Source organism: Mustela lutreola, chromosome 15 (genome assembly GCF_030435805.1).
Source record: "Mustela lutreola isolate mMusLut2 chromosome 15, mMusLut2.pri, whole genome shotgun sequence".
In the NCBI taxonomy this organism is placed as follows: domain Eukaryota; kingdom Metazoa; phylum Chordata; class Mammalia; order Carnivora; family Mustelidae; genus Mustela; species Mustela lutreola.
Window position 1 is genome coordinate 31,203,161 of NC_081304.1, and position 70,869 is coordinate 31,274,029.

The 70,869-nt window shown below is 45.8% G+C and overlaps 2 protein-coding genes and 1 long non-coding RNA gene across 4 annotated transcripts in view; 1 reads left to right on the forward strand and 2 right to left on the reverse strand.

The window, feature by feature from the left end:
• The window catches only part of DGKE (diacylglycerol kinase epsilon), a 22,973-nt gene extending 8,557 nt beyond the window's left edge, over positions 1 to 14,416 (forward strand). The window contains exons 3-12 of the mRNA XM_059148168.1: positions 746 to 905; positions 4,480 to 4,599; positions 6,388 to 6,531; positions 6,798 to 6,955; positions 7,300 to 7,351; positions 8,478 to 8,591; positions 10,050 to 10,121; positions 12,297 to 12,424; positions 12,655 to 12,766; positions 13,332 to 14,416. Of these exons, the coding sequence (XP_059004151.1) occupies positions 746 to 905; positions 4,480 to 4,599; positions 6,388 to 6,531; positions 6,798 to 6,955; positions 7,300 to 7,351; positions 8,478 to 8,591; positions 10,050 to 10,121; positions 12,297 to 12,424; positions 12,655 to 12,766; positions 13,332 to 13,535 (1,264 nt within the window). The 3' untranslated portion in view covers positions 13,536 to 14,416. The remainder of the gene's footprint in view (positions 1 to 745; positions 906 to 4,479; positions 4,600 to 6,387; positions 6,532 to 6,797; positions 6,956 to 7,299; positions 7,352 to 8,477; positions 8,592 to 10,049; positions 10,122 to 12,296; positions 12,425 to 12,654; positions 12,767 to 13,331) is intronic.
• A 16,201-nt stretch (positions 14,417 to 30,617) lies between these two features.
• On the reverse strand, positions 30,618 to 51,673 carry TRIM25 (tripartite motif containing 25). 2 transcript variants are annotated; one of them, XM_059147543.1, is made up of 10 exons: positions 50,974 to 51,673; positions 47,880 to 47,975; positions 45,058 to 45,291; positions 41,927 to 42,098; positions 40,304 to 40,369; positions 38,152 to 38,178; positions 37,731 to 37,823; positions 37,513 to 37,611; positions 34,040 to 34,565; positions 30,618 to 33,721 (listed from the first exon to the last, which is right to left on the reverse strand). In XM_059147543.1, the coding sequence occupies exons 1-10, from the start codon at positions 51,574 to 51,576 to the stop codon at positions 33,676 to 33,678; spliced, it is 1,962 nt and encodes a 653-aa protein (XP_059003526.1). In that variant the 5' UTR covers positions 51,577 to 51,673; the 3' UTR covers positions 30,618 to 33,675. The 2 variants fall into 2 exon arrangements, with proteins under 2 accessions (XP_059003526.1, XP_059003524.1); XM_059147541.1 differs by having other exon boundaries at positions 30,618 to 34,565; positions 50,974 to 51,668.
• A 13,703-nt stretch (positions 51,674 to 65,376) lies between these two features.
• Positions 65,377 to 70,869, reverse strand: part of LOC131815699 (uncharacterized) — a 7,210-nt gene continuing 1,717 nt past the window's right edge. The window contains exon 3 of the long non-coding RNA XR_009347819.1: positions 65,377 to 67,117. This is a non-coding gene — a long non-coding RNA (uncharacterized LOC131815699). The remainder of the gene's footprint in view (positions 67,118 to 70,869) is intronic.

Below are 70,869 nucleotides of genomic sequence, written 5' to 3' on the forward strand. Positions count from 1 at the left end.
ATGAAAATTTAATGAGAGGAGCAACAGTTTGACTTTTCTGGTTTAGAGGCCACCTAGATTTTCTTGTCTGCTTCTGCATTGGATCTGCACACTCTTGAGAGAAGGAAGATGGAATAGCATTTCAGAATTATTGTTAAAGTGATTTTTTTTTTTTTAAGTAGGCTCCATGTCCAATGCAGAGCCCAGTGTGGGACTTGAACTCACAACCCCGAGGTCAAGACCTGAGCTAAGATGAAGAGTTGGACAGCTTGGGACCTTTGGGTGGCTCAGTCAGTTAAGCATCTCCCTTCGGGTCAGGTCATGATCCCAGGGTTCTGGGATCAAGCGGCGCATCAATCCCCCTGCTCAGCTGGGTGCCTGCTTCTCCCTCTGCCTCTGTTGCTCCCCTGCTTGTGTGCATTCTCTCTCTCTGACAAATGATTAAAATCTTTAAAAAAATAAAATAAAAAAGGGATACAACAGAAGTCCCTTATTATTAAAGTGATTTTAACCTCAGAGTCATCCTGAAAGGATTCTGGGGAGCCCTAGGGCACACTTTAAAAACCACTATTAGATTACAGTGCCAGGTATGTTCAGACTTGATTGTTTGTTTTCACTATGCAGAGTTATAAATCTTTTACTTGGTAGATCTTATGTCCAGTGGTGATGAGATTACTATTAATTTTTTGACAGGAATGATCTGTTTACAAATCATTAAAATTATGGTTTAAAGTTAACTATTGTCCTTGTTTCTTCCTTCCCTCAGGTGCATTTGGTGTCAGAAAACAGTACATGATGAATGCATGAAAAGTAGCCTGAAGAATGAAAAATGTGATTTTGGAGAATTCAGAAACCTCATCATCCCCCCAAGTTATTTGACCTCTATTAATCAGATGCGTAAAGACAAAAAAACGGATTATGCACTGGTAATCAGAGTTCTATTTTCCTTATGTAACTGGTTTTCATAGAGCCGTTTAAGTCAGAGTGCGACAGGTACCGGGCACTGAGGGAGGAAGCCTTACAGCAGGCCGGAGAGCCCTGCTTAGTTTTCAGGGAGGTGCCTCAGAGTCTAAAGGGAAATTGGAAATGTCCTCTTACCGGTTTCCCAGTCCCCGCCTGCATCTAAGTCACTTGGCGAGCTTTTTGAGAATGCAGAGTCCCAAGTGCGGTTCCCTCACTGGGTTTGAGTCATTGGGTCTAGAGCAGGTCCCGGGAATCTGTATTCCTTTAAGGTCTTCAGATGACTCATAAACAGCCAGCCTTGAAATTCATTATTACTATCCATGAAAAGAAAACATGGATTTTCCTCACACACTGTTCTAACATAATTTTCCTACTTGGAACTTTATGAAGGGTGCCCAGAGATAAGTTTACCTTGCATTAGCTACTCCTTACAATTTGTGAACACTGAAGTGTCAGCGACACTTTGCAGTATGTGTATATTTGGAAATTGATATAAATGAATCTGTCAGTCTTTGTTATAAAAGGAATAACTATAAAAATTTGCCTGTATTTCCTACTTGAATATGTCAAAATAACTGAACTATTTTTTTTTTAAGATTTTATTTATTTGAGAGAACATCTGAGGAAGCAGAGGGCCAGGGGGAGAGGAAAAAGCAGACTCCCTGCTGAGCAAGGACCCTTGACTCAGGGCTTAATGCCAGACCCTGGGATCATGACCTGAGCTACGGGCAGACACTTAACTGAAAAACCACCCAGGTGCCCGAATTGAACTATTTTATTTTGAAATTAAATTTTGTGTCTTTTCCAAATTAGGATTTTAAATCTTAAATGTCATCTTTGTCAGTATTCTACTAAAGAAAAAGGCATTTTATTTTATTTTTAATTAACATATGGATTGTTTCAGGGGTACAGCCTGTGATTCATAAGTCCTACACAGTTCATAGCACTCACCATAGCACATACCGTCCCCAGGGTCCATCACCCAGCCATCCCATTCCCCCACCCCCGTCCCCACCAGCAACCCTCAGTTTGTTTCCTGAGATTAAGAGTCTTTGTCTCCCTCTCTGGTTTTGTCTTGTTTCATTTTCCCTCCTTTCCCCTATGATCGTTGGTCTTGTTTCTGTAATTCCTCATATCAGTGAGATCGTGTGATAGTTGTTTTTCTCTGACTGACTTATTTCACTTAGTATAATACCCTCCAGTTCCATTCACATCGTTGCAAATGGCAAGATTTGGGGGTTTTTATGGCTACATAATATTCCTGTGTGTGTGTGTGTGTGTGTATCACATCTTCTTTATTCATTCATCTGTTGATGGACGTCTAGGTTCTTTCCACAGTTTGGCTATTGTGGACATTGCTGTTGTAAACATCTGGGTGCAGGTGCCCCTTTGGATTACAACGTTTGTATCTTTCGGGTAAATACCCAGTAGTGCAGTTGCTGGGTTGTAGGTTAGCTCTATTTTCAACTTTTTGAGGAACCTCCATGCTGTTTTCCAGAGTGGCTGCACCCGCTTGCATTCCCACCAACAGTGTAGGAGGGTTTCCCTTTCTTCGCATCCTCACCTACACCTGTTGTTTTCCTGACTTGTTCATTTTAGCCATTCCGACTGGCATGAATTGGTGTCTCATTGTGGTTTTGATTCGTATTTCCCTGATGCCGAGTGATGTTGAGCACTTTGTCATGTGTCTGTTGCCCATTTGGATGTCTTCTTTGCCAAAATGTCTGTTCATGTCCTCTGCCCATTTCTTGATTGGATTATTTGTTCTTTGGGTGTTGAGTTTGATAAGTTATAGATTTTGGATACTAGTCCTTTATCTGATATGTCATTTGCATATATCTTCTCCCATTCTGTCAATTGTTGAAAAAGACATTTTAAAATTTAAAAACATCGGGGCACATGGATGACTCAGTCAGTTGAGTATCTGAGTCTTGGTTTTGGCTTAGGTCATGATCTCAGGGTTATGAGATCGAGCCCGGGCCCCTCACTCAGCGCAGAGTCTGCTTATCCCCTTCCCCTTCCACCCTGCCCCCAGCTCATCCATGCTCACACTCTCACAAAATAAATAAAAATCTTTAAAAAAAATTTTAAAGCATTATGTTTAATGTTATGATACGTATATTTTTTAAAGATTTTATTTATTTAACTGACAGATCAGAAATAGGCAGAGAGGCAGGCAGAGGTGGGGGGGAAGCAGGCTCCCCGCCCAACAGAGAGCCCAGTGCGGGGCTTTATCCCAGGACCCTGAGATCATGACCTGAGCTAAAGGCAGAGGCTTAACCCACTGAGCCACCCAGGCATCCCTATGATACATATTTTTTAAATGTACAATCCCCTAATGTATCTAAATTCAATCTGAGATCCTTAGGAATGAGAATCACTAAGTAAGACTGTGGAATATCTCCATTCATGTTCACATCCACAAGGAGAAGGGGCAAAGAAAGAAATGGATAGGTTAGAGGAACATGAATTTCATTTGACTTTGGCCTTTGTGCAAATCTGGATTCTTGAATCTGAGTACCCCACTTTTAAAATTTTTTTAATTAAAAAAGAAAAAAAACTTGGGTGCCTGGGTGGCTCAGTGGGTTAAAGCCTCTGCCTTCGGCTCAGGTCATGATCCCAGGGTCCTGGGATCAAGCCCCACATTGGGCTCTCTACTGGGCAGGGAGCGTGCTTCCTCCTCTCTCTCTCTGCCTGCCTCTCTGCCTACTTATGATCTCTGTCAAATAAATAAATAAAATAAAATTTTAAAAAAACTTGAAAACTGAAATACATTAGAATACATCCAGAGGGCTGCCTGGGTGGCTCAATTGTTAAGTGTCTGCCTTCGGCTTAGGTCCTGGGATCGAGTCCTGCTTTGGGCTCCCTGCTTGGTGGGAAGTCTGCTCTTTCTCTCCCTCTCTCCCTCCCCCTGCTTGTGTTTCCTCTCTCACTGTGTCTCTCTCTGTCAAATAAATAAATAAAATCTTAAAAAAAAAAAAAATACATCCAGAGGAGGACAGTCAAGGTAAGAGAGCAGAGAAAATCTGTGTTCATTCTGTGAACAGTTGAAAGAACTTAAAATGGATCACCTAGGAGATAAGACTGATAAAAGATCTAATGCTTCAGGTGTTTGAGCACAAATTCTATGGAAGAACAAATAAAATTATTTCTGGTAGCTTTAGGAAGCAAAATTAGAACAATGAAGAAAAGTTACTGAAAGACATTTTTAACGCCATTTAAGTCAAAACTTGCTAACAATTTGAGTTATTAGTAGAATGGGCTACCTTATTAGTTCTTCCTACATAAGTATCCAGGAATCACCAAGTGACTTATGTAGAATAATGGAGAAGAGAATTAAGTGCAAGTTAAATCATTCATCTCTGAGTTCACTTTCCATTCCGGGAATTCTTTTGATTTACATATTGTATTCATTTTACTGGGATCATTGTTCTTCTCCCAGCAAATTTACAGCGCTATTGTTACCAGGAAATGAAAATGGTATTCCTCAACATCTTTGAGATATTAAACCCTTTTCACTCACATTAATGTTTTTAGCTAGCCTCTAAGCTTGGAAAGCACTGGACACCATTAATCATCCTGGCCAACTCTCGTAGTGGAACTAACATGGGAGAAGGGCTGCTGGGAGAATTTAGGATCCTCCTAAACCCAGTCCAGGTAACTAAAGAGAAAAGTTTCCTTCTGTGGTAGTTCTGTCATGTTTAGCTTTTCATTTTCCCTCATTGTAATGGTGGTTAATGTTTTAAAACAGTAGACCTTCAATTATAGAAAGAATTTAAGAAATATCAAGCCATTCAAATATATGGAGAAAGAGGTGCTCTGATGGTGGGGATATAAAATGGTGTAGCCACTTTAGAAAACAGTGCAGTAATTTCTTGAAAAATTAAACATAAATTCACCATACCACCTGCCAATCCCATTTGTAGCCACCAACCCAAGAGAAGTGAAAGCATGTGTCCTACAAAGACTTTAATGCAAACGTTCATGGCAGTAATATTTATAATAGCCAAAAAGTGGAGAAAACCCAGCTGTCCATGGGCCAGCAAATTGATAAAACCAAATTTGTCCCCACACAAGGGAATATGATAAGCAGGGACATAGTATTGATACGTACATGTTACCAAGGGTGAGCCTCAAAAACCTGCTGGGTGAAGGAGGCCAGGTGCAAGGACCTAGAGAGTGTGGCTTCACTTACAGGACCTGTCCAGAAAAGGCAGGTGCCCAGAGACAGGAGGGGAGTGGCTGCCTGAGGCGCCCGGACCTTAAGGGGTCTTCTCGGAGCACGGATAATGTTCTAACCTGGATTGTGGCGGTGGATGCACGACTCAGTAAACTTACTAAAAATCATTTAATTGTTCATTTTAAATGGGCTGATTTTAAATAAGCATTTTGTTACATATGACTCATACCTCAATTAAAAAAATAAGAATAAAGGATCATACCATTGAGTTTACATGGTAGTAGCTTCTGCTTTGAGAAATGTTTATAAATAACCCATGCAATGATCAGAAAGGCATTCACTTTTTCCCTTCCAATTTGTATTTTTCCCCTTCAACAATGTACAACTTAAGGAAACTATAAAAATAATAAAAAAGGAAAGAAAATCACCTGTAGTTTCCCCACACAAATACATCTGTTGTTTTCATTTGTCTGTGTTCTTTCCATTCATTGTCTCTGCATCTCCATATTAACATTACAGTAATAATCCAGATTAAAAATTTGTATTTTTTATTTTAAAGGATATTTGTCCATGGTGTGATGGACATTCACATTACATTATTATCACATTACATGTGATAATTATAAATATAATTATGCAGATAATTAATTAAACAGATATGTTTACCCAGTCTCCTGCTATTGGAGGTTGAGTCTGTCTCTAAGACTATGCAACGGTAAATAAGGCCACATTGGACACCTTTATAAACAGACGTTTTCAGTTTTTGAAATATTTTCCTAGATCATTTACAGAATTACAGTTATGAAGGATCTTTGCATCTTTATGTCATTTTATGCATATTGCAAAACCGTTTTCCAGAAATGTGCGCTCAATTGCACTAGTAATGGATGTGAAGAATCCAGTATAAAGTAGGAAGTACTGGTTAAAGATGAACTTAGCACATTCTGGTTTCTTGTGAATAGGAAGAAGGCAGTGTTGTATAATAGATACACTATAGGATTGAATTTGTATGTCAGCATGTAATTATTGGGGGAATCACGGGCAAGTCACTTAACTTTCCCGCGCCTCCGCTTCCGGGTCACCAGAACGAGGCTCACGCGTTGTAAACAGGGTCAGTGTCAGGCTGCGCTGCAAGGAACGTCAAGAGTCTGGCGCCTTGTGAGACGCATGGTAACCGGGGCTGTCCTCCTGCTGTGTCTGTACTCATCTCATGAGTGGAGGTTGGTGCTGGATAGAAATAATTTTTCCTTTTCTTTCATTTCTAGGTTTTTGATGTAACTAAAACACCCCCCATCAAAGCCCTGCAGCTTTGCACTCTTCTTCCCTATCACTCAGCCCGGGTGCTCGTCTGTGGAGGCGACGGCACGGTGGGCTGGGTCCTGGACGCGGTGGACGAGATGAAGGTTAAGGTATCAGTCTTGAAGGGCTATGTGCCTCTCGCAGCAGCAGCTCTGAGAGGCGGTCTTTGGGTTCTGTTTTGTATTATGCAGAGGAATGTTAGAAGACATTGCTGATTTTGAATCTCATGATTAAACAGTTCCTGTAACCTTCAGCAAAACAATGTGCAGTTGTTACGTTGTTGTCTTTTTTGCTTCAATCTAGGTGTTTGACCAAATACTGTGAGCCTACAGGTGGTCTGAAGAGAAAAATCTAACCTGTACCTCCCGTTTTCTAGGGACAAGAAAAGTACATTCCCCAGGTCGCAGTCTTGCCTCTGGGAACAGGCAACGATCTGTCCAACACCCTGGGCTGGGGCACGGGGTACGCCGGGGAGGTCCCGGTCGCACAGGTCTTAAGAAATGTGATGGAAGCAGATACAATTAAACTAGACAGGTGAGTGGTATCCCCCAAAAGGTGGATTTCTGGAGCTTTGGGAATATTGTTTGGTTTAAAATGAAGACTTGTGTAGCTCTCCAGTGTAATGGAAACAGATGGTGTTACTTGTACTCATCCATGGGTGCTGGCCTTTTATCTTGTTGCTGTACTGTGCTGTGATTGAAGGACCCGTGAGGCTGAGGACTTACCTCAGAATTTGCATCGTTGCTTAGATGTGCTTAATTTTTCAAATGTTCTTTTCATAGAAGAACCTCATCTCCAGGCATCCAGACTTGACTGGTAATAATTATAGTTAACTGGCAGTTAATTTGGTAGTAATTACCTTTTTTTCATTTTTTTAGATGGAAGGTTCAAGTAACAAATAAAGGGTACTACAACTTAAGAAAACCCAAGGTATGTGTCTCAGGCCTCCGTTGCAAGCAGCTTCTCAGCCATGAGGAAGTGGCCTTTGTATGGGGCTGGCAGGGTGCTGGGGTACAGAGATCTGGTGCTTACTGCCTCAAGGGCCAATCATGGAGCAGAAGAGGAACCCAAGCACTTGGCCCCCAAGTCAGACTGAAAAGAGGTTTGTGGGGGGAAACAGCAAGGGTGCTCAGTGCATCCCCAACATATCAGGCAGGAGAGATTCAAGGGGAAGCAACGTGTGAGGTGGTCCTTACAAGGGAAACATAATTTAGATCAACAGAAGAAACAGAAGACTCCTAGCAGAGGAAGTAGATCCTGGGGGAAGCAGATCCCGGGCAGCAACTACTGCAGTGACAGCAGCTCTGTATTTTCTGGCAGATATTCTGGGGATGGAGCAAAAATAGCCTGGAAACTTGGCACAAGGGCAGAACAAGGGGCCTCTCGGCAGGAGGCCCATCAGGAGACGTTCTAGAGGTGGAATTGAGGGAGACCTGGCAGCTGATCAGTATTAGGGGAAGAGAGAAGATACATGTTATACCACATTTCTGGTTGTTTTGTCTGGGTATATGGAAATGACTTTAAAATAAGAAAAAGCGTTTCATGTTTAAGAGGAAAAGGAGTTTGATTTGGGGCATCTTGACCTCGAGGCTGTGGCACATTGGACAGGAGTTGGAAATGCAGGCTTAGAGCTTAGGAGCAAGACAGCTGGAGATGGAGACAGGGGGTCCATGCAGGGTGGGAAATAGATGAAGTGGGGACCCTGCAAGTTGCAGTGAAAGTACAAGGCACATGTGAGGGGAACACAGGCATGCAGAGCCTGGATCCATAGTAGAGCCGGTGGGCGGGGGGGTGGGGGATGGGGACATGATGCTAAGATCTGAGGTGGTGTAGCATATTAACCAGAACAGCAAAGTGAAATTCATATGGATTGTTAGCGGTTTTTGAACTGAAGCTTTATTTCTGGAAACTTCACTGGATAGCATCAGCTATAAGTGAAAAATGCAGAAAGTACTAAATTTTCACAAAGAATCATAAAGACTGAGATTTACATATTTGACATTTGTCACAGACTTAGACAAGTATATCGTGTTACTTGCTCTTACCCCTTCCACAGGAATTCACCATGAACAACTATTTTTCCATTGGACCTGATGCTCTCATGGCTCTCAATTTTCATGCTCATCGTGAGAAGGCACCCTCTCTGTTTTCTAGCAGAATTCTTAATAAGGTGTGTTGGATAAAATAACATTTCCTGCTTATCACCGAAGGTACAGTAAAAATCAATAGTTTAATTCTATCTAGCACTCTTTCAAGTAGATTCAGATAGAACTGACTTATAGAAGCATGTACCTCCTCTGTTTTGTATAAGACTGTCAAATTAGATCCTGAAATATATTTTCTCAGAGTATTTTAGAACTCTGACAAACTTTTTATAATTCAGAGAATATTTAACAGCATATTTTGTTTAGGTGGCAGTGCTTATCTTACTTAAATGGCAACTAAAACTAGAAGGATTTAGGCAGGAGAAAGTTTTGTTGAAGTCATTAGTGGAAAAAAAAGATTCCTTTGCCTTCAAAAAACTTCAAAATGCAAATGAAGTAAGAGAAGGAGCAGTTTGTTTACCATGGCTTTTAACTATGTTCATGACTCTGATTTCTAGTACAGGTGATTTCCTTTGGTGGAAGTTTGATTTTGAATTTTTTTTTTTTTTTTTTTCAAAGATCTTGTATCATTTGAGAGAGAGAGCACAAGCAGTGGGAGAGGCAGAGAGAGAGGGAGAAACAGACTCCTGGCTGAGCAGGAAGCCCAACTCGGGACTCAATCCCAGGATCCTAGGATCCTGACCTAAGCCAAAGGCAGATGCTTAACCATCTGAGCCACCCAGACATCCCTGGGATTTTTTTTAAATGACTTTTGATAATTGAGCAACAGGATATGAAAATTAAATGCAAAAGTTTTTCTCCTGGTTTTATTTCATGGATGGATGAATGGATAGAGAGAGAGAAAGAGAGAGGTTTTTTTTTAAGGTTTTATTTACTTATTTGACAGAGACACAGTCAGAGAGGGAACACAAGCAGGAGGGAGTAGGAGAGGGTGAAGCAGGCTCCCAGGGAGCCCAATGCAGGGCTCAGTCCCAGGACCCTGGGATCATGACCTGAGCTGAAGGCAGACACTTAACCAACTAAGCCACCCAGGCACCCCTTATTTTACAGATATTTTAAATTAACAGAGTCCCCTCTTATTAATATAGTTACTACTAAGGCAGGAAGTGTTGTTATTTGTATGATTAGTAATTAGCATCTCAGTGCTTCCATCAACCTTTCTGTACTCAAAAGTAATTATAAAATGTTCACTAGATTGATCTGTATTCAGTAAGTAATCCCAATTATTAGGAAAAGGTAGACTTTTTTAAGTTTAGTATATTTCTTTATAAAATGCAACTTTTTGGATAAACTGGGAGAATATACCATTTTGGCATGAACCACTCCTATCTCACATTCCCCCTGAAAAATGGGCTAATTCAGCTCAAAAGTAATAGTGCCTGTTCTTCCCATGAGAATCTGGTCCACTCTAAGGAAATGTGGCTCAACGGTCATGTCGGGAAACTTTGCTAACAGTATCTTTGTGTTGCTGCCAGGGCTGTTTAGGTTGCTTTAATATCCCCTTTTCTGTCTATTTCTCATAGGCTGTTTACTTATTCTATGGAACCAAAGACTGTTTGGTGCAAGAATGTAAAGATTTGAATAAAAAAGTTGAGGTAAGCTTTTAAAGTTTTAGGTGATCTCTGGATTGTCAACTTTTTTTTAACAAAAATGCTGAATTTTCTGTTAACATATTTTGTTGACATACATGGAGTATTTATTGTGTGCCAGGCAGTTTATTAAGTGCTTTCTACACATTGTCCCCCTAAATCGTCACCACTACCCTGTAAGGCAGGTACTGTTACATTCCCATCCTGCAGAGGAGAAAATCGTGGAATTAGATAATTGGCCCAGATTTACATATAACCGGGACTTGATCCCAAGTTCATCCACCTCCAGTCTGTTTAATGCTGAACAGCTTCCTTTCATACTTGATGGCACACTCGAAGCAGTCTCACACAGTGCCTGACTCTTCAGGAACTCTAGAGGAGGTTTAAACACAGAGTGTAATTTCTGTTATGGCTGTGAGGTGTGTCTGTCTTACGTACTAAAACAGAGTGAAGATGCAGGAGCAGTAAAAGTAGGATACTAACAAGTGCTCATGCTGCAGTATCCGAGATGGCAGAGTCTTGCGCGTAGTCCTTGCTTGCTTCCAGAAAGAATCTATAACGGTGACCGCACTGACAAAGATATCAATACTGAGAAGCCTAGAACTGGTAAATTAAGTCAGAGGGGAAGAGCCAGGCAGATAGCTTGGGAAAAGAGAGAACAATGAGCAAGCAGTGTGAGGAGCTTGAGGATCGTAGGCCAGGGAGGGCCGTGGCCTGCAGGTGAACACCAAACTCACAGACTCTGCAGCCGAGGCATGGGATGAACAGCACGGTTTGCCATAAAAACAGTTCCCTTCCGCTTTATCATATTTCCTTTGTCCTGGGCTCTGATAGCATTGGTAGAGTGAGGCAAACATGGTGTAACCCTTTATTTTTGTGTGTGTCTGATATTTTATTTATATAAAAATTATTTGTGAAGCCACCTACCAAATGCCAGGCACCATCTTAGGCGCTGGAAATGCCGTGATAAACCCCTCGCTCTGTTCTCTGTTCACTGTGCCGTGAACTCAGTGAGAAGATGCTGAAGCCACATTGCAGTACAGTGTGAGGGGCGACATGGTAAGGAAGGTATTCGGTCTTAGGAGAGTAAGTAAGAGCAATGCATAACCCAGGGGCTGAGGAAACTGTCTAGGGAAAGTGACTGTCACCAGTCTCTCTGGAAGACACGACAAGGGAGAATCTGAAAATTCAATAAGAAATAGCTAAGTGCGAAAGGAGGTGAAAATTGTTCTAGGCTGGGTGACCCTCTTGGGTCCCCACCCTCTTTGGGAATTCTTTTACTCTATCATTCAATAAACTTAACTGTCACTCAGCAAACGTTGCTTTGCTGCCCCATCCCAAAAAAGAGAATCGAGAATTGTTCTCGGCTGAGAAGAGCATGTGCAGCAACCCAGAAGTAAGAGAGAACACGGTGTATTTGTGTGAGTTCAAGCTGGAGGATCGCTTGCGGGACAGAAAGTGGCGAGAGCTGAGGCCAAATCTCTGAGGGGCCGTATTGGCCCGTAAACTGGGATTTCATCCTGAGCATGAGTCAAGCACCGAAGGGCTGTCATCAGAGGATGGCATATCTGCATTTTGTAAGCGCCTGTCGCACTGCTCTGGGATGAGGAGTTTCAGGGGCCGCGGTCGGTGCAAAGTGTTTGGTGGGCAGTGGGTCACGCATATCTGGCCCGGGTCCTCTCCCGGACCAGCAGCCTAGAGCTGTCAGCACTGAGGTGGTGGGTAATGATGTGGCGTTGGCTGAGTTTTTCCTCCAGAGGCTGCAACCTGAGGAGAGCGAGGAGCCCAGGACATGGCGTGAGGCAGGAGTGGGGGCTCTCGGTAGTGACTGAGAAGGAGCACCCAGGAAGGACAGTCCGGCTCCCAGAAGCCGAGGAAGGGAGTAGTACAGGAAAAGAGTGTTGGGTGCTACTGCAACAGCATACCAGAAAAGGCTGGGAAAAGATACTGAGATTTAACAAAAACTGTGCCATTTTACCTTGGTTAAAAAAAAAAAAAGCTATAATTAACATATTATAGTCACTGAACAGGAAGGCAGATTCCTTGGGGGTGGTGGGTGGGCAGTAGTCTCTTACACAGGCATCTCCCATCCTGCGTGGACGGACGTGGGCGTGAATCCTGAGTGGCTCTGTCTGGAAATCACATGCCTCGTGGTAACTAACTGCTCGGATTTCTTTAAAGCTAGAGCTGGACGGCGAGCGAGTCGAACTGCCCAACCTGGAAGGTATTATAGTTCTGAACATCGGCTACTGGGGCGGTGGCTGCAGACTGTGGGAAGGGATGGGAGACGAGACTTACCCTCTAGCCAGGTAGGTACGCTTGTGGTCACTTGTGGCATGTCATGTTTCCTTTAAAGCAGCCTGTCCCTTCTTCTCTGTAGACCGTTCATATTTTCTCTTCACCGTTTTCTCTTTTGCATAGCTCATTAATACGAATATTTAACCAGTTGATTGTCTGCCTCGGTGAAAACGTAGTCATCCTCACGGGGTGATTTCCTTCATTTCCTCATGTAGTCCATGTTTCCTTTTCCCGCCTGTAGACACGACGATGGTTTGCTGGAGGTCGTTGGTGTGTATGGCTCTTTCCACTGTGCTCAGATCCAAGTGAAGCTGGCAAACCCTTTTCGAATAGGGCAGGCGCATACAGTGCGGGTAGGTGAGATGTTGCTCTGTGGTTCATATGTACAGAGACTACTGGTCCAAGTCCGTTTCTTTTTTTTTTTTTTTTTTTTTTTTAAGATTTTATTTATTTATTTGACAGAGAGAGATCACAAGTAGGCAGAGAGAGAGAGAGGAGGAAGCAGGCTCCCTGCTGAGCAGAGAGCCCGACGCGGGACTCGATCCCAGGACCCTGAGATCATAACCTGAGCCGAAGGCAGTGGCTTAACCCACTGAGCCACACAGGCGCCCCCCAAGTCCGTTTCTAAGCCACTGATCTGTAGAAGATCGATCTGCCCGCTACGGCTTCCCTTGAACAGTGCTTTATAGGCCGCCCTGTGGCTCAGCCTCCACTAAGGCCTGGGAGTGACCAGGGGGCGTTGGGGGGTGGGGGTGGAGAGGCTGGAGCTGTGGAAGAAACAATCTCTTAAACAATTGCTGAGGAATCTGAATAGGTTCAAGAACTAGCATTAAGGGACTGTGGATAATAATACTTAGGAAGACCTTTCCAAACTTTGGGGGATTGACTTTGTTCTAATTATTTGTTCCCTAAAACCAGTTGATTTTGAAGTGCTCCATGATGCCAATGCAGGTGGATGGGGAGCCGTGGGCCCAGGGGCCCTGCACGGTCACCATAACTCACAAGACGCACGCACTCATGTTGTATTTCTCTGGAGACCAGACGGATGAGGACATCTCCAGTACTTCAGATCAAGAGGACGTAAAGGAAACCGAGTTGACGGATGAGGAAATGCAAGTTTAGAGTAAAATCCACACGCAAGCAGATACGTGGTCGTCCAGAAGTTAGAAATTCCTTATCAGCTGTTTAGTCTGAATTTCACCAGTAGTATGATGGGGATACATTTATGTAAATAGCATTCCAGAAACAGCCAAATTTCCGGTTGTTTACAGATGCCTGTTCCTTTTTCAGGAAAACACCCCAGTCATATTGTACTAACTTTAAAAAGTCACAGAACGTTAATTACTCGAAGGTGAGGTGTTTTTCGGGGCTTCTTGTTTGAGAGTGGGACTCGCTCTGAGCCCTGCCCCCCTCATTCCTTATTCTCAAATACACATTGATGGGCCCATTACACGTCCAGCAAGATGTAGGTGGAAAAATCATTGCCATCTTAATTCTTAAGGGGTAACACAATAACATTTTAAAAATGAACCTGCTTTTTTGAGAGGAGATGATGTGTCCAGCCAGCACGGGTAATGCGGGCCTTCCTCCTGCAGCTTGTCTCTGAGCTTTCTGCAGCCCAGCAGAGCAGATCCCTGCGGATCTATTTCCAGAAAACCTATAAGGAGAAATGTTAAAGAAAGACAATACTTAAATTTTTGTTGTAATTTTTATCTTGAGAGCATTTTCAGACCCCCAAATGTTGCTTGCTTAACCCTATTAATGACCACGTTGAACTTGAATTCAGCATCTTGTTTATGATCCCGTGTAGACAGAAGACAACCACATAGGTGAATTGGTGAAGGTTAACATTGAGAACACTTTGGATTGAAAGTTAGGGTTTTCAAGCTGGATGGTTGACGTGTTTCTCCTGAAAAGAAGACAGTATCAACAATTCAAAAAAAGTACTGCAGAAAATGTATTAGTCATAGTAATTGCTCAAAAACTTCTAAAAGTTCAGTGGTCTTGTAGTATTTTGAAGTACAGTAGTCTTTTATATCCAAAGTACTTAACAGAATCCATGGATTCAAAAAAAAAAAAAAAAGAATCCATGGATTCTGTTAAGAATCACAGACAGAATCTTGTGCTAAAATGCTTTTATCATATTTATTTTAAAATGAGAGAGATATTTTTTTATTTATTTATTTTCTTCATTGTGGTATACTTGTGTTTAGTGTTTACAATATATGGCTTTATTTAATAAGTTTATCACATAAATTCAGCTAGTCAAAATCAGAAATGTAGTCTATTGACTAATTAAAACCCATAATTTAATTCTGACATATATATAATCTAGATGTTTTCCTTCTTCAGAAATATTACTCAAGATTTTTTAAAAAGAGGGAAATGAAAGCACTGGCAAACAACAACTTTTGCATAACTGAAAGTTTCATTTCATTCTTTATCTGACTGACCCTCTCTGCCAGGAACTTACTGAAGGGCTAGTTTCATGATTTCCCCCACTAGAGGGCGCCCTTCTGGTGTCTGTAGGCCTGCTCCCGCACTGGGCCTCCAGCCTGGTGTTTTCCTAACAAATGGCACATTTTGTGGGCTTCGTGGTCTTTCATGACGTTAGTCTCTGAAAGAATAGAATGCATCCTCCAAAACAACATTAGCTTCCTTGAAGGATCTATTTATGGCAATTCAGGGATGACAGATCCATTAACTTAAATTTCATTCGTCAGGCTGAGGCCATGTTTTGAAGGAAAAACTTAGTAGTGATACAGTAGTCAGTGCATTTTATATATATAAAATACTTTTTCTTCTGCTTAAATTAACCTCTTCCGTTTCCTAAGAGGAGATGTTGAATTCTAGTATTGAAAGATTTTGTAAACAAATCTGTTTCACCTTTTTCATACACCTTCATCAAGGTTGATGAAGGGAGAGTCTTACAGATTTTCATTTATGGACTGATCATGTTTTAAGTATAATGAATTTGATTTCTTACCTCATGGTCAGCATTGTTACAGATGTCACATTTGATAAATATACTGTTAAATTCACTTTGCTTTAGGCTGTAATTTATCTGTAATATAATTCCATAGTGCTAATTGTAGAATCAAAGTAGATGGTTTGGGATATCAGCATTATAATGATTAGGTTTTTTTGTTAAAACTATACTCTAACCATAATGTTACATTGGATTTAGAACAGGTCTAGATAACACCCTCGTGTATTTAAACAAATTGTTTTTTTAATTTTCATAATCCAGTGAGGTTTTTTCCCCCTATTCACTCTTCACGAAGTTTCTTCTGTTGCCTTATTCAGTCATTCAGGCTTCATTTCCATTTAGGAAAGTTATTTCTGAATGCCATATCATAAAACACCGTTTTAACATGTACCCAGCATTTTAAATAAACCATTAGGCATAGGTCTTGTTTTAAATAAGGTAAGTTTACAAGGCTCACATTTGCAAATTATACATTAGAGTAGCGATGTCAGCTGCACCAGGCATTCTGTACTTTGCAAAGATAATTTGCCATAATATTTTCCTGTTCCATTTTAAGTCGTTTAGATGTAAGCATAATAACAAATTCTACATTCTCAGGAAGAAATATATGAAGTAAAGCCTATCTCCATGTCTGTCTTTAGATTTGTTCTATTCTTTGCTGTCCGGGTGCATTCCTAACTCCTTCAGCTTAGCAGCCTAAACACTGAGTACCCGGCAGCGTGTATGGATCCCATAAGTAGGTGGTGATAAGTTCAGTGCTTTGTTATGTTCATTAGAAATCAGACCGGCTTGGGTTTTAAAATGCAGGTTGTCTGATAGTGAGATTACAAGATCCTAAAGGACTTTTAGGTTTTCTGCAACAGCTGTGAACCCTTAATGTAGCTAATGTTTATAAAAATTTTATAGTCAGAATTATTTTTATTTTTGTAGGGTGTGTCAAAACATGTAGTATTTGCTTTTTGCAATATGTTTGCCTAGAGTTGTAAAGTATTCTGTGACTCAAATTGTCAAGTCCTTTGTGTTGTAAAAATGAATACTACCAGCATGTCAAAAGAAAAATGGTTTGCGTTTGTAATATAAAGCAAAATTGTATTTACTATATATTACGGAATTTTAAATTTGCACTAACTAGGAAACTTTAAAGGTTATGTTAATTTACAGATTCATATGGATCCGAATACATAATTTTTACTTGTTCGGCCAAAAGGGTCAGTAGAATAGGTGATAGTTTTGTGTGTTTTTTTTCCCTGATATGATAATATTGAAGCAAGAACCAGCACTTTCTATTCAGAATTCTTTTTAATTCTTCCTAATTTGGAACAATAGAATATAGGTAGATTTTAAAAGTACCTAGGAATTTAGAAAGAGAAAAGAATAATGTTACTCTGTCCCAGTGTGAGTGAATGAAGGTATGTTCTCAGCGATAAGACAGAAGCGGCGGTTTTGGTTTTGCTTTGGCTTTGAAAATATGTCCCTGCCTTTCTCAGATTTTCCCTTTAAATCCTGTCTCCTGTTTCTCAAAGTGTGATCCACACATTGTCTGCAGCACCAGAAGTACCCCCGGGCGTGAGGGCTCTGACCTGAGGCATCAGTGTCTCTGGCAGTGGGACCAAGGGAGACTGCAGTTTTACTCACAGGCACCTTGGGTGCTTGCGCGACACAGGACATTTCTCAAGCAGCTGGTCCGCACCTCATGTGTTCACCAGGGCTTTTCCTGGATGGATACCTTGCAGAAAAATGGAATGAACTGGAGGTTCTTAAAATGGTTTCTCCTTCACTCCACTCACTGCGTTCTAACCCCCAAATCATTCTTCTGAAGGAATTCTGTGAACAGTTCGTTCCCTGTCTTCTCCAAATTCCTGGGTTCATCTAGACTCAATTACATAAAAACTGGTAGCTTCCGTTCCTTCCGTGGAAATAGCTTTTGGACTGTGATTCATGGAGTCTCAGAACAAGCAGTGCAGGGGGCCAGTGGAGTGGACCCCCAGGGGCTCCTGCTTTCTCACTTTGATTGGACGCTGTTGCAGACAAGATCACAGTAGATCAAATTCTTCCTCTTTTTGGGGGGGAAAAAAGGATTCTGCTATTTTTTTTAAGGGTTTGGAAGCCACTCTTTTAATGACTCGTCACCTGGTTCATTTTCTGCTGATTTGTACGTATTCAGAAACCTCATGGGTTTTGGTGAAAAATACTTCGGAGGTCTCTGTTGCTGCTTGAAATATGACCATTTGGCTATTTCTCAAGGCTTAAAGCCATTTTCTTGAATAGTAAAGCACTGGCTTAACCTCTGTTCCTCCTGTTTCTAATTTTAATGTAGAAATGGTCCTGATTATTTTAGTTTTGTAAATGCACACGCGCGTGCACACACATACACATTACCCCACACCCTCCCCGGCCCTGACTGTAGTTGGTGCATGAGGCTTGCAGATAACAAAAAGGTACATTCCAAGGACCTGGAGAAAGAATCCAAAAATGTCCCTCATACAGAAGTTCACAAAACATAATGACTGAACTTAGTCACCTGCAGAAACATCTGAAGAAAGTCCCCTAGAAGCTGCAGATGAACACATGTTGCTGATCCTAGACGCTTCCCCAGTCTTTGCTGCTCACTTCCTGGGCTGCCTCACCCCCGAAGGGAAGCGTCCACGCAGAACACACTGCACAAGATAACCCACAGGAAGTTTCCACTGTGTGATGCTTTTCGGTGACCAATGTGGAAAGCTGGAAAGGAGAGCTGGGAGGTGAGGTCGCCACCCTTGTTCCCCTCCCACTGTCCAGGCAACACTCACGGACTGTGCCACCAGAGAACGTTCCTGCCGGAAGGCTAGCCAAACTATAGTCCGGGACAGTGGCTCATCAGAACACTGGATCTCGTTCCTCTGGTTCTGGGCTCTGGCAGCAGTCTTTCTCTGGAATGTGGTCTACTTGAATGAGCCCCACAGACAATGGGCACTCTGATTTGTAGTTCTATCTAATTCACGTTTAGAGCAGCCTGGATCCTCGGCCCTGATCACTCGGCAGGTGAGCTGGCTCTCTGAGCCCACATTGTGCCCCAGCTGGCCTTCGCACGCCCACCCCCACTCCTGCCCACAGTGCCGGGTACCTACCGCTTAAGTACCCTGTGTTCCCCGCTTTGTTGTGTTCGCTCTGTATCGTGGCTGATGCCTACAGAGAAATGTAAATTAAGGCATTTGATACGTTGGAAACATTTGCTTGTTTTTCAATAAAATTTAAAGTACAGCACTCCAAAAACCATGATCCTGTATTGTTTTTTGACACAACCGTGAGAAAATAAGCAGCTTTGGGTTAATTTCACAGATGATGGACCTTGGTCTACAGCAACAGAGTGTGTGGGAAGCTCTGGGTCAGGTGCTTGTGGACAGAAAGAATAGAAGATTCCTACCGCATGGTTTTGGTAGCCTGGGGCAGAGTATACGAACCCAAATGCACATTCATTCATTGTCATCTTTACCGAAATATCCATTTTTACTAATTTTTTGAAATAACTTCAAATCCACTGTTCACTTGCCTACTTTTTATTTTAAACAGACACTGCCAAACCTAGCATACCTTTCTTGATCAGTTTAAACATGAATTACCCCGCTTGGCAGTCACACCCACTCATGTTCACGAGGAAGACTCTGCTAACCAAAGAGCCCCAGACAGGCCCATGTTTGGACTTCTTAGCAGTTTTAACACATTTATTGGCCCTTTGGTTCTGCTAGATGTTTCTACTTACTTTCATCTCATTATAATCTGCAATGCTGTGAGTAAACCTTAAGCAGTCCATATTACAGATTGGTAACTCAGAGCTAGATGATGCCAGGTCCTCATCCGCAGTACTTTCTTACCGTCGACAACCCCCCCCCCACCACCACCACCAGTGTACCATACAGAAAGCAATGTGAGGTGTGGACAGGCACATCATGGGCTGGGCACTGGGAATGCTAGGGTTAAGCCCCCAAAGGGGCTCCCCACACAAGGAAATTGGTCACATGCATATTAAAGATTAATTACTTGTAGGAGTTTCAAGATTTTGATGAGATGAAAGCATTACACATTGGCCATAAGAATTGAATTTTGGGGGGGTAGGGTTTTGGAACTAGGAAATAGAAACAGCATTAATTAGTCTGAGAAAGCTGTGTATGCTCAGAACCCTTGAGGGCAGAGAGCTTACCTTGTTCATCTCTGCGTTCAAATAAACGAGTATGTGCACAACTCTTGTGAAGATTCTGTTCTATGTGTTCTAGAACACTTACCCTACAGGACATTACTCTCAGCCTCCAATTCCCAGCATCGTCTTCAAACAAATGAAGTTGCTAGGGCACAACCCTAGGGCAGCCCAGGCAAACAGCACACCTATGTGTGTCTCACACCCCATTCCCTGGGAAGTGCTCCCAACCAAAGACCCTACCAAAGGACCGTGTAATCATTCACCCCCTTGTGGCTGACTGGACATGGGAAGCCCACCAGATGACCAGGAACCAGATTCTCTGTGGGGCTTTGTTTTCATGTACCTTCTAAATCCATACGACTCCAAGCATAGCCCACAAATTGTGTGCTCCCAATCCATCCAGAAGTGCAGAAACTGAGTAAGAGTTTAGAAATTTTTATGGCTTATTTTGACAGTTGATTATTGAATCTAATGATAATAAAATGTGGCTTGTATTTTACATGTCTTTTTCATGTCATTTTCCTCTGTTTTCTAAAAATACCAATACATGATGTATTGGAAATTTTAAAAAACTAGAACAACAACAAAAACCCGCCTGGTCCACCACAGTGAGTTTTAAGAAGCCCTGCTTTAAATCCTTACTGCCTTTGGTGGAGGAGGAGGGGCCAGTTGCAGTGAATTTCCTTATAAATAAGCTCTGACTGAAATATTGCAGGAAGCTTGCTTTAATTTGATGATAGGAGCAGTGACCTTTGGTGTCCTACGAAAGCTTGTGACCATGATTCAGGTAATGACAATGGACTCTGAACCAAGGAAACAGATCACTGGAGGAAGGGGGAGAGAGGACCAATACGGACTCAAATAAAAAACAAAGACGGTAAGAACTTGTTACCTCAAGATAGGTAAGAGATTGCGTAAACTGGAACCTTAAACAGAACCATATGGTTTGGAAGTATGAGGTATAATCACTTACGCTTGCAGAGCATTTGATCATTTATGAAGTAATTTCATACACTGTTATTTATTCCTCACAAAACACAACAGTGTAGGGAGAGGAGAGATCATTTGTTTTCCAAATGAGTACACCATGACTCAGAAAGATTAGAGACATGCCAGTGTCTCACAAAGCTGGAGTCTCAGGACTCCAAAATCTAATGGGGCTTGTTGTTCTTGGTTTGTCTCTAAGTTATGCCAGGTTCTGTCTCGATCAGGGGTTCTCAGCCTTTACTGGGTCCCAAGCAGACCTTTTTAAGAAGCTGGTTATAGTTATGGACACACACATGCATGGTGTTACAGCATTGCTATACACACACAGCAGAATTTTATAACGAACTTCAGGGGCCTCCTAGACTCCACTTGAGAACTACCAAGCCAAGAACACCAGCCTTAGCCAGGGTGTCTCAGATGTTTAGTACCAACTGGCAATGAATTTGCTCTGTCTGGTTATCCTCTGCCGTCTCTAGTCATTTTCTTTTGGGCTCAATCACAAAGCCACGGAGTACCACAGAGAACTCAGGGGCACATGAGTTCAGAAGAGCTAATGGTAGAGGAAGGCTTCAGGAAGGAAGAAAGTGGCACTTAGCCTGAACGTCAGGGGAAATGCTATCTGGCATATTCAGAAAACCCTGAGGTGGCCAAGCTGGTGAGAAGAAAAGGTTAGGGTGGAAGATTCATGGAAGATGAATTTGGAGATACAGAAAAACTGGAGAGCCTTGAACAAGAAGCTTGAACAGAACCGTTGAGGGCATGTCAACTTTAAGCCTGTAAACCTTGGGATGCCACGCATGAAATGGCATCATGACATTACCCGGGCAGTGTCGTGGAAGATGAGTTACAAGGAGAAGGATTAGAAGCAGGAAGCCTAGTTCCAGGGACTTGACTACAATGTAGGAGTGAACAGAGGAGGGTTGGAATTCAGGTGGAGAGGGCAGATGAGAGCAGAGGCAAAAATGAGAACACTTATAGAGGAAGAATGACAGGTCGGGATGGAGGATACCTCAAGGAAAAGGTTAAGTTGTCTTGAGATTTCCAGCCCTGGAAGAATGAATTCATTCAATAAATATGGATTGTGAATAAACAAATGACAGGAATGGGGACGTGCAGGATTTCAAGGTCACACATACAAGGCTAAGACCAAGGCCTGACTGATTCAAATAATGAAATTACAAGGAGCCACTTTTAGAGTCAAAGCATGTGTTCCTTAAAGACCATAATGAGAAGAAGCCAAAGTTGCAAGCTCCCTGTGATTTTTGCCTCAGACCCCAAAAGGCACACCTGCAAAACGAAAGGGCCAGAAGACCACCGTGCAAGTAGGAGAAGCCCATGGCTAAGGAAACAGTTCAACCCCACAGGGAAGTGGTTTGAAACTCTGAAACCCACGCCTCGCCAGGACCTCAGAAAAGAGAAACCTTCTCATGACATCTTCCCAGGAGAGATAAGGAGGCCAACAGAAAATGGCCTTGCACTAGCTCCTTGCAGACCTCCCATCCTCTCGTGTCTGTAAGGATCACAAGGAACCCTGCCAAGATTCAGCAAAGGGGCCTCAGTAAGCCTGGGCCTTAGTAGATTAGGCCAAGGACGCCATGATAGCGCAGGAGAGTCATTCCTCTACATGAGGGAGGGCTGGTTTTGAGCAACAGAAGATAAGCGTGGTTCTAGATACTCTCTGTATAAAGACTGTGAAGTTACAGTAGGACAGGCACATAGGACTGCTCAGGCCTGGCCAGAAGCACATGTACAGATGTGTGCATCATTGGCGGATAAGTGGGGTAGAATGGAGTTTTGGCTCCAGGTCCTGGGTTCCGGCTCTGTCACTCACTACATGTGTATTCCAGTCACCATGGCTGTGCGGCCAATTACCTGAAAACTTAGTGGCTTAAAGTAACAAGATTGACTTTGCTCCCGAATCTGCAGCTTGTGCAGGGCTCCGTTCATTTCCCACAGGAGTCTGGTTCTCCGCCCGGGGCTGTGGCGAGAGCTCACTTGGTCACACAGTCCATGCGTCGGGAACTCTGGCAGCACGGGGGCTTCCTCACATGTGGCGTCTGAGTTCCCAGGAAAGCGTCTGAGAGTGAGAGAGCCAGACAGAAGCCCTAGCTCTGTAGTGAGCTCGCCTGAGAAGTCGCACGGTGTCACTCCCATCACTTTCTGTCATCAAGATGGTGACAAAACTGTCAAGCCTCCACAAAAAGAGAAACAGGCTCTGACTCTTAGTGAAGGTGTGGGAAGGTTCGGGAAGAGCATGTGGGAATGGAAAGAGGGCTATGGCCATTTAGGGAATCTCTCTCTCGCTCTCTCTCGGTGGAATCCATGTAACATGAAATGTATCATTTCAACCATTTTATTAAAGATTTTATTTATTTGAGAGAAAGAGTGAGAGAGAGAAAGAGAGCACAAGTAGGGGGAGAGAGAGAAGCAGACTCCCTGCTGAGCAGGGAGCCCGATGTGGTGCGCCATCTCAGGACTCTGGGATCACGACCTGAGCCAAAGGCAGACGCTTAACCCACTGAGCCACCCAGGTGCCCACAACCATTTTTTAAGTGTGCAGTTCAGTGGCCTAAGTACACTCCCATTGTTGTGCCACCGTCCATCTCCAGAACTTTTCATTTTCGCCAACCAAAACCGCCTCCCTATGAAACACCAACTCTCTGTTCCCTGCTTCTCCCAGCCCCTGCGAGCCACTCGGCTGCCCTCCAGCCTCACAAATGTGCCTATTTTGCGTACGTTGTATAATAGCATCAGACATTATTTGTCCTTTCGTGTCTGGCTTACTTCACATAGCATAATGCTTCCAGGGTTCTAACGTGATCTCTTGAGCCCGTGTTCCTCATCTACCCCCCCCCCCAAAAAAAATGGAGACTAGAACCCATTTCTCAAGATTGCTTGGCAGATGTACAAGGTAAGACGTGTTATGGTCCACAGTATCATGACCATATGGCCTACAACCCACTGCAGTCACGCTCTAACCACAAGGTAAGCAAACCTGCAGACAAAGACAACAGACCAAGGATGGCAGTGTGGAAGGAAGGAAAGACCCACTGATGACAATGTCGAGGCCCTGAGTCAGTCAGCACTGGAACTGTCCTCCCTGGGGACTGCTTGGTGTGTGAGATGAAAAATTTCCCAATTTTTAGAAAATTGGGTTTTCTGCTCATCAGCATCAAAAGCAACATCCACGGGATGCCTGGGTGGCTCAGTTGGTTAAGCAGCTGCCTTCGGCTCCGGTCACGATCCCAGTGTCCTGGGATCGAGTCCCACATCGGGCTCCTTGTTCTGCAGGGAGCCTGCTTCTCCCTCTGCCTCTGCCTGCCACTCTGCCTGCCTGTGTTCTCTCTCTCTCTCTGACAAATAAATAAATAAAATCCTTAAAAAAAAAAAAAAAACAACATCCTCACTAATATGTGTGTAGAGTCTTGTATATTACTGGGAATATAATAGGTGGAAATCAATGTTAGCTATGATGATGGTGGTGGTTGGGTGGTGGTGATGGTGGTAGTTGGGTGGTGGGGTGATGATGGGGGCGATGGTGGGTTCCTGGAGGGCAGAATGCTAAGGTGAGACTAGCAGGGATCCTGGCCACTCAACTTTAAGGGGGATTGGACAGATAGAAACAACAGAGGATGAAATGACAAATAACCAGGAAAGGAAAGGGGCAGTGAAGTATGATGCAAGCTGAGGAGATGAGAAATAACTATGCGAGGGAAAGTTCTGCCATGCAGAATGCTGCAGAGTGAATGGTCTTCCTCTCGTCTTCATGGACTTCAAAGGGGCCCAACTGGACACAAAAAGCCCAGAGGGATGTATTTATTGGTGCCCCCTGAGGTGTTTTTCTAGACCAGAGATTCTCAAAGTGCAGTCCCCAGATCTACAGCATAAGCAACACCTTAGTACTTGCTAGAAATGTCAAGTCCCAAGACCTACTCAATCCCAAACTCTGGGGAGAGAGTCTAGGAATCTATTTTAACAAGTCCTCCAGGTGACTCAAATGCCTCTAATGTCTGAGAATGATCCAGACTAAATGCCTACATGCTAGAGAATTTGCTCATAAGGATGTTGTGTCCTATGAAGAAGGGGAGAAATAAAGAGAACTAAATCCCAGGGCAAATTCAGTCCCTTGGTGAAGGGTGTGGAGGTTTTCTCTGTGCAAGGTTGAAGAAAGAGTTCTCTCCTCCCAGCAGAATCAGACGGACCCAGATGAGAAAAGATGGGCCAAGCTCCAGGCACTTCAAGAGAATGCCTGTGAGGGATTTAACTTTTGTGGTTTTTTTTTCTTTTTCCTAGGACTCTGAAAAAAGTCATGTTTAGCATCAGGTGGTAAATATTACTTTTTTGCTCTGCTATAAATTCTTCTGGCTGACCCGGAATAGAACAATCTTTAATGCGTGTTGGAACATTGTATTCACAATGTTCATTCACAAATTTGATAAATATTTCTTGGGCATATACTATGCCCTGGGCACTTTTCTACATGTTTACAAAACAGTTGTGAACAAGAGGGACGAAACCCCTGCTCTCAGGGAGCTTACTTTCTGGAGGGAAATGAGAGAGGGAGACTAAAGGGAAGTGTGGCTTTCTTCGCATTACCTCACACTTGGAATAAAATCTAAAACTCTGCCACAATGTCCTCCAGACAACAGACACATTCCTGCCACAGGGCCTTTGCTCTTTTCCCTGAACTTCGCTTCATGTGATCTGACTCTCTGTATCACTTCATTCTGGATGTTGGTCAAACATTGCCCCATCAGAGGGGTCTTCCCTGAACATCTTATCTGCGCCACCACACACACATACACCACATATACACATAAACACACGCATACACTGAGCTCTCTGCTCAGCAGGGAGCCTGCTTCCCTTCCTCTCTCTCTCTGCCTGCCTCTCTGCCTACTTGTGATCTCTCTCTGTCAAATAAATAAGTAAAATCTTTAAAAAAATTTTTTTAAATAATTTTTTAAAAAGGTGGGGACGGGGACGCCTGGGTGGCTCAGTTGGTTAAGCCGCTGCCTTCGGCTCGGGTCATGATCCCAGGGTCCTGGGATCGAGTCCCGCATCGGGCTCCTTGCTCAGTGGGGAGCCTGCTTCTCTCTCTGCCTCTGCCTGCCTCTCTGCCTGTGTTCTCCCGCTCTCTCTCTCTAACAAATAAATAAATAAAATCTTTAAAAAAAAAAAAAGGTGGGGACGGTCACTTCTAGTATTCTCTCCTTTTCCCCCCGGGCAAAGCCTGCTGTTTCCTAAATGTCTAACAGCACCTAATACTGTACTTAGTTCCTGGTTATTGGCCACCTTCCAGAGAGGTGACAATGAAAGTTCACTTCTGTGTCACTGCCTTAAATGCTAAAGAAATATCCAATTGTTAGACATGAAGAGTAATGTCTCCTTATGAGTCACTAAGGAATACAGAAGCAAAACAGAAACCACCCCACCTAATAGGAGGGACTCTTGGTAATCACGCAGAGGTCTGCTGGCGAAATAGTACAAGATGACGCAGCCACTCCACAGCAGGGAAGCAAACGCAAGCTTTCTTGTTTACGTGTCGTGGGATTATATTTCTGACTAAACATAGTTGGCACTTCTTACATCATTAGCAAATTTTGATTTATATGTGTTTTTTACATTTTTTTAATTTTATTAACATACAATGTATTATTTGTTTCAGGGATACAGGTCTGTGAATTATCAGGCTTACGCGTTTCACAGCACTCGTCATAGCACATACCTTCCCCAATGTCCATAACCCATCCACCCTATTCCTCTCCCCCCACCTCCCAGCAACCCTCAGTTTGTTTCCTGAGATTGAGAGTCTCTTACGGTTTGTCTCCCTCCCCAGTTCCATCTTGTTTCATTTTTTCCCTCCCTACTCCACAACCCCCCGCCCTGCCTCACAACTTCCTCATATCAGGAAGATCAGATGATAATTGTCTTTCTCTGATCGAGTTATTTTGCTCAGCATAATACCCTCTAGTTCTATCCATGTTGTTGCAAATGGCAAGATTTGGGTTTTTTGATGGCTGCATAGTATTCCATTGTGTGTGTGTGTGTGTGTGTGTGTGTTACATCTTTATCCATTCATCTGTGGATGGAGATATATACACAGTAATATACCCAGAGATATATTCCCAGTAATGTACCAGACTCTATATATATACCACATCTTTATCCATTCATCTGTGGATGGACATCTAGGTTCTATCCATAGTTTGGCTATTGTGGACATTGCTGCTATAAACACTCGGGTGCAGTACCCCCTCAGGTCACTACCTTTGTATCTTTATGGTAAATAAAGTAACTTTCCAGAAAAGCAGCAGAGCACAGACTGCATTCCTTTCCTTCAGGTATTGCATGAAGAGGTGTCAATCCTCTATAAGTGAGTGTTTTATAAAGTGGAAGGTCTTCCTCAGCCTTTTCTTTTCTCAAAGAAGCAATTTCTGTTAACAAAGCATTGATTTGGATTCGCATCTTAAGAATTTAGTTTCTGGGAGGGGCGCCTGGGTGGCTCAGTGGGTTAAAGCCTCTGCCTTCAGCTCAGGTCATGACCCCAGGGTCCTGGGATAGAGCTCCACATCAGGTTCTCTGCCCGGCAGGGAGCCCGCTTCCTCCTCTCTCTGCCTGCCTCTCTGCCTACTTGTGATCTCTGTCTGTCAAATAAATAAATAAATTTCTAAAAAAAAAAAAAAAAAAGAATTTAGTTTCTGGGGGCGCCTGCCCAGCTCAGTGGGTGGAGCACATGACTCTTGATCTCAGGGTTGTGAGTTTGAACCCCATATTGGATTAGAGATTATTTAAAAATAAATATTAAAAAAAGAATTTAGTGTCTGTGCAACCCAACAGGTAATGCTACTCTTTTCATCACTTTAAGAGTTACTGCATTTGGTAGTTCCAGGAGCATCCAGGTAATAACCCAACATTATTAATGGATATTGGTAGTGAGGTTCAAATGCTAGTGTGTGCGTGTGTGTGTGCATGTGTGAATCTTTTACCTAGAGAAGATGAATGTAAAATTGCAAAGCTGAGTAGTTTTTTCATATGAACATTTCCCTATCATCAAGAACAGAAGAACAGTAATTGCACAGAACAAAAAAATAAATTAACATAGATGCTGGCCAACCTGAAACCAGTTTGTAATTGTTCAAGGAGTGGGGGGGGCACTATGGCAGGGTTTTTCCCCCCCAAATATGACCACAGCATTATTTCCCATTCTGCATGCTTAGTTACATTAGGTATTTATAGTCTAAACATACCAGTTAAAAACAGAGATTGTTGGATTGCAAAAAGAAGCAGGAACCAAACATACGCTGTCTGTAAGAAATACACTTCAAATGAAATGACATAGTTTAAAAGAAAAAGGATGGAAAAAAAGATAGGTCATGCTAATATTAATCCAAAGAAAGCTAGAGGGTCTATATTATATCAGATAAGTGGTTTTCAGAGCAAAGAATTTTAGAAGGGAGATAAAGGCTTGCTTCATAAGGCTAAAAGGGTCAGTTCAACAACAGGACATAAAAATCCTAAATATTTCTGCACTTAATAGGAGAGCTTCAAATTTCATAAAACAAAGACTGATAAAAAGGAAAGTAGATACACCCACAGTTTTAGTCAAAAATTGATAACACCACTTTCAATAATTGATACAAGTAGACATAAATCAGTGAGGTTATAAATAAAAGGCTTGAACAACACTATCAACTAACTTGACCGACTGACATTTCTAGAACACTCCACCCAGCCTTTTCAAGAGCACATGAACATTTTCCAAGCTAAATCACATTCTGAGTCATCAGTCAGAACTTCATAAATTTCAAACAATTCAAACAATGCAAAGTAGATTCTCAGACCACAGCGGAAGTAAATTAAAAACCAATCGCAGAAAGATATCTGGAAAACCGCCAACTATGTAAAAACTAAAAACCAAAAAAATTTCTAGATAACTAATAGGTCAAAGAAAAAATAAGGGAAACCGAAAGTACTTTGAACTGAATAAAATGAAACACGGAGGCCCAGTTTCCAGTTCCACACGTAGGAAGCTTGGAAGTTGCAATTCCCTCCCAACAATAAGTAAAAAGCTGACACATTGAATGACCAACCACTCTTCTTGGACACACACAAGACGGGAGGCCACGGCAAACTGCTGTCCCCAAGACTGGAGACATAGCCCGGCAAACCTTCACAAGGAATCATGACTTCTGAAGGCAGAGATTCACCAGGGGAGCCAGGGCTGGAGTAGAAACACCTGGAGTGTACCCACTGCTGGAGGCTCTGTGTGGACGACTCCAAGGGGACCGCGTCATACGGGGACTCCTACCATACTGTGAGGGTTTCCTCTAAGACTCAGTCAGCAGCGGAGAAAAATCCTCTTGCCCTTCCGGGAGGGAGGAGAAGAGGAACCATTTTTAAACACAGCGGAGCCCTCTGCCCTTGGTAACAAGGCCTGCCCTCAGGAGAAACCGCTTAACCACTGCCAGCCCAGCGGGGGTTTTATTAGAGCCTGGCAGATCCGGGGGCAGAGAAACACCCCATTCCAGCCCCTGCTAGCCGTCCTGTCCTATTTGAGGGGAGGAGAATAAAACTGAGAAATATTTGGGAAGCTCACGGCCCAGGGGCATAGGCTCACCCAAGTCTGAGACCTCATCTCAGGACTATGGACCCCGTCTCCACCCCCTACACCAAAGGCCTATCGACAGCAATTCCTTTCGCCTACTACATCACGTGGGGCGAGCCAGCAAGTTACAACGCAGAGCCAAAGGCAAAAAGCACAATCTGAAGAGACAGGGTACACATGGCAGGGATGTTGGAATGATCAGACTGGGGACTGGAAACAATTGGCATTAATTAGCTAAGGGCTTTAATAGATAAAGTACATGACATACAGGAAAGATGGGCGCTGTAAGCAAACTGGAATTCCTCATAAAGAACCAAAAGGATGGGGGTGTCTGGGTGGCTCAGTCAGTTAAGCGTCTGTCTTAGGCTCAGGTCATGATCCCAGGGTTCTGGGATCGAGTCCCACATGGGGCTCCCTGTTCAGTGGGGAGTCTGCTTCTCCCTCTCCCTCTGCCTCCTGATTCCTTGGCTTGTCTTGCCCCTCGCCCCCCATGTGAAATAAATAAAATCTTTTTAAAAAAAAAATTGCGATCCCACCACCTTTATGCTGACAGCACCTCCAGAATTGTGACACAATTCTGCTGACAGTCTGGAGTTTGGATTCTACAGGCTGGAGGACACTGTCCCAGCGGGACTGCCTCTGTTCCAGACAGCAGCCACACTTCCGGGGTCCCCAGGCCACCGACACTTCTGGCTGACAAACCCAGAAGGTAACGCTAACCTTGAAAATTAAAATTGTATTATCAGCAAAAATAGATTTATTCAGGAATAGCAGAGAATTGCAATTCAGGAAATGCAAGTCAGGGCAAAACCACACACAAGGCCTGAGAACAAAGAGGAGGAACATTCTTTTACAGAGGAAAGGTGGTGGTGGGGTGGTTGGGAGGGCTGTTACATTCTGTTAGGAGTAAACTGGGAGTTCAAGTGTAGCGACTTTTCCCTGGCTGAGCTGTAACGGTTTATCACTGGCTGGGCTGTTGCAGGGAAGGAGAAAATCTCCCTTCCTCCTGATGGAGTAGTAAAGTGTAGGCTTCTTCCGGCAAGGTACTCTCTTCCCGTTGGGTCTGCAAAGGGCTGCAAGCAGTGGTACAGCATGAGAGCTCCCCCTGCCAGCCTCCCAACTCCATTTTTCAAAAAAGATTTCATTTACTTACAAGAGAAAGAGAGAGAGGGAGCATGAGCGGGGGGGGGGGGGGGGGGGGGCGGGGTACAGAGGGAGAGGGACAGACGGACAAGCAGACTCAGTGCTGAGCCTGGAGCCCGTGGTGGAGTTCAATCTCATGACCCTGAGATCATGAACTGAGTTGAAACCAAGAGTTGGACCCTTAACCAACTGAGCCATCCCGGTGCCCCCCAACTCCATTTTAAATGAGGTTTCCTTTATTCAGTTTTGCAGTCACTTGGGGTTTTAGTCTGAGATGCTGTAACAAAAACACCAGAAACTGGGTGGCTTAAATCACAAACATTTATTTCTCACACTTTTTTTTTTTAAATGTATTTATTTGACAGAGAAAGATCACAAGCAGGCAGGCAGAGAGAGGAGGAAGCAGGCTCTCCGCTGAGCAGGGAGCCCCATGCAGGACTCGATCCCAAGACCCTGGGATCATGACCTGAGCCGAAGGCAGAGGCTTTAACCCACTGAGCCACCCCGGCGCCCCTCTCACAATTCTGAAGGCTGGAAGATCCAGCCAAGATCCCGCGCTGGTTCATTCCAAGTCTGAACTTCAGGCAGCTGCCTTCCTGTTACGTCCCCCACAAGGCAGAAGGGGCGAGGGAGCTCTACAGGTGTCTCTTCATAGGGGCACTAATCTCATTCATGAGGGCTCTGCCTTCATGAACTAATCCCCCACCCCTTTCCATCGCACGGGGGGTTAGGCTTCAACATATGATTTTTGAGGCAACACAAACGTCCAGTCTATGGCAGGGAACTTCCCTTGGGCTCAAGAATTCATGAAAACTTAAGAAAGAAAAGCAAGAGAGAGAAAGAGGGAGGGAGAGAGGGAGGAAAAGGAAAGGGAAAGGGAAAGGGAAAGGGAAAGGAATTCACGAGAATTCACAATGCTCAGACCTGCTGTACGTTTCAGCGTGTGTAGACACTCACACAACATCTGGGCTGCAGAAAGGAGCACCAGACACTGCTTTGTGACATTCACAGATTCCAAAGCAGGTCAGCCAGCCTCCGCCCTCGTAGTTCTCGTGGGTTTAAAAAGATCTGTGTCTACAGCCCCAAGTATCTCTTTAAGAATTAGCTCCTTAAACAAAACAGCTCATGAAATAATAGCTCAAATATTCCGAATTCACTAAAATCAACAGTGGGCGAGGAAGAATAAAGAGATGATGTCCCAGTATCAGTTGGAGATCACAGATCCATTTCAGAGGAACGAAAACAGAGGCACCGGCCAGTCCTGGATCATACAAAAAGCTGACCGTGACCTGCTCACGCCAGAGTGGGTGAGTCAGTCCCTGACACCCTCCTCTGGGGCGGTAGTTTTGTTGGTGTTTCTAGGGATTTCTGACTCCTCCCCAGGGCACCAAGAGGCGTCTAGGAGGCACCCCCTCCAGGATGGGATGGCCAGAGCAGTGAGCGGAGGAACCCAATACCATCTCTTCTGATTTATTTTGCGAAACGAGACGTCAGACGAACACAAAGTTGGCCTGACCTTGAGGAATCTGGGTGGGGCAGTGGCAAGGGACCATTAAGTGTCACCGCTGCACACACAATGGCTCAAAACAGCAAGGGTTTGCCTCTCCAGAGCACCTTGCCCAGAGCCCAGCTTGGGTTACCTGCTTGCCCCTCACACACAGAGGGGAGCTAGCTTCCCGAGCTGAGATCTGCAGCGGACAGCCAGGGCAGGACCCCAGCTCCGCTGCAGCGCTCCCCTCCTCTCAGCCCAGCTGTCTCCCAGGTGGAAACTGGCTTCAGACCAGGCTTTTGTTTCACATCAATGAAGATGCTTTTGACCTGGGCCAACAGCAGAGAAGAATCACCAAAGAGCTCTTCTTCCCAGGATCAGAGGAGGAAAACTTTAAAAAAACAAACACACACACATCTCGGCTACTGTAGGGATCCCTTTCCTACAAAGAGGATCTTCCCTACTGTAGGGATCTCCTCCCTCCCAAGGAAGTGGAAGTCCTTTCACACCTGTCGGGAATTTCCAGGGCTCCGGGCCTGACTGGAGTGCCCCGGAATTCCAGCACGAGGCCAGAGATGTGTTAAATTCTCACATATTCATAGAAGAGGTCTGGGGTCCCCACATCCCCAATGATGACCTCTGTCTAACACCACTAAGAGCCTGATCTGAGCCCCCTCCCCACCTCAGGAGTGTCCAGCACAGGCTTCATTTCACCAACGGGAGGCTAAATTCCTCCCACATTGGATTGGGATTTTACATCCCATCAGGATATAAGGAGCTCGGGAAATTCTGGCAGTCCATTCCCTCCTTCTCCTTTGCAGACTGGGGTTATTTTCACTGCACAGAAATGCTGCAGGAAAATTAGCCCCTTGTGCTTGAGCCCCGTGGGGCGTTCTCTCCCTGGTCCTTAAAGTCTCTGGGCGCCCTAGCCTGGTCAAGCCCAATATCTGGAATTAGCTCAAAGGAGGCAAAGAGCAGAGGCTAGAGCGAGTGACGGGCATCTGACTGCCATGAGGGCCAGCCCCGGGTGTGCAGCCTGTGGCCAGGGATAAACAGGAATGCTCCTGCTTCCCAGGGATCTGCCAGAAAGGCTGTGGGCCACAGGGAGTCACCCCAGCAGGTGAGCTAGTGTGGTCCCGGAGGCAGCCCTGCAGGACCCACCCGCGTGACCACAGGCTATGGAGAGAAAGCCTAGTTGTCCTGTGCTGGCCACCATGGTCTCTCCACCAGCCAATCCAGGATCTCAGTCCTGGGTAGGAAAGGCTATCACGGAGTCCAGTCAGCAGTAGGAGGGCAAGACGACACTCTAGTAGGCGCAAAACCACCACACTCTGTCAACCCAGAGCAGGGTCGCTCTTGCCCCATGGAGTTCCTTGCCCCAAAGCCTAAGCTACAGGAAGAAAGCCTCCCCCAAGCTCTGGGTACAGCCAAAGAATGTCTGCCAAGAGTCGGAAACGGGAGGGGTTTCCATCCATGGGACCTGGGTCACCTTGACCTTGAATCACAAATTCCACAGAGGCTGATCCAGATCATGGTTCGAAACCTTAGCCTGGAAAGTTTCCTGTCGCATTGAACATTTGAAAACCATCGACGGGGTGTGTGAGGCAGGAGGAGAGGAAGGGGAGCAGGGCTATTCTCAAGTGCGGGGAGAGGACACACACCTTCCAGAAACTCTCATCTAGGTGGAGATCTGCCATGGGTAGTTTCTCTTAAGGACATAAAATACCCAAATCCCCCCACGTTAGCAGGGAAGGATGAATAATATTGAAATTCAGTTATTTTGGAATTTTTAAAAAATCTATTGAGTTGAATAGCCCTATGGAAGTAATCAAAACACTAAGATCCGAAGGCTTTTCCAGGCAGCAAAGGAGCTCACGCCACGTCACCTGGGGAAGAGCACGCAGCGGCTGCAGACTCCCTGCAACAGAGAAGGGCGCTCAGAGCCCCGTCCAGCTGCCAGCAGTTGGAGACCTACCAGAACAAGGAGGAGGTCACCCTGCCCTGACAGGCACCAGGACGTGGCCATGCCTCCTGGGCCGTGATGCCGTCACCCCCACCCCTTGCTCTGGCCGGATCTCTCCTCTTACTCCATCCCCCGACCCCCACCTCCCACCAGTCCCCACCCCCCAACACTCTCAACCCCTGGGGAATCACAGGAGACCTGTAGAGAGGTCCACCTGTGGCTCTGTCGCCACAAGCCGGGGCCCGCAGAGGCCCGCGCCTGTGGCCTGCCTACTTGTAGGAGCAGATGGAGAGCATGGCACCAGCAGAGAACACCCAGAAGGCAGGGTACAGCGCTTCCGTGAAGTCCACTTTGAACTTATACATCAGGTGGACCTTGTCGGAGACGGCAAAGAAGATGACGAAGCCATGGTCACAGTTGAGCAGCACGCCGACCCGCGTGGCCTTGGTGGAGGGCAGCGTTTTCTCCACGTTGTTATGCCACGCAGAGATCTTGGTGTTGAACCACTCCACGCACCACGAGGCGCTGTTGCGGCCGAGCCGGCTCTCGGGGCCCTGGCGTGGCATGCTGCCGTAGCAGACGCCCACCCCGCAGAAGTTATTCTTCTGCAGCTCCACCTCCCAGTAGTGGATCCCTTTCTTGTAGCAGTGCAGGCCCAGCACCTGAGAGCAGTACATGAACCTCTTGGGATGCGGCTGGTAGTTCAGGGGTGATTCAGCCACAGAGGCGACCGTGTAGTTCTCTGACAGCGCCACCTTGTTGTGGGCCGTGTTGTAGTCCAGGCTGAATTTAACGGCATCTAAGAAGGCATGACCCAAGGAATCAGTTACAAGAAGCCCAAAGGGCTCTCCCATATAAACATTTCCCCCAACTGGTAGTACTTATTCATTTATTTTACCCATTCATCTATCCTGCCTCCTGTCCATCCATCTATCCTCCCACCCATCCATCCACTTACCTACTCATCCACCCTTCCCTCCTTCCCTTCCCTTCCTTCCTCCCTTACACCCATCCAACCATCTCCATCCACCTGCCCATCCATCCATCCATCCATCCATCCATCCATCCCGTCCATCAGTCCATCCATCCATCCCATCCATCAGTCCATCCATCCATCCATCCCATCCATCAGTCCATCCATCCATCCATCCACCCACCTGCCCACCCATCCAGCCATCCACCCTTCCTTCCTTTCATCCATCCATCCGCCCATCTATCCACCCACCCATCCATCCACCTACCCACCCATCCACCCATATATCCATCCATATATGTATCCATCTGCCCATCATCCATCCATCCACCCATCCATCCATCCATTCTGTCCAGCCAGCCAGACATGTGTCCATCTGTCTATCCATCAATCCAGCCAACTGTCCATCTATCAGTCACCCAGATGAGTGACCATTCATCCACCCAAATCCATTGACCAAGCACCTGATTCTGGGCAAGACGCATGACACTGACTAGACATGGTATCCGACCTCAGGGCAAGGCCAGCCCATCAGTGACAACACTGTGAGGCGGCACTCTGCTCAATGGGTGGGCGCACGCTCTAGGGACCAGTGGCTCTACTTGGAGGGTGGGGAGCGCACAGGGGAACATCTCGCAGGTAGGCTGGAATTGGTGCCAAGCAACAGGAAGCTGAGAAATATTAAACAGAGGCAAGCAACATGGGGTGAGGTCATTCTGGGCAGAGGGGATAGCGAGAGCAAAGCTTGGAGTCACAGGGAGGGTGAGCACGTGCTGGGACCAGGGAAGGCTAGGGAGCTGGGAGAGAGGCCCTAGCAGAAGAAGGGAGACATGTTGGGGACACAGGGCAGAGAGCTAAAGGGTCTAGACTTTACTTGGTGGACAACAGGGAGCCAAACACAGAAATTACCTGAATATTCCTGGTTGGGACACGCGCATGGCCTCCCCACCCTTCCCACCACACTTCCCACGGTTCCAGGAGACCCGAAGACTGAGCTCAGCTGTGTGTTGTCCCTACGCTCAACCTCCTTCGTGGGACACACCCATCTCTGCCCTTCCCCTCCCAGGAGCACCCCCAACCGTGGGAGACAGATTCCCCAGGCAGCCTGGGGGAGGGGAAATCCTTAGCTTGGGAACCTGGAAACCAAGACCCGGGGGTTTCACCACGGCCTGCCATTCCCTTGCTGGATGGCTCTGGGCAGGATGTTTTTCCAGGAGGCCTAAGCCACCCCCAACACCACACCCCAGGGGGACAAAATAAACAGAGGAGGGAAAATGTTCTCTACAGTCCTGCGTTGCTGGAACTCCCTTTCTTTGCTCACATGGCTACTCTCCAGGAGCCCAGGGCTCCAGAAACCCGTGGTTCTGTGTGCCACCAGCAGCCCCACGGTGGTTAGCCCAACCGCACCAAGCCTGGGTCTTGCAAGGAAGTGGGAACAGCAGGAAGCTCTGGAGAGGAAGTTTCCCCCTCCCCCCACTGCCCCAAGACAGCTCAACCCGCTGCACCTGTGGAGAAAGGGAGGCCAGGGCGCCATCTGCAGCGGGAGGTCTCGGGTACTGCATCCAAGTGGGTGCAGATGGGAAGCAGGAGGAGCCTAGAGCTGGTGCTGAAGGACTGCCAACCGCTTCCAGGCAGTCAAGGAAGGACAGGTTCGCAAAGGTGCTTAAGAAGGAACAGAGGGGCAGGTGGCGCCCAGGGGAGCCCAGGGACTGTTCCCTTAGAGAAGGACTGATGTGGCTGAGAAGTCCAGCACAGTGATGTGGCTGAGAAGTCCAGCACACTGAAGGTTGAAAGGCGTCCTTGACGTTTAGCAGCATGGGGTCTGCCGCTACCCTCGGCCAGAGCTGGCCTGCTGCAGGGCAGGGACAGAGGCCAGACTCGCGGCTCTTTCTTGTCCCCCCACAGCCCCGGGAAAGCTCGGGCAGCAGCGGGACGGGGTCAAGGCCCCAGGGGGTTCTGACACGCAGCCACAGCCATGTGGCTGTATTTTTCCAACTTCCCTCAGAAGGATCATGGAGGAAAGATTACCCCCCCCCAGCTTTCTGGGCTGGTCCCCAGCAGCCTGACCTTGCAGCCTGGGCTGGGGGCCCAGGAATCTGTAGTTTTCCCCAGTATTCAGGTGAAAGGGAGGCTGTCTGCATTGGCGGCTTTAGTATTCCTGTTTGTTTTGCTTTTGCTTTTGCAACGAGGGGAATTTAAACACGCTGTTGCAGGGGGTGGGGGGGGTAGGCCCCAGGAGAGCCTGACTGAGAGCTTGAGCGCAGACAGAGCAGGAGGAGCCAGACTGGCCGTGGGGAGGAGGGGGGCGGGGGGGGGGGGGAGGCGGCAAGCGGAGATGCAGGAGAGATGGCAGCAACAAGAGGCCGAGGGGCCCCTCTTCTCTGTGAAGCAGAGGAAGGTAGGTGGGCAGGGAGAGGACCCAGTATGGCAAGTTGGAAGCCTCTGGAATGGCAGGGGAGCTGAGGAGAAATCTGGAGTGGGGGTGCTGGCAGTGGGGCCCCAGCAATGCCCGAGGCATGGGCTGGGCAGCAGATGTGGGCCCAGAGAAAGGGGGGGGCTGAGCTGGTGGTGGTGGGGCGGGGGGGGGGGAGCGCGTGCTGAAAAGGGAGCGAGCAAGGCTGTGGCAAAGTGGAGGACAGGCCAGTGGCTAACAAGGGGAAGGGGGAACCAAGTTGGATGTCCAGACAGAGATGAGGGTAGAGAGCAGAGAGTAAAACTGCAGAGAAGAGCCTGACAGCCAACAGGACCGCTCCTCAGAGCCGACGCTACTCACACTCCAGGAGCTCCGGCCTGGACTTGGCTAAGAAGGTCTCCAGCACCTTGGCCTTGACGGCCGCCGCGTTGGGCTGTGCAGTAGGGGCTTTGCCTATACCTGGATGAGGACACGGAGAGCCGTTTTTCAGAACAAACTCAGTGTGGACACCCCACATTGCCCCCAGTCCAAAGAACTCACCCTCCGGGTTGGCCCAGGACTTAGGAATTAGGACTCACCCTCCAGATCCACGGACTCTCCCTGGGCTCCGAAGGTAGGCATCTTGGTGGCCAAGGCTCCTAAGGTGGGCATCTTGAAGGCTGAGGCGGGGGCTGGGGATGAACCAGAGGAGGAGAAATATGAATTGGACACACGCTACGGTGGCCCGATGGCCCGTCCTCCCTTCCACACTGATCTTCAAGAACTACTTCCACGCACACACCTAGATAGCCGGAGCGACACAGCCAAGTCCAGACAGGGCTGCACGCATCGCTCGTCTTGCTCACGTGCACTCGTGCTCACCCCCAACCTCGGGCCCGCCGACCACCCCAGAGCGTAATCACAGAACCCTGACCAGAGAGGTCAGCCTTTGCGGCCAGCCGTCGGTTCCACACTCGGGCAATCCCAAGAAACAATAAGACGCACAAACACATAACTTACGAGGTTTCTTGGGTTTCTTTTCTTCTTCTGAAAAAGAAAATTTTCCAAATTGATATTGTGAAGCACAGCACGGGGACACTTTCAGAACACCGTAACAGGGGCGCCGGGGTGGCTCAGTGGTTAAGCGGCTGCCTTCAGCTCAGGTCATGATCCCTGGGGTCCTGGGGTCGAGCCCCATGTCAGGCTCCTCATGTCAGCGGGGAGCCTGCTTCTCCGTCTCCCTCTGCCCCTCCCTCCGCTCATGCTCTTGTGCTCTCCTGTGCATGCTCTCTCAAACAAATAAGTAAAATCTCTTTTAAAAAACTGCCATTATAACAATCATTTGCATGAATGTGACCCATACAAATAGAGCTAGGATGTTTTCCCTGGAAACAAGCCAATGAATCTATGGTGACAGAACCTGCGTCAGTGGTTTTGGGGCCTGGGACTGACAAGGAGGAGCATGAAGGAATTTTCTGGGGTAATTAACTCTTTAACTTGATTTGGGTAACAGTAACACACATACACACCTGTCAAAATTATCAAAGTGCACATTTAAGATCTGCACATTGTACTGTAGATAAATTATATCTCTAGAAAAGAAAAAATACTCCAACACCCCCCCCCCAAAAAAAAGGGAATCAGCAAAGAAATGTGCTTGCCAAATTATCACAACAGTCTTTGAAAAATTCTCTGGAACGTGCACCTATGAAAACTGAATGTAGGGGCGCCTGGGTTGTTCAGTGAGTTAAAGCCTCTCCTTTCAGCTCAGGTCATGATCCCAGGGTCTTGGGATCGAGCCCCGCATCGGGCTCTCTGCTCGGCAAGGAGCCTGCTTCCTCCTCTCTCTCTGCCTGCCTCTCTGCCTACTTGGGATCTCTGTCAAATAAAACAACAACAACAACAACAACAACAAAACCTGAATTTACACTCTTGAGTCCCACCCAGGACCCTGCTGACTCTGACAGTCGAGGGCTGAGGCCCAGCGACCCGTGTTTTATACACCCCTGGTGGGTCTGAAACATACTCAAGTCTACGTGAGCTAGATTCCAGGTTCCCTCCACCACCATCCCCACCACTGGAGTGAAAAGGGGTGCTGTGGATCTTCCCCCTGCCCGCAGACAAACCCTGCTCTCTCCTATCATCCTCTACTTCCCCGCCAGCCCCCACGCAGCCCCACAGGACACACACACACACACACACACACCCCACCGCTCTCCCTTCCTCCCACTTCCAAGTCCTCTGTCCAGATGCTGTCTTCACTCTGGCCCCATCGCCTCCTGCCACGCCCTCTCCCGCAGGACGGGCCTCTTGGGAGGACCCAAGGCTGAGCCGCCGCCTAGGGTACAGCCCCCTCCCTGGCCCTCACGGCTGTCCTGAGTCTCATCTACGCTGTGACATCCATCCACTCCTCCCCTGCCAGTTGTCCCGTCTCAGCCAGCATCCCCAGCTCACTCCTGTTAAGAGCAGTGCTTGTGATCTGGGGCAGCTCTGGGGGAGAAGGGCGGGGGGCCATCCGCGGACATGGGTGCCCAGAGCCTGTTCACTGACTCTTCCTTTCACTGGTCACACCAGGTGCCCTTCCACATCTGCTCGCTGAGCTGGGGGCCACCTGCTCCATCCACACCAGGCATCGCTGTCCCTGGCTCTGTACTCCGTTCGGAGACCAATACCACACATCTGTCTGCCAAAGGCAGCCTAAACTCTAAAACCAAGCAGCGGCAGCACAGACCCAGAGTTCCCGCGGCTCCCAGGGGCAGCACTCCTCAGGGAACACTGACTTTTCAGGATAGTGACGACAGGCACAGGTCGGGATGCTCTGAGAGCAGCAGCACAGGATGACTCCAGAGGGAACCGCTCTGAATTCCCCCCGGAACTCCTTTCTGGGTGAGGGGGGAGCCACTGCTCCTCAGGACCTGCGTCAAGCTCCTCCAGGGGGCGCTCTGCCCAAGGGCCAAAACTTGGGTGTCAGCAACTATTTCTCAAGAGGAGCAGGTGCTGGTAACCTTGCTGGCCCAGGCTCCTGCATAGCTGGTCCTGCTGAACACCCCAGGGGAGTCCCCGCAACAGCCCCTCTAGCCAGACTCCTCTGCAGAGGCACTTGCCCCTCCCCCGCCCCCAGCCATTTGGGACAGGCTGACAGGAGCCCCAGAACAGCAGCAAGGTTACTTACTAGGGCCCTTTTTCGCAGAGTGGGTGGGTTTGTGCGTGGGTGCTGGGCCATGCTCTCCAGGGTTCCCTGTGCCAAAGAAGAAGGGGTTAGTTCTTCCAAAGCAACCCTAGCTTTGGGGCCAGCTTTGCCAGGGGCAGGTGGAGAGAGGGCTTACAAAGGTGATCTCACTGACCTTCCCTACCCAATCCTTTACAAGAGCTAGAAACAAGAGCACGAAAAGGGTTTGGTGTGTCCCTCTTTTCTCTGGCTGAAAATGTAGCTGGGGTCAATGTTTTCTCTGTCAGCGCCCTGCTCCATGACCTCTGGAGCCTCTCTTGAGGTTCTGGATCTTCTGGTGTCAGTGGGGACAAGCCCTTTGCTTGCGGCAAAGAGGCCAAGAGGCCTCATTCCTCACCCCCTGGTTTTTCCATCACCCTGCCCCAGACCAGCAATTACTGATGGAGCAGGAAAACAAATATATGCATGGCCAGCTCGTCAACAGCCATCCCCTCTGCACACAGCATGCCATGCCGGTTTCAGAGGCCCTTCCACAAGGACACTCGGCTCTCCAAGCCCCACCCCTGGGATTACACTGGAAGATTCGCTATGTGCCAGGCTCTGTGCTAGGCACTGGGGAGAGAGAGTTGGATGACAAACAGACCAAGCCCCTGCCCTCACAGAGACTGTAATCTAGCGGGGGAAGAACAAAATGACAGATGTGCAAAGGCTCCTGTGCAAAGGGATCATAAGGATCCTGGGACCTAGTCTGAGGAGTGGGAGTGGTAGTGACAGGGGAGGTTGGCTGAGAAATACAGTATTTCAGCTGATCTCTGAAGGGTGAGAGGAGTGAACTTGTGAGGATGGTGGAGTCTGAGCCTTCTGGACAGTGGGAAGGGCACATACAAAGGCCCTGTGGCAGGAAGCTTGGCATATGCAAGGAAGGGCATGCACAGAGATGTGTGGGAGGAGGGGGTGCTTCAAGGCTGGTGAATGGACAGGGCCTGACTAGGGAGGGGCCTGGAGAATAGTGACAACAGTGTGATCTGAAATCCAAAAACAATGGAAATTCTCTGAACAGAGTGAGGGGAGAAGGTCCCAGGAGATCAGATTTGCACCCTGAAAAGCTCTCTCTGGCTGCAGCAGGAGTGAATGCAGAAGGACTTTCTAGAAAGTTGACATAGGTGGGGGCAACAGAAAGCAGGCAGGTGTTGGCTGGCAGTGGGACCAGTGGACTGAGTCAGGAGAAATTTAAGAAGTAAAATCTGGTCCTAGATTGGATACAATGGGCAAAGAAAGGGGGTGTCAGAGGGGAATGCCAGGTTTCTCTGACCCCAAAACTAGCCATTCCCCACCAAAGACACTGATAACCCAGAGTCCATCTGAAAGCCACCTGAGCCAGCCTCTCGATCACACCCAAGAACAGCCTGCCCAGAAAGCCCCATCATTTAACACCTAGGCGCCCAGAAATGTTTTCAGAAAGATGGCTGCAACTCAAGATGTTTCTCTGCGACCTCCCAGATGCAGGGCAGATGCAACTCAAGCCCCAGTGCTATGGACCGAGACCCTCCCCCACCCCTAAACCTCAAGGGGACACCCCCATCTCAGGGGTCCCAGGAGGGAAGCACAGGGACTGCTAATGGTTACCTGAGCTGGTGGGTTCCTCGGGCTTCTTGTCCTGGGACTGCCTGATATACCGCTTCAGCTCGTCTTTGAGGTCTGAGGTGCCCTGACAGACGCCCCTTATCAGCTCCTGATTTAGCTCCACCTTGGGGACGTAGACCGGCTTTGTGGACACTCCTTGCAGCTTTAGCCCTTTCTGAAACAGGCCAGGGCGTTAGTTCGGGCAGCTCCAGGGAAGCCAGGGCCCAGGCTCAGGCCTCACAAACCCCAGGAGGACTTTCCTCTGCCCACATGTGCTCAAGTGACAGGCCAGAGATTGCTGGGGGCTAGCGGGCCACTTTCAGTGCCAGCTCTCTGGACCTGGAAGGGCCCTCAGCGGCCACTCACCTAGTAACGGAGAAACTGAAGTCAAGAAATAACACGTGTGAAAGGAAGAAAGGAAGAAAGAAAAAGAAAAAGAAAAAAAAAAGGAAACAACAAGCATTTTGCCAGTAACTCTCCCAGTTAGTGGCAAGGACAAAGTTGGGACACACAAATCTCTGACCCCTCCGGCGGATAATGCTCTTCCGTTCCTCCCGCCATGGCCGGCCAAGCACAGGAGCCTCAGGCCAGTCTGCAGCCCTCCAGGACCAGCTCTGAACACACGTTCTAAAACTGGATGGGGACACCTCAAGGCGCAAAGGGTTCAGCCAGGGCACATCCAGTGAAAAGGAAGGAGCTGCCAGAGGGTGCCAAACTTTGAGATAAAATCGGGTCATACAGCATCAAGAGGCCCAAGGTAGGGACTTAGAATGCTTCTCAGAAAGCTCTAGGCAGCCAGGCCAACAAAGAGGAAGGAATACTGAGATGAAAGTCAGTGGTGCCCAATCCAGGCATGGAAAGAAGTCCATGCGGGGAGAAGAGAAGGTTCCCAGCCACTCCTGTACTCTCGCCAAGACCAAAATAAGGACTCCGGTCCTCTGAGATGTCGTCGCCCCATCGATGGGGCTCAGGGAACACCCGCTGTGTGCCAGGAGAAAGGGGCAGTAGTAAGGGGTGGGGCTTCCCAAAGAAGCGGCAATCCGAACACACACAACCAGAAGATCGAAAACCGGGCCACTGAGGGCTACAGCAGTGCGACCTGCTCGGTCACCAGTGACGGCAGAGCAAGAGGATCCAAGGACGATGGGGGGAAGCTGGAGTGGCCCTGGAGAAAGGACAGGATTTACGAGGCAGAGAGGGTCGGGCACGGCATTCCCATCCAATGCCCAGGGTGTCTGGGGAATGCCGGGTGCCCTGTTGTGCTTACAGCATGGGCGGGGCAGAGACTGGCAAGAGAGGAGGCTGCTGACAAGGACAGGTCACCCAGGTCCTTTAGAAAGACACTTCCAGGGTCCACCGGGAGGAGGAAAGGAGGGAAGGGGACGGGGGCATTTGCAGTCGGCAACACTCTAAGATGGCCCCCAAGATGCCCGCCTGGTCCAGGGGTGAGTACCCTGTATGATCTCCTCCTCCCGAGTATGGGCAGGACTGTGAATACGTTAGGCTAGCACTCCCGTGACTCAGTTCCCGTATGCGGAAAAACTGCAGGAATGCTACAGATATAATGAAGACCCGAAGTCTGCTGGTTTTGAGTCCGTCAGAAAGGCGAGTATCCTGGTGGGCCTGATTTACCAGGGGGGGAGCCATTGAAAGGGACCAGGCTTGTAAGAGGGAATGAAATCTTACCATTTGCAACAGCATGGACGGATCTGGAGGCTAGCATGCTAAGCAACATTAAGTCAGAGAAAGGCAAATACCACCCGATTTCACTCACTCATGGCAATTTAACAAACAAAACAATGAGCAAAGGGGAAAGAGAGCGAGCGAGAGAGACAAAGCCAAGAAACAGACTCTTAACTCCAGGGAACAGTTTGGTAGTTACCAGAGGGGCATGGCGGGATCGGGGAACAAGGTGATGGACATTAAAAGTACACTTATCATGATGAACACCGAGTATACAGAATTGTGGAATCTGAATCTGGTGTACACCTGAAACCAATATATCACTGCATGTTAACTAGATACTGGAATTAAAATGTTTTTTTATTTTTTATTTTTATTTTTTTTTTTTTTAAAGATTCTATCCATTTATTCGACAGAGAGAGATCACAAGTAGGCAGAGAGGAAGGCAGAGAGAGAGGAGGAAGCAGGCTCCCTGCTGAGCAGAGAGCCCGATGCGGGACTCGATCCCAGGACCCTGAGATCACGACCCGAGCCGAAGGCAGCGGCTTAACCCACTGAGCCACCCAGGCGCCCTGGAATTAAAATGTTAAAAAGGGGGGGGGGCCTGGATGGCTCAGTTGGTGGAGCATGTGACTCTTGATCTCGGGGTCGTGAGTTCAAGCCTCACATTTGGTGTGCAGCCTACTTAATTGAAATTTATTTTTAAAAAGGAGAAAGAGGAGCACCTGGGTGGCTCAGCGGGTTAAAGCCTCTGCCTTCAGCTCAGGTCATGATCCCAGGGTCCTGGGATTGAGCCCCACATCGGGCTCTCTGCTTGGCAGGAAACCCGCTTTCCTCTCTCTCTGTCTGCCTGCCTCTCTGCCTACTTGTGATCTCTGTCTGTCAAATAAATAAATAAAATCTAAAAATAGATAAATAAATAAAAAGGAGAAAGAAAAGACCAATAATCTAAGTAATCTACACAGCAAAAAAAAAAAAGAAAGAAAGAAAGAAAAAGGGACCAGGCTTTCTTTCTCCACTTTGAAGAAGTGGCTGGCAAGCGGAGAGAGGGCCACCGTGCCAAGGAACCCAGAGCAGATCTCCGCCGACAGCCAGCAGGAGAGCAGGCCCTGGGGCCTGCACCACGGGAACCGAATTCGGCCAACAACTGCATGAGCTTGGAAGACAACCCGTAGCTCCAAAAGGAATGCAGCCCAGCTAACCCTCAGACGGCAAGCCCTTAAGCCAAGCACCAACCCTAAGTCTCAGAAGGGGTGAGGTAACAAATAAAATGCTCTTCAGAATCATGAAGTTTGCAGTAAGCTGTCACAGAGCAAATGGACACTGGGTGAGTCTCAGGACAGCTTCCAGGGACCCCATCCGGCCCTGTCTCCCGGATGCCCTACAGCACCTGCCGTCACCAGGGTCATGGCACGCAGGAAGCTCGTTCAACTGTCTTCACTGAGACCTACCTCCAGAAACTCGAACTCGTCCCCCTTGGTCAAGGCAAGTTCAACCGCCTCCTTCAGATTCTGGATCTCACTCCTCTTCTTGAGAAGGATCTGGTAGATGTTGTCGAACTTGGTATTGACCCTCTTCTCCTCCTCCTTTATCTTCCGAGTGGAGGTGACCTCTGCAGCATCGATGAGTGCCTTGATTTCCATGTACTCCTGTCTCAGCTGCTCCATCCTCCGATTTGTAGTCTCCTAATAGGGCCAAGACACAGCGGAGAGCCCAGGAAGTTAAGCCCGCGGTACCAAATATTGGTGAGATGTGGAGCACCAGGAACTCTTTCCTGTGCTTCGTGGGAGACCAGATGGGCACAACTGCTTTGCACGGGACTTTGGCAAAGTCTAATGAATCTGAAGGTGCTCCTCCCCAACCCAGGCAATAGCCTCTAGAAAAACACTCAGACCCCTGCCCCAGAGACAGACCCAAGAACGCTCCTAGCAGAACTGCTTGCATTAGCAGAACCCTGGGAACAACCAAATATCTATCAGTAAGATACAAATCTTCAAGTTATTCATAGACTAGGATATTAAATAGTAATGAAAACTAATCTAACTAGGGCAAGGCACGGACAAATTTCCACAAGGGAAAAAACAACGTGCAGAAGACAACTCGGGCGTGACGCTTTTTATGTAGAGCTTAGGAACAAAGAGAATGGCTTCCTCTTAGGAAGAGAACACCCCTGGGTACATGGCTATCCCGCCACAGATGACATCCCCAGCCACCCCTGCAGCTAGATGCGGCCACGGGACTAAGCTGCTCCCAGTGCAGCACGAGCACAACACTTTTCTCCCCTGTCCCCTTTTCTGCAGGCTCGAACAAAGACGTCACGGTGACCCAGCTCCAACCAGAGGTGAGAAACCCCCTGCAGTACCGGGTAGTAAGAAAAGACTCTGAATCCTGCACAATCATGTGGAACGGAAACACCGCCGCTAGTCCGGGCGGCTCCCATCTAGCACTTAGCTGCCAACGGCGCCAAAGAAACTTCTATTTTATTGAAGACTCTGAATTTGGTGGTGGTGGTGGTGGGTAATCTCTGTAAAATCTCAGTTTAGCCCGCCCCCTCCAAACAGTACACATGCTTTCCCATACATGCCTTCACCTAAGCCACAAGGCCACCGTCGGAGAAAAGCTGTGACCCCACTGTGCAGCTGGAAAAACTGAGGCTCAGAGATCTGCCCACAGCGGGCAAGTATCACAGGCTATTTTGTAATACAGCTGGTATTCTAACTCAGAACTCATCTAATTACACAGGCTGCCACCATAAAACCAGACGCTACAGCTCTAGAGCGGGATATTTAAAACTCAAAACTTCTTTCAATATATTCCTTCAGGGGCGCCTAACTGGCTCAGTCAGAAGAACATGCAACTCTTGATCTTGGGGTCATGAGTTCAAGGCCCACAGTGGGCACAGAGATTACTTAAATAAACGTAAAACAAAATAATAAATAAATAAATAAATAAACTTAAAACACATATAGATATTATATATGACATCATTTTATTATATATTTTATATATACTTTTACTTATACATATAAAACACATATGTATTCTTTTAATATATAATATTGAAAATCTTACAAAAGTTATAAAAACTAGACCCCCCCCAAAATCTCTCATTCTATTCATCCAATGCTTCTGCTACTCTTCTGTTACTATACTTCCTTTCAGTCTTTTTTCCTACACTTCCTGTAACAGGTTGAATGATGACCCTCCCCACAAAGATATGTGCAGATTTCCGAACCTGAGAAGGTGAGGTTACTTGGCAAAAGTCTTTGCAGGTGTAATAAGGTAGGAATCTTGAGATGAGAGTATCCTGGGCCACCCGGGTGGGCCCCAAATCCAGTGACAAAGGTCCTTGTTAGTGACAGAAGACACAGAGGAAAGAGGAGGCCATATGAAGACAGAGGCCGGGGCTGGAGTGACACCAGCCACAAGCCCAGGAACGCCTGAGCCTCCAGAAGCTGGAAGAGCCAAGGAAGGATTCGTCCCTTGAACCAGGAAGTGTGGCCCTGACTGATTCTGAACGTCTGGCCTCCAGGACTGTGAGCGAACACATTTCTGTCTCTGTAAGCTGAGCTGGGGGTAACTGGTTAGGTTAGCTCTAGAAAACCAACACACTTGCTTTTTATAAATAGAACTCTAGTGGGTATACACTTTTGTTTCCCGTTTTATTTCACATTTAAATCATAACCACCTTTTAGATCAGTACTTTTTTCTCACGATCTTTTTTTTTTTTTTTTTAAGTAAGCTCTACGCCCAATGTGGGGCTCAAACTCACAACCTCAAGATCAAGAGTCACATGCTCTACCAACTGAGCCAGTCAGGCGCCCCTCTATGACTACTTCATGGTCCTAATTTTTTTTTTTTTAAATTTCCCTCTATGTCTTTTTTTTTTTTTAAACTATTTTATTTATTTATTTGACAGACAGAGATCACAAGCAGGCAGAGAGGCAGGCAGAGAGAGAGGAGGAAGCAGGCTCCCTACTGAGCAGAGAGCCCAATGTGGGGCTCAATCCCAGGACCCTGAGATCATGAACTGAGGTGAACGCAGAGACTTAACCCACTGAGCCACCCACGTGCCCCTATGGCCCTAATTTTTAATGATTGCCCCCGTCCTCCCCACACAAGGTCAGAGCTCATGCACTCAGTTTAGGTCGACAAAGAATCTTTCCTGGGGACACAGCTTTCTGGATGTCTTGACAGGTATCTCTTCCTGACTCCGTGAGGGAAACCACCCCAAGCCCAGGGCGGAGGTCAGCCGCAGAGCCCCGTCACTCACCCGCACATCGTGCTGCCGGGCTCTCACGTCCTCCAGAGCTCTCGAGGCCCCATTGATCTGACTGTAGATGACAGTCAGCTTATGCTTCAGCTTGGTCTGCAGCAAAAACAACCAGCATGAGAGATCACTGGAGCCCAGCCCCCAACACCAGGGACTGCCCTGGCATCTATCCCACAGGTGCTTCTGCCACCCTAAGACTTGCCTGCCTATGGCTTTTGGAAGCATTCTCATATTTATGGGCTCCCTTCAAACTTCTAGAGCAACAGTACGAGAAAGAAGTTATGAGCACAGGCTTTGGAGACAGAGGGACTAGAGTGCCAGGCCCTGTTGCGAGCTGTCCCAACATCTCTCACCTGTGCCCTCCGCCAAGAAAGAGATACAAATGTTTCCACCTCCCAGGGCCAGTAGTAGAATTAACTGAAACAACGTATGAACTCAGCACAGTGCAGGGACTTTAGTAAGGACAAACCAAACATCCGCTTCCATTATCAGGAGCTTCTTCATTAACACCCATTTTTCAGACAATGAAACAGAGGCAAGGAGGCCAGCAAGGGGGCTGAGCTCACACAGAGCCAAGAACAAGCTGGAACGGTTGCTTCAAGGATGGCAGATGAGGTCTTTGGAGCCAACTCTCCCACTGCAAACAACGAGAAAAGCAAAAACTGCAGGGAAGAAAAATCTGCTTACTGACAATCAGAGAGCTAATTAAGCAGGGAAGGATGACGGAGCCCAGAGCTGGGAGAAGGCCATCCAGAGAATTAAGCCTGGCATCTGGGGTTGCTCCCCCAGAACCATCTGCCAATTCCAGAAGACAGCTGGAAGAGTCACTGTCAACCTCGGGGAAGCAGCGGGACAAGAGTCAGGGCCCAAGGCTCATTTATTTGGCTCCAAGGGACCTCCACAGGCTACACACTAGCAATAAGGATGAACAAGCGGTAGCCCAGCCCCCCATCAGCAAAATCGCTGAAACGGAACTAAGGTGACTCAGAATTGTTAAGTCCCTAGTCACCTCCAGGAACCAAGGCCAACTACGCATGAAGGGAGACAGTATCATCCAGAGCCTCTTAGAATTTCTATACATTTTCAGAATCCGTATTGGGAGCAACCCCTCTCCCTGCTCAGGTGACATGCTGGGGCACAGAAACGGGGAGGGGAAAAAAACCCAGCCCCAGAATAAGAGCAGCTAGCGTTTCTTATATACGCACTGCAAGCCGGGCCCCGTGCTAGTGCTTTACAGGTGTTAACTTATTGAAAGCTAAGAACAACACTGTAAGGTGCGAGTTACCCATCCTTTCGAAGAATGGACTCACCTCACTGTTAACTGGTGTTACAAGGTCCCAGTGTTATTCTACAATTAAAGCACTGAGGACACAGGAAATGTCCAGGAAAAAACACTTCCCCTAATGAGCCGGCTCCACACCCTCCAGCCTGCCCCCCTCCACTTTCCTGCCTCTCCCACTCCACTAGAGATATTCAGATCTAAACCTGACCTTGAATCTGGATTTGAACAACCCAGTGACAGTCAACTATAAGGGCTGGAAGCAGAGATTAAGGGCTGGAAGCAGGGATCAAGGTCACACTAACTTGACCCTGAAAGTCCAAGTTACTGATGGTGTTTCAGATTCAACCTCTGTGACAATGCCCTTTGACCTGGCCTCTAACAGTGGCCAAGATAAACTGGGCCATAGGCAGAAGGCCAGGCCAAGGCAGATCTGGACTCACAGGTCTCAGAGCTGGAAGAGAACTCAGAAAAACCCAGGGAGTGCTGACTGTTCCACCTCCAACAGCTGCTCTCAGCAAAACTCTATGTTTGGTAAAATTCTATCCACCATAAATGAGATGCATATATGACAGTCCCCTGATGGCAGAGAGAAGGGCCTATGTAACTCCAGACAAAGGAACGTGGCCCAAGGACTTCGAGAGAGATAACAGTCCCCTCACCAAGGGTAGAGAACTTTCTGAAGTGGAGGATCTATTCACAGACTGAGGACCTGAGTTCTCCATGAGGATGTGGGAGGCTCCAAAGTCCCGAGTCCACCCTGCACCACTGGCCAAGACAAGCCAGCTGCTCAGGGCTGGGGCACTGCCCAGATAGGGCTGGCTCTGCCCCAGTAGGGAGCAGCAGCAGGGCTAGAGGGGGAGGCTGATCGAAGGACTTGGCAAGCCAGGACAATGGTGAGGAGCAGGGAGATGGCAAGGTCAGGCCTATTACAAGGATTACAAAGCCAAGCGTGTGTGACAAACAAGTACGAGGGAAGTGAAGATCTCCCCCAAATCACTAAAATCATCACAGACCTGGAAGTCTCCTTAGGGAGCCACCTGGTCCCATCTCCTCACTTTACTGATGAAGACTCCGGCCCAGGGGCCAAAGCTGTGCCGGAAGTTGCACCACAGGGATGGAGAGCACTGCCCTGCAAGAGTCTGGCTCTGCCTTTGGGTAGCACCCAGAGCTATCTGGCACCTGGCCCACCCTTCTGCTCATAATGACCCTCCCGCTGACTGGAACTCTTGGCTCACCCCAACTTTTTGTTCATGTGACCTCAAGCCTCCAGGAAGATCCCATGCTCCATGAACTCGGGTATCAGGCTGGTCATGGGGACAAGCAGCAAACTGTAGAGTCCAACCAGCCACGGTCCTGGTGCCTGCTTGGCCACTTAATGGGGTACCTCACCCTAAATTAACTACTCTGGACCTCCATTTCCTCAGCTGTACCATGGACCGAATAACATCCACCTCTGGGATGCTGCCAAGATTCCACGAAGGAACCGAGGGAGCCTCCAGGGCTCATATCCGACGTGGGAAAACCTCTACAGACTTAACGCAGGCAACCTCCGCTGTCCTTAGTGGTCCCCTCTGTAAGACAGGGAGGAGGGGAAAGACGGTGGGCCACGGATAACGGAGGAGGGGCTCTATGATCTCCTTGCTCCTTTGCACTCTGACATCAGGGACGCCCCTGCCCCGGTTCTCGGGCCTGGCAAGACCCATCCTCCTGCCCCCGGTGAGCCTCAGTGGACCACGATGCCCACAACGGCTCCCTACGCTCCGCCCCGCAGACCCAGGCTGCCGCCCTGTGCCCTCGCCCGCCACCCTCTACCTCCAGGTCGGCGCTGGCCTGGCTCAGGGGCACAGGCGAGCAGGCCTTGTGCTCCACTAGGCAGATGTGGCAGATGCACTCGTCGTGCTGGGGGCAGAATAATTCCCGCAGCCGGTTGTGCCGGGGGCACTTGCGGCGCATCAGGTCCTGGACGGGGGGCTGCAGCTGGTGGTCCCGGAAGGCGGGGCTGTCCAGGTGCGGCTGCAGGTGCTCCCGGCAGAAGGAGGCCATGCACACCAGGCATGTCTTGACCGCGGCCTCCTTCAGGCAGTGGTCGCAGGCCACTGGGCCCGCCGGGCTGGGCGTGGCGGCGCGGGTGGGCAGCTTCCAGTCGTCCGGGGGCGGGGGCGTCGCCCGGGCCTCCTCCGCCTGCAGGAACTGCTCCACCACCGCGCACAGCACCGTGTTCTTGCGCAGCTGCGGCCGCGCGTGGTAGCTGGCGCGGCACTGCGGGCACAGATACGGCGAGCCCTGGACGGCCCACGTCTCGTCCAGGCACAAGCCGCAGAAGTTGTGGCCGCAGGGCGTGGTGACCGGCTCCTTGAAAGGCTCCAGGCAGATGGAGCACGACAGCTCCTCGGCCAGGGGGACCAGCTCCGCCATGGCGCTCCTGGGGACTGGACGGGACGCGCTGGAACTGTGGCCGCGACTGCCAGACTCGACCGCCTGAGGCCCGTGAGGAAACGAAACTGAGCGGCGGGAGAGGCGGGCCCCGCGGGCCTTCAGGAAGTCACGTGGGGGGCGGGGCGGGCCGCGCGGGGTCCCCCCCGGGGTGCCGGGGGTCGTGGTGCGCTCGGAGCTAGGCGGCCGCGCTGGGAGCCCCGACGGCTCCGCCGAGTGGGCGTGGGCGCCGGGCTCGGGGTCTCAGTTTGTCCCCACGAGCTGCAGCGGTTTCTGCCCGCGCTCCCCTACCCGCCCCCCCCCCCCGGGCGGAGGAGGAAACCTGCGGGGCAGGTGGGGAACCCCGGCTGGAGTGGCGCTCCTGCCCCAGCGCGCCTGCAGCTGGTGCCTTCTGCGGAGAACTCACCGGGACCCGCGCTGCCCCCTGCGCGCCCTCCAAGGAGAGTGTCTATCAGTCCTGGCCTTGAAGACCTAGGTGTGGAACGGAGAAGCTGCCACTCCTCGCCCGGTTTATAAGCCCTTCCTTCTTCCCCCCGGTTGGGCTCTGGCTCGTGGGCATATGGTCCCTGAAGGCCGGAGCTCCTTGGCACACAAAAAGCTGGCGATTTCTTTCCATATCAACCAGTAGAACATGCAGTTTTGTTTTGTGTTTAATTTCCGTTCTACTTTACGGGGCTTTGCAGATATCCTAGGGGTTTTGTTGTTGTTTGGTTTTGTTTTGTTTAAGATTTTATTTATTTGTTTGACACAGGGAGATCACAAGCAGGCAGAGAGGCAGGCAGAGAGAGAGGGGGAAGCAGGCTCCCTGTTGAGCAGAGAGCCGGATGTGGGGCTGGATCCCAGGACCCTGAGATCATAACTGAGCCAAAGGCAGAGGCTTAACCACTGAGATACGCAGACGCCCCGGGTTTGTTTATTTGTTTGTTTTGTTTTTAAGATTTTATTTGACAGAGGACAGAAGAAGGGGGAGCAAGAGAGGGAAAGGAGGCTCCCCGCTGAGCAGGGAGCCCCCTGTGGGACTAGATTCCAGGACTGTGGATTCATGACCTGAGCCAAAGGCAGATGCTTAACCTACTGAGTCACCCAGGCACCAAATATCCTAGAAAACAAAGGTTTCTCTCTCTCTCTCTCTCTCTCTCTCTCACACACACACACACACACACAAATTTTGAAACAAATGTTTTTTCCCAAAATTGTTTATTTAGGTTTGTTTCCTTTCATTCATCCAGCTCTGGTCCCCACCCCACCTCCCCGCCTGGGCACAGGAAAAGTGGGTATACAGGAGGGGAGAAGTATTGGGAGGGGTGGGGGCAGAAAAGAGAGGTAGGGTTTTGGGGAGAGTTTGCTGGAGTTCGTGTTGGACAGGGTGAGCAGCAAACATAAAAAGGTAAATGTTTTAACTGCTTAAAGTAAAATCTACCACTCATGGGGCTCCTGCTCTGCTCAAGACAAGTCACATACCTTACCTCTTACAATCCTTATAAACCCTAGAAGACAGAACTTATTATGTCCATTTACAGATGAGGATCTGTATTTTGTTTTTTTAAGTAATCTCCCCGCCCAGCATGGGGCTCAAACTCAGGACCAACAACAGTCTGCTGCTTAAGGACTGAGCCAGCCAGGGACCCTCCCCTCATTTTAAGTAATCCTTTTAAACTTAAAATTATAATTTTAAGTAATCTCTCTGTCCAAAGTGGGGCCCAGAATAGGGTCACTTATTTTATACAAAACAGCGGAGATTCAAACTCAGGACTGCTCTGCTTAAAATTCTAATTCCTGGTTTTCCTATTTCTGTTCCTCCAAGACTCTTAACCCCATTTGTTCTCCTCTGTATTGTGTTGTTGTTCTTTGCTTGGAGAGGAGGAAGGCAAAAAGGTAGGAGGGGTTAGGAAATCAGCTTTGTGCATAGTATCTCATTTAATCCTCACACTAACTCTTTAAGGTACGTATTATCTCATGTTGCAGATGAGAAAACCAAGGCTTAGAGAAGAGAAATAATCTTGCCTAAGACAACAGATACTGGCATGTAGCCTATCCCATTCCAGAAGCCAAACATTTCCTACTAGAAGATGTTGCCTCCCAAAGGGAGGGATGGAGCCGTTTACAGGAAGTGAAGGTCACGAAACACCCTATGACTTAGCTGTTGTGGGTGAGGTAGCCTGGTGACTCAGCCAGAATGTCTGTAGAATTTTCTGAGAGTTTAGAAGGGCTAGTGAGTGAAGAGGAACCTAGTCTATCAAATTCCAGGCAGTAGGCATTTACTAAGACCTACTGAAATAGGGAAGCTGAAGAAAGGCCCCATTTTCTCACATTGTATAGTTCACCTTGCGTCTGGGTAAACCAAAGCAGCTAACTTCCCACTCCCTAGGGGGAAGCAAGGAACAGAATTGTTCTCTGAGTCTCATCCTGGCCCTTAAACACCTGATAACATCTGAGAAGAACCAGGTCCCAAACATTAGCTTTGAACAAACCTCGGCCCACACTGGCATCAATATCCCCGCCTTCAGTGATGAATGGGAGAACACCTGTTGTTCACCTGACATGCCCTTTGATTGACCCCTACCTGGATTCCTGGAGGGACACATACCCTGGACCACTTTCCTGTATAAACCCCTAGCCACAAGTGACAAGGAGACTCACTTTTCCTTTTCTGAGTCTCCCAGACACTCCATCTACTAGACCGTGTCCCTACTTCAATAAACCCTGTGCTCATTTCCTCCTGGCTCACATTTGATTTCTCTCCTGCCTGAATCCAAGGGCCCTCCTGACTGGTCCGTGAGAGCCCCCAGTGGGTCCTCAGACCAGGCCTGCCTATATCACTATGATGCTAAATCATCTCATTGTGGTTAGAGAATAGGCTTTGGATTATTTCAATCTTTTAAAATTTACTGTTTTAGGGGCGCCTGGGTGGCTTAGTGGGTTGAAGCCTCTGCCTTCAGCTCAGGTCATGATCCCAGGGTTTTGGGATTGAGCCCCACATCAGGCTCTCTGCTCAGTCGGGAGCCTGCTTCCTCCTCTCTCTCTGCCTGCCTCTCTGCCTACTTGTGATCTGTCAAATAAATAAATAAAAATCTTTTAAAAAAATAAAATTTACTGTTTTATTTCCTAAATGTGGTCTGTTCTATGTGGGTTACTGTTTGCATGGTACCTCTTCTCCCATCTTTGTCCTTCCAACCTATTTGTGTCTTTGAATCTAAAGTGTGGCTTCTATAGACAGCGTATAGTCAGATCATGTTTTGGGGTTTTTTTTTGCTTTGTTTTATGCATTCTGCCAATCTCTGCCTTTTCGCTGGAGTGTTTAACACATTTACCTTAAATTAATGATAAGGTAGGGTTTACATCTGCCATTTGCCATTTATTTTTATGTCTTTTATCTTTTTTTGTTCCTCTGCTTCTCCATTACTGCCTTCCTTCTAGTGTACTATTTTTTTCCTTTGTTCAAATATTCCTTCTGCCCTTCCTCTCCCCCCTCTCCTCCAGAAACTCCCATTCTGTGTATGTGGGTATGCTTGTTGGTGTTCCACAGGTCTGTGAGGTTCTGTTCATTTTCCCTGATTCTTTTCCCTTTCTGTTTCTTGGACTGGATCATCTCAATTAATCTGTATATCCAGATCCACAAAGTCTTTCTTCCACCTGCTCAAATCTGCTACTGAACTCCTGTGGTGAATTTTTCATTTCATTTCTTTACTTTTCAACTCCAGAATTTCTGTTTGGTTCTTTAAAAAAAAAAAAGAAAAAGAAAAGAAAAAATGAGGGGGTGGGAGGCACCTGTTACAGCTGGGTTAGGTACGCAACTCATGGTTTCAGCTCAGATCGTGATCTCAGGGTTGTGAAACTTGAGTCCCACGTCAGGCTCCAAGCTTAGCACAGAGTGTGCTTAAGACTATCTCTCCCTCCTTGGGACGCCTGGGTGGCTCAGTTGGTTGGACAGCTGCCTTCAGCTCAGGTCATGATCCCGGAGTCCCGGGATCAAGTCCCGAGTCGGGCTCCCAGCTCCATGGGGAGTCTGCTTCTCCCTCTGACCTTCTCCTCGCTCATGCTCTCTCTCACTGCCTCTCTCTCAAATAAATAAATAAAATCTTAAAAAAAAAAAAAAAAAGACTGTCTCTCCCTCCTCAAAATGGATGAAGAACCTCAATGTGAGAAAGGAATCCATCAAAATCCTTGAGGAGAACACAGGCTGCAACCTCTTCGACCTCTGCTGCGGCAACATCTTCCTAGGAACATTGCCAAAGGCAAGGGAAGCAAAGGCAAAAATGAACTATTGGGACTTCATCAAGATCAAAAGCTTTTGCACAGCAAAGGAAATAGTCAACAAAACCCAAAGACAACTAACAGAATTGGAGAAGATATTTGCAAATAACATATCAGATAAAGGGCTAGTATCTAAAATCTGTAAAGAACTTATCAAATTCAACAACCAAAGAACAAATAATCCAATCAAGAAATGGGCAGAGGACATGAACAGACATTTCTGCAAAGAAGACATCCAGATGGCTGAAAAAGTGCTTCTCATCAGTCGGCATCAGGGATATACAAATCAAAACCACAATGAGATACTACCTCACACCAGTCAGAATGGCTAAATTAACTAGTCAGGAAATGACAGATGTTGGTGAGGATGCGGAGAAAGGGGAACCCTCCTACACTGCTGGTGGGAATGCAAGCTGATGTAGCCACTCTGGAAAACAGCATGGAGTTTCCTCAAAAAGTTGAAAATAGAGCTATCCTATGACCCAGCAATTGCACTACTGGGTATTTACCCTAAAGATACAAATGTAGTGATCCGAAGGGGCATATGCACCCAAATGTTTATAGCAGCAATGTCCACAATAGCCAAACTATGGAAAGAACCTAGATGTCCATCAACAGATGAATGGATAAAGAAGATGTGATATATATATACAATGGAATACTATGCAGCCATCAAAAGAAATGAAATCTTGCCATTTGCAACAACATGGATGGAACTAGAGGGTATTATGCTTAGCAAAATAAGTCAATCAGAGAAAGACAACTATCATATGATCTCCCTGATATGAGGAAGTTGAGAGGCAACATGGGGAGTTTGGGGCATAGGAAAAGGACAAATGGAACAAGATGGGATTGGGAGGGAGACAAACCATCAGAGACTCTTAATCTCACAAAATAAACTGAGGGTTGCTGGGGGAGAGGGGTAGGGAGAGGATGGTGGGGTTATGGACACTGGGGAAGGTATGTGCTATGGTGAGTGAAGTATGTAAACCTGGAAATTCACAGACCTGTACTCCTGGTCTGTGTTAATACATTTATGTTAATAAAAAAAGTCAAAAATTAATACATTTTATGTTAATAAAAAAATCAAAAATTTAAAAAAAAAAGACTGTCTCTCCCTCTCCCTCTGCCCCTCCCCACCTCTCTCTCTCTCTCTCTCTCTCTCAAATAAATAAATAAATAAATATTTTTTAAAAAATATTTTTTTCTATCTCCTTACTGGTCCTCTATTGGGAGAGACATCATTTTCATACAGTGAAGTATGAAAATGATGTCTTTAGACGTGTTTTCCTAATGCTCTTTGAACATATTTAAAATAGCTGATATTTAAAATAGCCTGGGTAGTTCAGTGGGTAAGCCTCCACCTTCGGCTCAGATCAATGGAATTTTTTAAAAAATGTATTTTTTAAAAAATATGTATTTATTTATTTGAGAGAGAGAGAGGTGGGGAGGAGCAAAGGGAGAGGGAGAGATATACATGTATATCTCAGGGTCCTGGGATCGAGCCCCAAATCGGGCTCTCTGCTCAGTGGGGAGCCTGCTTCCCCCTCTCTCTCTGTCTGCCTCTCTACTTGTGATCTGTCAAATAAATAAAAGAAAATCTTTAAATAAAATAAAATAGCTGACTGATTTAAAGTTTTTATCTAGTAAGTCCAACACCTGCACTTCCTCAGACACAATATCTATTGATTTTTTTCTTATATGGGTCATTCTTGTTTCTTTGTATTGTGATTTTTTTTTTCAAAATTGGACATTTACAATAATGCAGTGTGGCACTGTGGACACTGGATTCCCCCTCCCCAGGATTTGTTGTTATAGCTGTTTGTCACTGTTTTTGTTTAGTGACTTTCCGGAATTAATTCCATAAAGTCTATATACCGAGTCCCAGCTAAGTTGGCTTAGTGATCACCTGATGACTGGATGGAGATTTCCAAAAATCCCTAGAACCAATAATTTTTCTAATATTTTCCAAGGGCTCAGACTTGTTTGTAGCCCATTGGTTTTTAAGAGTACCATGGAGCTGGGGGTGGCGGTAATAGAATAGAATAGAGCCAGTTAAAACACCCGAACCTGCTGTCCTCACCAGGATTAAGCCACTTCTCTTAAAGAAGCATTCCCTTAATTGTGACAAGTTCTTCACTAATTTCCAGGGTTCTGAAAACCTGGATCCCGACAATTTTGTTAGTTTTCTTCTATGGAAGAAGAATTTTCAGAGGTCCTTCACAATATAATGACTTATAAGAAATATCTATTTGGCCATTCAAATGACCAAAATATATTTCTAGATATATTTGATCTTCACCCAGTTCCTGAAAATACCTCAGAGTCATAAAGGTGAAATGGGTGGCTTGTCTTTAACAAAAGGGACTTTTGGACCCCACCCGAGGATGGGGAATGGTTGCCAAGAGGACCAAGTGATTAGAAGGTTGGAAATTTTAGTCCCCGCAGTACCCATCTCCAGAGAGGAAAGAGGGCTGGAAGTTGAATCAGCCAATGACCAGTGACCTAGTCATTCATGACTGTGTAAGGAAGCCTCCATAAAAATCCAAGAGAGCAGCTTTTTCATCCTTTCCAGAGAGCCTCCATGCTTGGGGAACCAGAACACTTTCACGTATCACAGAACCAGGCCCCCAAGCCCCAAGGAGACAGAAGCCCCTTTGTTTGGGATCTTGCCCTATGTATCTCTTCATCTGACTATTGAGTCATATCCTTTATCACATTCTTTTATAAACCGGTAGACATTAAGTAAGTAATTCCCCTGAGTTCTGTGAGCTACTCTAGCAAATTAATCAAACTTAAGGAGGAGCTTGTTGGAACCTCCAGTCTATAGCCGGTTGCTTAGAAGTGCAGGGAAAAGTCTGGGACTTGTGACTGGCAACTGATGTTACAGTTGGGAACGGTCTTCGAGGACTGAGCCCCTAACCTATAGAATCTGGTGCTATCTCCAGGTACAAAGTGTCAGAGCTGAGTTGAATTCTCAGACACCCTGCTGGTGTTCAAGAATTGCTTGGTGTTGTTGGGGGAATTCCCCACCCATATCAGAATTAGGTTCAGGAACCCTAAAAGATTCTTATTCTTTCATTTTCACTGATGTCACCATGTCAGTAGTAATAACCCCTCTTTCATTCATGATATAAGCCATTTTTGTTTTCTTTCTTTTTCTCTTGATTAATCTGTTATTTTACTGATTTCTTTGAAGAATCGGCTTTTGGCTTTAATTTTCTCCGTCATGTATATACTCTTTTTTGGCATTGACTTCTTATCTATATTTCCTCTTATTTTTGTTTAATTTGCTCTTCTTTTTCAAGCTTATGATTAGATTATTGCTAAACCTTTTTTTCTCTATCTAACAAAGATACTTAAAACTATAAATTTCTTGGGACACTTGGGTGGCTCAGTGGGTTAAAGCCTCTGCCTTCAGCTCAGGTTATGGTCCCAGGGTCCTGGGATCGAGCCCCGCATCAGGTTCCCTGCTTGGCGGGGAGCCTGTTTCCCCCTCTCTCTCTGCCTGCCTCTCTGCCTACTTGTGATGTCTGTCTGTTAAATAAATAAATAAAATATTTTTTAAAAAAAACAAAAAAACTATAAATTTCTCTTTAAGCACTGCTTTCATTATATTCCACAAGTTTAGATATGTGTTTTCATTATCATCCCATGCAAAATACTGTCTAATTTCCTTTGTGGTTTCTTCTTTGATGCATTAGCTACTTATAAGGATGTGGCTTCATTTCCAAGTATCTGGAGCATCCCTGGATATATTATTTTTATGGATTTCTAATTTAATGCAATCTTTGCTCTACTATCTCAGACGCTTTTCTTTTGAAATATGTTAAGACTTACTTTATGGCTCAGCATTTGGTCTATCTTAATGAACATTCTTAGTGTACTGGAAAAAAGGTATGTTTTCCATTTATTGAATGTATAAATGTCAATTATATCAAGGCTCAGATCTTCTGTATCCTTCCCAATCTTTCTTTTGTTTAGTGGTTTTACCAATTTCTGACAGGAGATGTTAATTTCTTCAATATGATAATGAACATGTCAGTTTAACTAGGAAGAGGCAAGAAGAGTCCCTCCTACAAGTCCCAGAAGGAGCCTGCGTCCTTCTGAGAGCATGACACCTTAAATTAGAACCATGAGAGAATGAAATTTTGTTGTTTTGTATCACCTAGTTTGTGGTACTTTATAATGGCAACCCTAGGAAATTAATACAGATACATGCCATTAAGTATTTTATGTATTTCGTATTATTTAAACCCTTTATAATCATGAAAAGTCCCCCTTTGGGGTACCTGGCTGGCTCAGTCAGTAAAGCATATGACTTTTGATCTCGGGGTTGTGGTTTCAAGTCCCTCGTTAGGTGTAGAAATTACTTAAAAGAAAAGTCTTTAAAAAATAAAAAGAGGGGCACCTGGGTGGCTCAGTGGGTTAAAACCTCTGCCTTCGGCTCAGATCATGATCCCAGGGTCCTGGGATCGAGCACCACGTCAAGCTCACATCGGTGTCTCTGCTCAGCAGGGAGCCTGCTTCCTCCTCTCTCTCTGCCTGCCTCTCTGCCTACTTGTGATCTCTATCAAATAAATAAATAAAAATATATTTTTTAAAAAGATCTATTCTGTCTCATAGCAGGAGTCACACCAGATTTATTACCTTACTCTTTCAATAGTGTAGCTTTCTATCCTGTCACTTTCAACTTCTCTGTGTCTTTATGTTTAAAGAGTGTCTCTTTTAGACTGAACATAGTCGGTTCTTGCTTTTTTGTCCACCCTGATAATCTCAACCTTTTAGTTACAGTATTTAGTCCATTTGTAATTAATGTACATATTGCTTTTTTTTAAGATTTTATTTATTTATTTGACAGAGAGAGAGACCACAAGTAGGCAGAAAGGCAGGCAGACGGAGAGGGGGAAGCGCGCTCCCCACTGAGCAGAGAGCCCATTGTGGGGCTTGATCCCAGGACCCTGAGATCACCACCCGAGCTGAAGGCAGAGGCTTAACCACTGAGCCACCCACATGCCCCTAATATATATACTGATTTTTAGGTTTTCCCAACGTCTACTTGCTTTTTAGTTATCTCTTTGGGTTTTTTTCCCTCTTTACCAGTCTTTCTTCACATTGATCAAATATACTATACATTTCAGGGGTGCCTGGAAGGTTCAATCAGTTTAGCATCTGCCTTCCGGTCAGATCATGATCCCGGGGTCCTGGAGTTGAAGCCCACATGAGGCTCCTTGATCAGTGGGGAGTGTGCTTCTACCTTTACCTTTGCTTTTCCCTCCCCACTTGGGCTCTCTCTCTCTCTCTCAAATAAAATCTTCAATATATATATATATGTACTATACATTTCATTTTTGTTTCTTCTTAGCAGCCTTTTACCTATACTTTTTATTTTTCTAGTAGTCTTCTATGTATTACAATATACATTTTTAGCTTATCACAGTCTACTTAGAATTAATATTGCATTAGTAATTCATATAAAATATGAGACTCTTATTACATTAAAATTTAAGTTACCATGGCTTTAGCTATTATCGTTCTTTTGCTGTTGTTGCCATATACATCATATATATTTACATAATAAACCCCACAACTATTGCAAAAGTCATTAAACAAGGAAGTCATTAGGGCGGGATGGCTCTGATGTCTTGGCAGCCAACATTAGCAAGCCAAAACCTATGCTGGAGTCCATTCCTGTAAGTGCTTTTAGGTTAGGAAAGCAAAACTTAAAAACAGTCAGTCAGGAACAGTGAACTAGGCTTTCCCAAATAAGGCAACTGCTTAAGCTATAATTAAATAACACAAACTTTCTCCCAGTTCCTGCCAATAGAGCACCTGTAACCACTTCAGGTCTGGCCACTGCCTGATACAAATCAATGTTTGTTCAAATGAACTCTTCAAAAGTGCAATGTGCCTCAGTTTTTCTTTTAACAGTATTCTATTATTACATTTACTTTAAACAGTCAGTGAACTTCCAAAAAAAATTTTTTTTTAATTAAAGAAAATATGTTTATGTTGGGCTGGCAGGAAAGGGCTACTTAAGATGGCGAAAGTTCCCGCCACAAGACCTAAGCTCGGACAGGAGAACAAAGGCCCAAGCAGGAATCTTGAGACCCTCCCGCTCCGGGTTCCCATGGACCAATGGGACCCTGACAAGCAGGAATCTGAGACCCCTGCCCTGGGCTCCAGTGGACCAATGGGACCCCGACGAGCAGGCGAAATATCCAAATAAGGGAAACTTCCAAAAGACCCCTGAGCTTCCTCCGAGACCCCTTAAAAGCCCCCTCCTCCCTGCCTTGGGCGCTACTTCCGCCACTCTGCTTTCCAGAGTCACAGAACCCTGCCCGAGGGTGCCCACCTCCACCCGGCGCAACTTTCCTGGCTCCCCTTCTCCTGAGCCCTGAAACTTCGCCGGAGAGCGTTTTTAATAAATCTTGCCTTGCACCCACTTTGCCTGGTGTTGTGTTTATCTCGCCGGAAAAAACTTTACAGTTTACATATAAAAAGATAGATAAATTCCCCACATATTTACCAATCCTAGGGCTCTTCCTTTCTTCTTACAGAGAGCAGTTTACTGCAGCCATATCCTGGAGGGCAGACCATCTGGCAATGAATTCTTACAACGTCTGTATCTGAAAATGCCTTTCTTTCATTTCAATTCTAATGGGTAATTTCATAGGATATATAATTCTAAGTTGACTTTCTTTCCTTCCAGCTCTTTATAAAGAGGTCATTCGAGGGGTGCCTGGGGGGCTCAGTTCCTTAAGCAGCTGGCTCTTGATTTCAGCTCAGGTCATGATCACAGGGTCCTGGGATCCATCAAGGCCCATGTTGGGCTCCACACTCAGTGAGGAGTCTGCTGGATCATCATCTCCCTCCTTCTCCCTCTGCCTCTCCCCCTGCTTGCACTCTCTCTCCAAAATAAATATATATATATATATATATATATATATATATATATATATATATTTCTATTGTCTCCTGGATTCCATTTTTCTGATGAGACATTAACTATCATTTGTACTGGTCTTTCTCTGCAGGTATTTTACCTCCTCTAGTGAGGTTTGAGATTATCTCCTTGTAATTTTCAGCATTTTAACTATGTCCTTGGGTGTCTTTTTTTTTTTTTTTTTTAAATCCTGCTCGGAGTTTGCTAGGATTCTTGAATTTGTAACTTGAATGTTTTCTCCAAATTTGGGTAATATTTTGGATTTTGTTTTTTCAACATTTTTGGTCTCATTCTCTCTCTCCAGTTAACTATATGTCAGCTTGCTTGATATTATCCCACAGGTTGCTGCAGTTTTGTTGATCTTTTTTCTTTCTGTTTTTCAAATAAGATAATTCCTACTAGGGCACCTGGGTGGCTCAGGGGGTTAAGCCTCTGACTTCCCGCTCAGGTCATGATCTCAGGATCCTGGGATTGAGTCCTACATCAGGCTCTCTTCTCGGCAGGGAGCCTGCTTCCTCCTCTCTCTCTCTCTCTCTCTCTCTGCTTGCCTCTCTGCCTACTTGTGATCTCTCTGTGTCAAATAAAGTCTTTAAAAAAAAAAAAAAAGAAAGAAAGAAAAGCATTTTAAAAAAATAAAGAGATAATTCCTACTGATCTGATTTCAGGTTTATTCAGTCTTTCTTCCAAAGTCTCCAACTTGCTGTGAATATCCTACAGTTACATTGTAATTTCAGGTATTTATTTTTCCATTCTTGGATTTCCACTTGGTTCTTTTTTTACGGTTTCAGTTGCTTTGCTGAGATTTCCCATCTATCCACCCATTTTGACTATTTTCCTTTAAGTCCTTAAAAATATTAATAATAGCTACTTGAACATCCTTTCTGATAGTTCCAACATTTGGGTGAATTGGGAATCTGTTCTGTTGATTTTTTAATTTGTTTGTTCTTGTACAAAGGTCCTCTGGAATCCACTCCCCCCACCCCACAGCTTCCTTTTCTTCAGTAACCTTCCTAATTTTTAATTTTTCAATATCCCACTAACCCAATCTCTGTCCCCTCCGCTCAGCGAGATAACTCTCCACTTGTGACCAACCTCCCTCCCATACCGCAGTAGAAGTTCAGGGTGACTGTGAGGCTTATGTCACATGTTTCCATTCTCTGCAGGATCAAAGTCCTACAATACTTTTTGCCCAATGCTCGAAAAAAGTTGAGTATTTTATTCAATTTTGTAGTTGTTCGGTGGGTGGGCAGTTCTTGTACTAAGGACTCTGTTATAGCCAAAGGTGGGTGTTATCTGACATCAAATTCTTTCAAAAAACTTTTTTTTTTTAAGATTTTATTTATTTATTTGACAGAGAGAAATCACAAGTAGATGGAGAGGCAGGCAGAGAGAGAGAGAGAGGGAAGCAGGCTCCCTGCCGAGCAGAGAGCCCGATGCGGGACTTGATCCCAGGACCCTGAGATCATGACCTGAGCTGAAGGCAGCGGCTTAACCACTGAGCCACCCAGGCACCCTTTCAAAAAACTTTTTTCTCATGTTTCTGATAATCCTTTTCCTGGTGCCCTGAACTTGGGCTTAGCCCACTATTTAGATACTCTAGTACCACCCTGTCTCCTGTTACTTTTTTTCTTCATTTTATTCTCACTCTTGTCTCCATTTTTGTTTTTTAGGAGACAGAGAGAGAGAGTGAAAGTTGGGGGGGGAGCTGAGGGAGAGAGGAGAATCCCAAGCAGGCTCCATGCTGAGCACAGAGCCCAACACGGGGCTTGACCCACAACCCTGAGATTACAACTTGAGCCAAAATCAAGGGGCAGACATTCAATCAACCGAGTCGCCCAGATGCCCTGAACTCTGCCTCCAATCTTAAAAATGGATTCGGATCAAGGGAATATGAAGATAAGTCACAGGATGGGAGAAAATATGTGCGAAATACATCACTAACAAAAGAATGTTATTCAAGGGGCGCCTGGGTGGCTCAATGGGTTAAAGCCTCTGCCTTTGTCTCAGCTCATGATCTCAGGGTCCTGAGATAGAGCCCCGCATAGGGCTCTCTGCTCAGCAGGGAACCTGCTTCCTCCTCTCTCTCTCTCTGTCTGCCTCTCTTCCTACTTGTGATCTCTGTCAAATAAATAAATAAAATCTTTTAAAAAAATGTTATTCAAAATGTACAAAAAACTCTAGACTTAACAGGGAAAAAAGCTCAAATGAAAAATGGGCAAAAGATCTGAACAGGTACTTCACCAATGAAATTATAGAGGGCAAATAGTTTATGGGCCAATGCTCTACTTTATATGTCCTCAGGGAATTACAAATGAGATCAACAAAGAGATACTATTTTATACCAATTTTGGTATGGCCAAAATATGGAACACTGAGAACAGCTAATGCTGGTGAGGATGTGGAGCAACTGGAACTCTCACTTATTGTCAGAAGGAATGTAAATGGCACAACCACTTGGAAGACAGTTTAGCAGTTTCTTATGAAACTAAATACATTCTAACTGTACCATCCAGCAATTATGCCTCTTGATATTTACCCAAAGCAGTTGAAAACTTATGTCCACATGAAAATCTGCACACAGATATTTATAGCAGTTTTATTTAAACTTGCCAAATCTTGGAAACAACCAAGATATCTTTTAATAGCTGAGTGGGCACATAAACTATGGTACATCTGAACAATGAAGTATTACTCAATGCTAAAAATAAATGAGCCATCGGACCACAAACAGACATGAAGAAACTTAAGTTCCTATTATTAAGTGAAAGAAGCCAATCTGAAGGGGCTACATGTATGATTTCAACTCTATGACATTCTATGGCAAAAATACGGAGACGGTAAAAGATCCCTGGTTGCCAGGGGCGAAGGGATAGGAATGAATGGATAGGCACACACAGAAAATTTTTAGGGCATTGAAATTATTCTGTATAACACTATAATGGTGGGTACATGTTATTGTGTATTTAGGAAAACCCTTAGAGTGTGCTATACCAAGAGTGAATACTAATGGAAATTTCAGACTTTTGGTGATAATGATGTGTTGGTGTGGGTTCGTCAGTTGTGACAATTGGATCACTGCGGTGTGGGGTGTTGATAATGGGGAAAGGAGGTATAGGAACTCTGTACTTTCTGCTCCATTTTGCTGTGAAAACTGCTCCAGAAATAAAGTCTATTTTTAAAAAATGGATTAGGAGTCACCAAACTTGAGTGTTTCCAGAATTTAAATCTATGCTTAAAAGGTGAGAATTCAAATTGTCTATTAGCTATCTTTTTATTACTGTTATTGCTGTGACTATTTGACAAGGGTTCTCAAGATTTTTCTGAAAATGAGGTCCAAAGAAGGTTGGCAAACTGATAGCATGAATGTAATAAGTGTTTGAAATTCCAAGGGTTTTTGTAAGACAGCACTTGTTAGTTTGTTATTGTTGTTTTTAAGATTTTATTTACTTATTTGACAGAAAGAGTGCAAACAGGGAAAGTGGCAGGCAGAGGGAGAGGGAGAAGCAGACTCCCCACCAAGCAGAGAGCCTGATGTGGGTCTTGATCCCAGGACCCTGGAACCATGACCTGAGCCAAGGGCAGACACTTAACAGACTGAACCACCCAGATGCCACAACACAGCACTTGTTTTATAAAAATGGGATGGAAGGGGAGGATATTCTATATGTCATTGTTAAAAATCTTAATATGATCACATACATTTGAATTTATATTGAAGGGAGATAAAACTTTTAAAATATTGCACATTTGCCACTTCCAGTCTGCCAACAGGAGAATGAAGCACAAACAAGTCAGCTGCAAGAGAAAGGGAGCAGGAGACAATAGTTGAAAGACTGCTGCCCCGAGCAACTCCTCAGTCTCACTTTTATTAGAATAGAAAGAATAGCCCACAGAAAAGCTGATGAAGGTCAAACACTAATCACAGGTCTTGTGGACAAACAAGAAGGAAGGTAAAATTTACAGTTAACTAAGCACATTCAAAGGAAAGGACTCGTCTAACTAACAACAGGTGTTTTTGGGAGGAGGAAGGAGCGATAATGGAAAAGGGAAGCAGGGTGTTTCGTTCAGCTCTAAGCGGGCTGGGCGTTCTATACATCGCCCCTTCCCCCAAAGACCTGTGGCCAGCATGTGTTTTTTTTTTTAAGGCCGTATCTAAATGTGCTTGTTAACTAGTAAAACCCCCCAGGGGTTATAGTTTAAGTAACACATTGTTCTGAGGGGCAGTTGCATCTCCCCCTTTTTGTTTGTGAAGAAGTAGAAAAGTTGATTTTGCAGTTCCTTGATTCTTCAGTCCTTGGAGGGATTTTCATGTGCTTCTGAGGACTAAGCATAAAAAGATTATAGCAATAAGAATAATCGATCCACTTATAACGCCGAGATCAGTTTGTTTGATCCAAGTAGAAGGGTTTAAACCAGACAGAATATCATTAATTCTTTGAGTAAAACTCACTCCTGGAACTGATTGTAATGATGAGTGAGTAATACTTAGAATAGTATCTTGAAGTTGTTTAATATCTAAAGTTAGATTATCACCATAATGATTAGTCATATGCCGGCGAATTTTGCTCCAAGATCTTTCTGATTCATTATAGGCATCGGGAGTAACACAGAAAGGAGAAACATTCCAGTCACATAAAATATGAAGTCTAAGTTTTGTATTTTGAAGATCATCTCCTATATGTATCATGGCTGTTTCTAAATCAGAAATACTTTCATCTAATTTTTGATCTACGATCATTTGTTGATTTCAAGCCTTACTAGCATTCCCGTTTCACTTCTGTACAAATAGTGTGGTTTGTACAGTTTGATGCAAGGCTTTTCCTGCAGTGGTAGCTGTAACAGTAATGGCTATAATTCCTAAAAAAGCTGTTATAAGCAACCCAAGAAATCTTTTTGTTCTATGGACCCAGTCTTTCAAAACTGTTAAAAGTATATGTATATCTGGAGAGCTTTCCCAAACACGGTGGTGTTTCACCGGTAACAGGATGCCTATTCTTCTTCTAGTTCTGAGAATGATAGAATTGTCTGTATAAACAGTCTCATCTACACAGGTGAACATTTTACAGTTGAGACAGTCTATTTCTCTATTGCTATGATCAAAAGTCATTTTTTTCAATAGCAAAAACATAGGGATCTCTAACACAAGCTTTTACCCATTCTTTATCCATAAGGAAAAAAGAAAATGCATAGTCATTAGACTGATGAATGTTAAGAGCCGTTCCAAACTCTTACGTGATTTAAAGCAGTGGTGACCTTCCATAAATTCTTTTGTCTTTTATGATAATAAGCAAAAGGAGATGGCATAGAAAGTCCTTGCCCAAGCCAGACCAGAGGTGCATCTCCTAAGGTTAAGGTTTGCAGTAAAATGGGATCATTAAACACTTGCCATTTTAAATTTCAATGAGAGGAGCAGGGTCTCCCAGTGCAATTGGTGACTGCCATCCCCTTAGGGGACCAGTCCCATACAATTCCGTAGGAATCATTAGTAAGAATACTGTGGTGAGAAGCTCGACTATCCTCCCATAAAGGGCGAATTCCCTCATCAGACCATATTTGGGAAGAGGGGTGCTGCTGTGTTATAGCTAGGACCCCGATATTCCTTGGCAAGGAATCCTTTAGAGGAGAGCAAATGTAACTGAGCTTTAGTCAGATAATTATCAGTAGGAAAGTCCACCAACCGTCTTTGATCATCAGGGATTAAGACAACTGGAATGATTGCCGATACATATTGGTCTATTTTGATATCCAAAGGTAAGATTAATATTTGTGCCCTCCTCTAAGGGCAATAGTGGAAATCTAGGATCCAAAATTGCAGGTACCCATTTTGAGGCATTCAAATAAATTGGTATTCTAACTTCTCCCCACTCTACTGGACAGAGCAGGGAAGGATTGGGTATATAAGCCCAACAAGTAAAGTTATGTATTTGTGCATAACATCCAGGAAAAATTAAAGTTACTGTGATTAGAGTCATCATATTACATCAGATGCAGAAACAGTAGTAGTTTTGACATGCTGTAAAACATATACTGTATACAAAGAATCAGATAACAGATTAAATGCAGAATAAACGTCTTGAAACAATGTAATAACCGCCATAAATTCTGATTTTTTGTGCTGAGAGACCAATAGTAGATATGACCTTCGAAGTAGGACCATAATAACAAGCTTTATCTTTGACAGAGCCATCAGAAAAGTAAGTAGGGGCATCTGTTATTGGATTTTTAGAAGTAATTTTGGGAAGTACAAAAGCAGTATGTTTTAAAAAGGAAACAACAGGTAAAGAGGGAGAATGAGAAGAAGTGTTTCCAGCAAAGCCACTAAGGGCAATTTGCCAATTTAAATTATTTTGAAATGCTGTTTCAATTTGTGTCTTATTTAAAGGCAGAACAATAACCTGCGGATGATGCCCCTGTATTGGGCGAATTCTTTTTCTTCCTGATTTGAATAATACTGCCAATATGATCTATATAGGTAGTGAGCATTTTAACAGTATTATTCGGGAGAAAAATCCATTCTACAATTAATTTTTCCTGAATAATTAACCCAGTGGGTGTATGTGGGGTATGGAAAATGAGAAGATCTAACGGTATGTCAGAATTGGCATTCTCTATCCATTTGCATTGAATGAATCTGGCTTTCAACAAATTGTAATTCTTTTAAGGCCTCTTTTGATAGGGTCCTGGGTCTGTTTAAATTAGATCTCCCTTTAAAGAGGCTGTAAAGCATACGTGGGAATTCCAAGTTTAGGTCTTAACCAATTAATGTCTCCCAATAATTTTTGCAAATCATCAAGGCTATAATTTTATCTCTATGGATTTGAACTTTTGGGGGTTTAACTGAGGTCCGGTCCATAATGAACCCCAAATATGAGAAAGGTGTAGTACTTGAATTTTTTTTTGGAGCTATAATTACTTTGTATTTCTCAAATTGCAACTGAAGCGTTCTGAACGCCTCCCGCAATTGCATGTTGTCAGAGGCTGCACATAATATGTCGTCCATGTAATGGGTAAGATACGTCTGCGGAAATTGATCTCTAACCGGCTGTATAACTTTTGACACATACTCCTGACAGACAGTGGGGCTATTCAACATTCCTTGTGGAAGAATTTTCCATTGATACCGTTTGGCTGGTTCTTTTAAATTTACACTAGGAATAGTGAAAGCAAAACGAGGACAGTCTTCCTTAGCAAGTGGTATAATCTAAAGGCAATCCTGTAAATCTGTGATAATTATTGGCCATTCACGCGTAGGACTAGATTAGGTGAAGGCAGTCTGGGTTGGAGAGACCCCATGGGTTGGATAGCAGAATTAACTGCACACAGGTCTGTTAAAAGTCTCCATTTTCCTGATTTTTTTCTTAATAACAAAAACTGGCGAATTCCAAGGACTGTGAGATTCTTCAATATGTCGCTTTTCTATCTGTTCCTCTACTAAGGCTTGCAAAGTAAGTAATTTCTCGTTAAGGGCAGCCATTGCTTGAGCTAACAAATCAGCTTTATAGGTCTCTGTTCGTACTCCTTGGCACAGCTTAATATAATCTGCCAATGCTCTCTTGCCTTTAAAGGGTGCTATCAATTTCTTACAATCAGAATTGGCATTCTCATAAGCCAATAGTTGCAGAATGGTATCCACAGCCTCAAGATTAAATTTCTGTCTTTTGACAGCCTTTTGTAATCTTGCAATAAAATCAGTATAGGGTTCTTTTGGACCTTGTATCACTTTTTGAAAAGAAGAGCACTTCTCTTCTTGGGATTCTATTCTCTCCAAGGCTCTCACACAGCAACACCGGAGCTGCTCAATAGCTCGATCATTCATTAGTGCCTGGTCTTGCACCTGGGTCCATGGCCCAAGACCCATGAGCTATTCCATGGAAATAGGGACATTACGAGCTCTGTTATGGGCAGCTGCTGCTTCTGCATGATCTTGCCACCGTGTTTTAAATTGTAAGAACTCACTTGGAGATGGAACTGTTTTTGCTAACAATGACCAATCGGTCGGAAAAAGTCGATTGCCTTCTGTGATGCCTTGAATGATTCCTGTTGTAAATGGAGAATTAACTCCGTAATATTGTACT

What these genes read in the sequence shown, in the direction of transcription:
- TRIM25 (XM_059147543.1), bottom strand. Translation starts at nt 51,576, where the DNA reads ATGGCGGAGCTGGTCCCCCTGGCCGAGGAGCTGTCGTGCTCCATCTGC. An exon ending in CCCGGCAGCACGATGTGCGG is followed by an intron (nt 45,292 to 47,879) that starts GTGAGTGACGGG and finishes TGGCCCTATTAG; the next exon opens with GAGACTACAAATCGGAGGAT. An exon ending in ACGAGTTCGAGTTTCTGGAG is followed by an intron (nt 42,099 to 45,057) that starts GTAGGTCTCAGT and finishes GGCCTGTTTCAG; the next exon opens with AAAGGGCTAAAGCTGCAAGG.